The 70,976-nt window shown below is 42.0% G+C and overlaps 2 protein-coding genes, 1 long non-coding RNA gene and 2 other non-coding genes across 12 annotated transcripts; 4 read left to right on the top strand and 1 right to left on the bottom strand.

Annotated features, from left to right (window-relative positions):
* The first annotated feature begins 2,137 nt into the window (after positions 1 to 2,137).
* LOC136153699 (uncharacterized) lies at positions 2,138 to 7,011 on the top strand. The gene is made up of 2 exons (XR_010660421.1): positions 2,138 to 2,684; positions 5,980 to 7,011. It is a non-coding gene; the product is annotated as an uncharacterized lncRNA (long non-coding RNA).
* Positions 7,012 to 22,765: 15,754 nt separating this feature from the next.
* CAP1 (cyclase associated actin cytoskeleton regulatory protein 1) lies at positions 22,766 to 50,823 on the top strand. Of its 8 annotated transcripts, none has more exons than XM_065915714.1 (13): positions 22,766 to 22,914; positions 37,369 to 37,490; positions 38,098 to 38,198; positions 39,891 to 39,968; positions 41,655 to 41,798; positions 41,893 to 41,978; positions 44,975 to 45,080; positions 46,320 to 46,497; positions 47,873 to 48,048; positions 48,218 to 48,341; positions 48,481 to 48,563; positions 48,905 to 49,048; positions 49,659 to 50,823. In XM_065915714.1, the coding sequence occupies exons 2-13, from the start codon at positions 37,379 to 37,381 to the stop codon at positions 49,740 to 49,742; spliced, it is 1,416 nt and encodes a 471-aa protein (XP_065771786.1). In that variant the 5' UTR covers positions 22,766 to 22,914; positions 37,369 to 37,378; the 3' UTR covers positions 49,743 to 50,823. The 8 variants fall into 8 exon arrangements, with proteins under 8 accessions (XP_065771786.1, XP_065771755.1, XP_065771794.1 ...); XM_065915683.1 differs by having other exon boundaries at positions 38,095 to 38,198; XM_065915722.1 differs by having other exon boundaries at positions 22,776 to 22,914; positions 37,366 to 37,490.
* TRNAR-CCU (transfer RNA arginine (anticodon CCU)) lies at positions 45,675 to 45,747 on the top strand. Its single transcript has one exon. It is a non-coding gene; the product is annotated as a tRNA-Arg (tRNA).
* Positions 50,824 to 50,893: 70 nt separating the features above from the next.
* On the bottom strand, positions 50,894 to 67,202 carry PPT1 (palmitoyl-protein thioesterase 1). Its single transcript, XM_065915742.1, has 9 exons — positions 66,985 to 67,202; positions 62,575 to 62,684; positions 62,222 to 62,349; positions 61,667 to 61,737; positions 60,063 to 60,165; positions 56,816 to 56,906; positions 55,906 to 56,004; positions 54,037 to 54,108; positions 50,894 to 52,337 (listed from the first exon to the last, which is right to left on the bottom strand). The coding sequence occupies exons 1-9, from the start codon at positions 67,172 to 67,174 to the stop codon at positions 52,215 to 52,217; spliced, it is 987 nt and encodes a 328-aa protein (XP_065771814.1). The 5' UTR covers positions 67,175 to 67,202; the 3' UTR covers positions 50,894 to 52,214.
* On the top strand, positions 52,519 to 52,662 carry LOC136156477 (small nucleolar RNA SNORA79). The gene has a single exon (XR_010661025.1). It is a non-coding gene; the product is annotated as a small nucleolar RNA SNORA79 (small nucleolar RNA).
* Positions 67,203 to 70,976: the final 3,774 nt, after the last annotated feature.

The following is a 70,976-nucleotide window of genomic DNA, read 5'->3' as shown; positions in this document are numbered from 1 at the left end:
TGCTTTGCAAACGTGTAACCAATCCGCTTCTCACCCTATAAATTTGTGTAACAGCTTGGGCTCGGGGCTCTCTGACCCGCACCACTGCGTTGGTTGCGGCAGGGAGTCCTGACTCGAGTCAGTAATAAACTTCCCTTCCTGCGAGTTGCATTGTCTTGGAGGCCTTCTCTCTTCCCGCTCGGGGATTCGGACATCGGGCATAACACTAGATAATGTGGCCTCATATAGGGATTCAAGGGAATACAATATATTCCAAGTATACATAGTGCTTTGTTTCTTTTACATTCTCATCCCAAACAGGAAGTTTCTCTTACTAAATACAACTGAGCTATAAAGCAAAATCTAAACAAACAGGAAAACATGCCCTATTCTTAGAAGGAAGGACTTAAAATGTCCAATCTATCAAAGTTGAATACAGTTATAATTATAAGCAATATTTTTTGAAATGGACAAAACAATCTTTAAATTGACTTTGTAGATAGTCTCTAGAGATGAAAGTGATCAATTCCATCTTTTGTTGATGGGAGTTATCCCTCCCCTTAAACCTGGACTGGACTTAATGACTCAATCAGTAGAATAGAAGGCTGACTTACTTAATCCATAGAATGCAAAGAAACTATCATTTGGGGATTTCCAGTGTTAGATCATAAGAAATATTCCAGCTTCCCTGTGGATCTCTTGGAATGTTTTCTCTTTAAACACTTCCCCTTAGAACCCAGACACCATGGTGTGAAAATCCCAAGCTACATGGCTAGGTCATCTTATAGGCACTCAGCCCAACATGAGTTCCCAGTTATGTGAATGAGCCATCCTTGACTGGCCATACCTAGCTCAGTCAAGCCTTCAGGTGGTTCCGGCCCCAGTAATCACTTGAGAGAACTGCCCAACTGAGGACTGTCCAGCTGGGCCCAGACAACCCACGGGAGCATGGAAGATAGCAAATTTTTGTTTTAATTTACTAAACGTTAGTGTGGTTTTTTATGCAGTAATAGAGAACTGGAACAGAAATTGATAACAAAAGTGTCATCCTTCTATGACAAAAACCTAAGACATGTGGCAATGGCTTGGGATCATGAGGTTTTGGGTAGCTGAAAGGGCCTTAGGGAGACCATTAGTGAAGATTTGAAGGAGAGAAAGGAAACAATGATTGGAAGTCAGAGAAAAGGTAACTCCTGTTATGTAGCAGCAAAAAGTTCAGAAGTGGTAAAACACAAAATAGAAAATGTAGTGAATTTGGGTGAATTTGGCTAAGGAGGTTTCTAGGTAGACTGTCCCAAGCCTGACTGGTTTATTTTAGCTGTCACTGACAAGCTACAGTGATAAGCTGTCAATGATAAGCTAAGAGAGAGATAAGTTAACAGGGAACTAATCAGCTTTTTAGAAAAATTTGGAGGATATATGAAGGACACAGGACAGTTTTTCTGCCATTAAAAATTATCAAAAGGGGACTTCCCTGGTGGTCCAGTGGCTAAGACTCTGAGCTCCCAATGCAGGTGGCCTGAGTTCAATCCCTGGTCAGGGAACTAGATCCCAAATGCCACAGCTAAAGCACCCTCATGCTTCAGTGAAGACAGACAACACACATGCTGCAACTAATACCTGGCAAACCAAATAAATAAATTAATTTTAAAAAATTATCAAAAGAAGAATACTCTTCAAATAAAGAGGAAGTCAAGAGTGCATCTGTAAGACTCTCTGTTAAAACTTTAGAAAGTTTAAGTACCTATTTTATAGCTTCTCTCAAGTAAATGAAATCAATTCTAAGAATGCTAGAATGCCTCTTAAACATTTTTTTTTAACTAGACAAGAGAGCTTTTAAGAATCTTAAGGGTGTTTCCTATAGCATACTGAATCTCAGACCAAGGTAGAGAAGGGCAGACCAAGGTATCTTGAAGACATTTGTGGATGTGACTTTTGAGAACCTAAATAAGATTCCCAGAAAACACAAATGTTCAGGAGAACTGCATTTTTAGAAATAGCATCAGCTTCAAGTAAAGACTACAGTTCAAAATAAAAAGAGCCCTTGAAACACCCAACTTCCTGTGGGCAAGAAGCAGGATGTGAAGGTCACATATGAGCCACTTTTTAGGGAAAGGGAAGGATGACTCAATGTGAAGAACCAAGAGTCCAGAAGGCAGAGCTTAAAGCTACAGAGACTCACTCCCCAGAAGCAGGCGTGCATGAATGCTCGGTCACTCTTTGCTACCCCATGGACTGTAACCTGCCAGGATTCTCTGTCCATGGGATTTTTCAGACAAGAGTACTGGAGTGGGTTGCCATTTCCTCCTCCACACAGAAGCAGGACTGGGTCCCAATCAAGGAAATGGAAGCATGTATCCGACTGGGATTTCAGAACTATGGAACACTCATGTGTCTCCTGTTCCTCCCTTCTGAACAGAAGTTTTTTTTTTTTTTTTTTTTTTTAAAGAAATATTTATTGCATTTTTCTTATCCCCATAACACCACTATCTGCTGTGTTTGTGTTGCAGACAACTTGATTATTTTTTCACAGATATTCAGATGAAGAGGAACCATGCCCAAAGAGACTCATTTATAGCTAGACCTCATTTAGATGATAAGATCCTTTTTGAGCTACTGCTATAATGAGATGAGATTTTGGGAATCGAGGGAAGAGGGTTCACATTCAATGGACATGAATTGTGTTGTCCAAAGTGTGGGTTGTGGTAAGTAGCCTTTAAATCTGTTACACCATCAATCTCTTCTGTAGTTTCTTTTTACTCCAAAATTTTGTTTGCCTTCTCTTCATCATTTCACCAAAGATTTATCTACTTTGTTATTCTTCTCAAGGAATCAAATTTTGGCTATGTCAGTCTTTGAAAATCACATATATTTGCTTTTTGCTTACTTTTTCCTCTTACTTTTATTAACTCATTACTTCCACTTTCTTTTGGTTAGTTCTGTTGTTCTTTGTCTAACTTTCTGTCCCTTTTTTTGGCCACACCCTGTGGCTTGTGGGAACTCAGTTCCCCAGCCAGGGACAATGAAAGCCCAGAATTCTAATCAATAGACCACCAGGGAATGAACTCTGCCTAACTTCCTGACTTGAACGTTTAGCTCTTTAAGTTGTACCTTATCTTCTTTTCTAACATTAGTACTCAAGGCTTTGCATGAAATATATCCTACAAGTATCAATGTATAGTATTTTTTGTCATTTCATTCTAAAAGCATTTTCTGATTTCTTATCTGATGTCTTTGATGAGTTTAGCAGCATGTTCAAAATTTTCCAAACAGGGCATTTTTAGTTGTTGCTGTTATTGTCCTCTAATTATGATTTAGACACCCAATGTGGTAAGTATAATACTGATTCTTTGGTATTTGAGATTTGTTTTTCAACAAAGCTAGAGAATGGTCTAGAGTATGGTTAATATTTACAGAAGCTTCATGGAAATGATCAATGAAAATATATACTTTCTAATATTAAGTAAATTTTCTAAGTAAGATATATTAAATCACCCCTTAAAACTGTGTTCCACTATTTAAAATGATGCTCCTTTGAATGGACATGTGCACGCTGCTCTGTTTAAAATGGGTAATCTACTGTATAGCATAGGGAAATCTGCTCAATGTTTTGTGGTAGCCTGGATGGGAGGGGAGTTTGTGGGAAAATGGTCACATGTCACTTTGCTGTCCACCTGAAACTATCACTACATTGTTAATCAGCTAAATGCCAATATAAAATAAGAAATTAAAAAAAAAACAACTGTGTCTTAGTCTTGGGTCCCCCTGTCATAATTGTATGCCATTTATGACATCTTTTGCAGGTGTCATTCCAGTTTTCCTTTTTTTGTTAATATGACATAAAATACTCCAAACTTTTATGGTGTAGGCAGTATGTTTGCTATTAAACTATTAATTTATGTAGTTTTATACCTAATAGTTGATTAATATTTTAAGATACTGGTATTTTATATCCTTTTTCTTTTTTTCTTTGGTTGCACCATGTAGCTTGTAGGATCTTAGTTCCCCAACTAGGGATTGAACCTGGGTCCCCTGCAGTGGAAGTCCAGAGTCCTAACTACTGAACCACTAGGGAATTCCTCTGATATCCTCTGTATATGAAACAATTGATTCCAAATTTTAAGCTGGAATGTCATTGCAAAATTGTTCAGAAAATTATTACAACCATGTAATATGTAGAGATTTTCAATACTTAGATTAAGAATTATGGGCAAACTGGTCACAGTCTATGTTCTGATCATCAAACAAAAATAATTTTTAAATGGTTATAAAAAATTTTATGTTAGCATAGAAAAAGATTGAATTCAGACACACATTTCAGCATACATGAAAATTTTAGGGATGAAAAAACAGTCATCTTTCCTCAGGCAGGAAAGTATAGGTGATTTAATAAATGGCAAAATTAGCCATTCTTAAGGTAAAAAAATATAAGATTAGACTCCCAAACTCACTGCATTCATAAATAAAGCCTGGATGCATGAAACTTCAAAGATAAGGAAAAAATTTTAATAATATTTTGGAGTCTAAACATATAATTTAAGATTTAGAAAGATCTTTCATTTATTTTTATTTTATTGAAGTATAGTTGATTTAAAATGTGTTAATTTCTCTGTACAGCAAAGTGTTTCAGTTATGAATATATATATGTATACTTTTCATAATCTTTTCCATTATGGTTTATCACAAGATATTGAATATAATTTCCTGTGTTGTGCTCTACAGTAGGACCCTGTTCTTCTTTATCCATTCTTTATATTAATATAATAGTTTGCATCTGCTAATCTCAAACTCCCAAACCTCCCCTCTCCCTCCTTCTCCTGTCCCCCCAGCATGGCAACCAGTCTGCTTTCTATGTCTGTGAGTAGAAAGATCTTTTAAATAGGAGAAAAATTCAGAAGATCAAGAAAAAGTTAGGTTTACTATAGCTCATAAAAAATATTTTTTTTCAATGTGAAAAGATAACAAAACTAAAAAGTAGATTGAAAAAATGTCTACAATGCTTGAAATTGAATAAGGATTAATACCTGCAATATACAATAAGAGTCCATAAATTACATCTTTCTTTTTTTTTTTTTTAATACTCAGGGATTATTTATTTATTTATTTATTTATTTATTTTTAATTTTATTTTATTAGTTGGAGATATAAATTACATCTTTTAAAAAGACAACTCCACACTCTGTAGCAATGGAGGCTATATAGTTCATCCCATTAACCTCCCTCTTCTGTCCGCCCTCAGGAAGAGGGGTCTAGGAGAGCCTTGGAGGAGAAGCTGCTTTCCAAAGCTGTGTGGAAGAGTGGATCCTTGAGCTGTGCAGGGAACAGACTATGTCAGCAAGGGATGGACTGTGTCCATGACCTCTCCAGTTCAGTTCAACTCAGTCCAGTCGCTCAGTCATGTCATGATCTCTTAGATCTATATTCAAATAAAGGACGGCTGCACTTCTCAGTGGTCCAGAGGTTGAGAATCCACCTGCCAATGCAGGGAACGTGAGTTCGATCCCTGGTCCAGAAGGATCCCACATGCCAGGGAGCCAAAAAAAAAAAATCTCCTGCACCACAACTAAAGAAGTTCGTGCTTCAAAGCCCATGCTCTGCAACAAGAGAAGCCACCACAATGAGAAGCCCTCACACCGCAGCTAGAGAATAGCCCCCACTCATTGCAATTAGAGAAAGCCCATGCGCAGCAATGAAGACCCAATGCTGCCATACTGCTGTGAGGAGTGTAGATGGCTGACAGCTTCCAGCTGCAATCCTGCTGGGGTTTGCCACAACATTCATGCCAAGGCGCAGTCTCCCTGGGTTATTCTTGGTCCATGACTGAGCCCAGTAGGCCTAGGGTTCTGCTAATGTGAAATCAGCCTGGCCAGGGCTTTCTCAGTGCTGTCTGCACTGCCCTCTGAGGCTCTTAGCCACTCCTCCTTTCATGGGTGCCAGTCCCGTGTCACGATGTGAAGGTTCTCCCTGCCTACTCCGGCTTCTCATTTTTATATTTTGTAGGCATTTACCCTTGAACTTCCAATTCCATCTTTGGCATCTGCTTGCTAGAAGATTCAGATTTAGTTTGGGGTGATTCATTGTGCAGCAATACATAACAAAACAGCTAGATGTGGGTGCTGCCATAACAAAAACCCAAAATGTGCGGCGCTGGTTTTGAAACTGCCTGGCACGAGCTGGAAGGACCTGAAGGGCGAAGTCTTTCAAAGAGCTTCAGTGAGAGTGCAAACTAAAACCTAAAGGACCTGAAGAGAATTGTTGGAGGACACAAAGGACAGAGAGGGAAGGGGGTCCTTTCCCAGAAAGTTTGGCAACACTGTCACATGAAGTAATACAGAAAATAAGAAATGTCTTTGTTGAACCCAAGGAGCCAACCAAGGAGATTTCTAGGCAGAATACTGAAGGTGTTACCTGCTTTCTGCACATTGCCTGTGATGAAACATGAAAGGAGACAGATAAACTGAAAAATAAACTTAACTATAAAGGAGACTGGGGCTTCCCAGGTGGCACAGTGGTAAAGAATCTGCCTGCCAATGCAAGATACTCAGGTTCAAAACCTGGGTCAGGAAGATTCACTGCAGGAGGAAGTAACAACCCACTCCAGTATTTCTTGCCTAGAAAATTCCATGGACAGAGCCTGGTGGGCTACAATCCTTGGAGTCACAAAGAGTTTAACACAACTGAGTGCATGCACAGAGCAAACCCTAAAGGAGACCACATATGGTATGATTCCATTTATATGAAATGCCCAGAACAGGCAAATCTATAGAAACAGAAAGGAGATTAGTGGTTGCTATAGCTGGACACTGAGGACTGTGGAGAAATGAGGAATGACTGCTAATGGGTATGGGGTTATTTTTGGGGGTGATGAATGTGTTCTAAAACTCATAGTGGTGATGGTTGTAAAAACCCTATGAGTGTACTAAAAACCATTGGATTGTATACTTTAAATGGGTGAATTGTATGGAATGTGAACTATATCTTAATAAAGCCTCCCCGAATACTCAGGACCAGGACTTGGACTCAAATTTAAAATTGGTTTTCATTGTTGGCATCTCCAGATTGTAAATTTATTCTAAAATTAAGAAGTATCTCTTGGGAATTCCCTGGTGGTCCAGTGGTTAGGACTCTGGTACTTTCACTGCCATGGCCCGGGTTCAATCCCTGACCAGAGAACTCAGCTGTTGCAAACCATGAGGTGTGAGGGTACAAAAAAAGTGTCTCTTTGCAAAAATAAAATCCAAGACACTATTAGGAAACCATTATCTAAAAATGAAATTAAAGGTTAACACTTCAAAATGATCTAAGGAGGTGTCCAACAGAACCTGTCAGATAGAAAGAAGGCTCCCCAGATATCTTAAGGATATTCACTCACTGTCGTCTCTTAGTGAGCCCAAGGTAGAGAAGAGCTGATCTCAAAGAGTTATGGTTTTTGTTGAAAGGAGTGGGATAAAAATCGATGCATTAAAACCCCACAAAGCCTTAAAGGGAACTGCCCTGTCAGAAGCGTTATCAGCTTAGACTAACAGGCACAAAATGAAAAGAGGCCTTTGCAACCCTTTCATAGGCGAGAAGCAGGCAGAGAAGACTACTTGGTTGCAAACTCAGCTTTTCTTTTGGGAAAGGAAGGATGATTCAGAGGGTGGAAACAAGAACCCAGACACTGGAGCCAGAAACCACAGTGAATAAGAATGACTCCCAGGCAGTTGGGCAAAGCTTTAATCCAACAAGCATTTCAGAATTGGCTCTGTTATGTACCTCCTTCTTTCCCCCCTTTTGAGGTTGTCTGATGCCTTTCCCAGTATGGTATGAACAACGTATGTAGGGAAGAGATAACTTGCCTCTTTAGTTTACAGATCTGCTATGTAGAGAAGGGGTGTGAGGGAGAGACCAATTAGGAGATAAATTCAGAAGCCCTTAAGATTGCCCAAGCAAGAGATAGTGGTGGTTTTGAGTAGGCAGCAGTGGAAAAAGTGATTAAGTGCTGAGATTCAACATATTTGAAGTCAGAGCCAACAGGCTTTGAGTTAGGACATGAGAAAAAAAAGAAGAGTTGAATATGAAGCCCTGGAAGGACTGGGAGAATGAATGTCCCGCTCATACCCCTTTTGTCTGCCTCCTTTCAGAGCAGAAGTGTCCAGAATGACCTACACTGTTGTCTCCATTTTCTCACCTCCCCCTTTGTCATCCCGCTCCTAGTTAGTCTCTGCCTACTACCTCTGCAAAATCGCTGTTGACAATATTACCAGTGACCACTGTATTTCTAAATCCAATGGACACTTTCCCATCCTCTTTTATTTTTTTTACTTTAAAAAATTTACATTGGAGTATAGCTGATTGACAATATTGTGTTAGTCTCAAGTGTACAGCCAAGTGGATCCGTTATACATATATATACATCCACTATTTTTTAGGTTCTTTTCCCATATAGACCATTACACAGTACTGAGTAGAGTTGCCCATGCTATATAGCAGGTCCTTATTATTACCTATTTTATATGTAGTGTCCCAATTCCAATCTTCCAATTTATCCCTTCCCCCTTATCCCCTGGAAACCATAAGTTTATTTTCTACATCTGTAACTCTATTTCTATTTTGTCGATAAGTTCATTTGTACCATTGTTTTTTTTTTTCAGATTCCACATACAACTTATCCATAATTTTTATCTTTCTCTGACTTACTTCACTCAGTACGATAATCTCTATGTCCATCCATGTTGCTGCAAATTGCGTTATTTTGCAACTATTTTTGTGATCACACGGACCACAGCTTGTCTAACACAATGAAACTAAGCCATGCCATGTGGGGCCACCCAAGAAGGCTGGGTCATGGTGAAGAGATCTGACAGAATGTGGTCGACTGGAGAAGGGAATGGCAAGCCACTTCAGTATGCTTGCCTTGAGAATCCCATGAACAATATGAAAAGGCAAAAAGATAGGACACTGAAAGATGAACTCCCCAGGTCGGTAGGTGCCCAATATGCTACTGGAGATCAGTGGAGAAATAACTCCAGAAAGAATGAAGGGACGGAGCCAAAGCAAAAACAACACCCAGTTGTGGATGTGACTGGTGATAGAAGCAAGGTCCGATGCTGTAAACAGCAATATTGCATAGGAACCTGGAATGTTAGATCCATGAATCAAGGCAAATTGGAAGTGGTCAACAAGAAGATGGCAAGAGTAAACATTGACATTCTAGGAATCAGCAAACTAAAATGAACTGGGATGGGTGAATTTAACTCAGATGACCATCATATCTACTGCTGTGGGCAGGAATCCCTTAGAAGAAATGGAGTAGTCTACGGCCATACCACCCTGAACGCGCCTGATCTCGTCTGATCTCGGAAGCTAAGCAGGGTCGGGCCTAGTTAGTACTTGGATGGGAGAAGAAATGGAGTAGCCATCACAGTCAACAAAAGAGTCCAAAATGCAGTACTTGGATGCAATCTCAAAAATGACAGAATGATCTCTGTTCGCTTCCAAGGCAAACCATTCAATATCATGGTAATCCAAGTCTATGCCCTGACCAGTAATGCTGAAGAAGCTGAAGTTGAATGGTTCTATGAAGACCTACAAGACCTTGTAGAACTAACACCCAAAAACGATGTCCTTTTCTTTATAGGGGACAGGAATGAAAAGTAGGAAGTCAAGAAACACCTGGAGTAACAGGCAAATTTGGCCTTGGAGTACAGAATGAAGCAAGGGAAAGGCTAATAGAGCTTTGCCAGGGAATGCGCTGGTCATAGCAAACACCCTCTTCCAACAACACAAGAGAAGACTCTATACATGGACATCACCAGATGACCAACACTGAAATCAGATTGATTATATTCTTTGCAGCCAAAGATGGAGAAGTTCTATACAGTCAGCAAAAACAAGACTGGGAGCTGACTGTGGCTCAGATCATGAACTCCTTTTTGCTAAATTCAGACTTAAATTGAAGAAAGTTGGGAAAACCAATAAACCATTCAGGTATGACCGAAGTCAAATCTCTTATGACTATACAGTGGAAGTGAGAAATAGATTCAAGGGATTAGATCTGATAGACAGAGTGCCGGATGAACTATGGACAGAAGTTTGTGACATTGTACAGGAGAGAAGGATCAAGACCATCCCCAAGAAAAAGAAATGCAAAAAGGCAAAATGGCTCTCTGAGGAGTCCTTACAAATAGCTGTGAAAAGAAAAGTGAAAGGCAAAGGAGAAAAGGAAAGATATACCCATTTGAATGCAGAGTTCCAAAGAATAGCAAGGAGAGATAAGAAAGCCTTCCTCAGTGATCAGTGCAAAGAAATAGAGGAAAACAAAAGAATGGGAAAGATTAGATATCTCTTCAAGAAAATTAGAGATCCCAAGGGAATATTTCATGCAAAGATGGGCTCAATAAAGGACAGAAATGGTATGGACCTAACAGGAACAGAAGATATTAAGAAGAGGTGGCAAGAATACACAGAACTGTACAAAAAAGATCTTCATGACCCAGATAATCATGATGATATGATCACTCAGAGCCAGACATCCTGGAATGGGAAGTCAAGTGACCTTAGGAAGCATCACTACAAACAAAGCTAGTGAAGGTGATGGAATTCCAGTTGAGCTATTTCAAATCCTGAAAGATGATGCTGTGAAAGTGCTGCGCTCAATATGCTCACAAATTTGGAAAACTCAGCAGTGGCCACAGGACTGGAAAAGATCAGTTTTCATTCTAATCCCAAAGAAAGGCAATGCCAAAGAATGCTCAAACCACCGCACAATTGCACTCATCTCACATGTTAGTAAAGTAATGTTCAAAATTCTCCAAGCCAGGCTTCAGCAATATGTGAACCATGAAACTCCAGATGTTCAAGCTGGTTTTAGAAAAGGCAGAGGAACCAGAGATCAAATTGCCAACATCCGCTGGATCATCAAAAAAGAGAGTTCCAGAAAAACATCTATTTCTGCTTTATTGACTGTGCCAAAGCCTTTGACTATGTGGATCACAATAAACTGTGGAAAATTCTTAAAGAGATGGGAATACCAGACCACTTGATCTGCCTTTTGAGAAACCTGTATGCAGGTCAGGAAGCAACAGTTAGAACTGGACAAGGAATAACAGATCGGTTCCAAATAGGAAATGGAGTACATCAAGGCTGTATATTGTCACCCTGCTTATTTAACTTCTATGCAGAGTACATCATGAGAAATGCTGGGCTGGAAGAAGCACAAGCTGGAATAGAGATTGCCGGGAGACATATCAATAACCTCAGATATGCAGATGACACCACCCTTATGGTAGAAAGTGAAGAACTAAAGAGCCTCTTGATGAAAGTGAAAGAGGAGAGTGAAAATATTGACTTAAAGCTCAACATTCAGAAAAGTAAGACAGCATCCGGTCCCATCACTTCTTGGCAAATAGACGGGAAAACAGTGGAAACAGTGCCTGACTTTATTTTGGGGGGCTCCAAAATCACTGCAGATGGTGATTGCAGCCATGAAATTAAAAGATGCTTACTCCTTGGAAAGAAAGTTATGACCAACCTAGATAGCATATTAAAAAGCAGAGACATTACTTTGTCAACAAAGGTCCATCCAGTCAAGGCTATGGTTTTTCCATATAAGTTTGGGTAAACTCCGGGAGTTGGTGATGGACAGGGAGGCCTGGTGTGTTGCGGTTCAGGAGGTCGAAAAGAGTTGGACACGACTGAGCAACTGAACTGAACTGAATTGATGGTTTTTCCAATAGTCATGTATGGATCTAAGAGTTGGACTATAAAGAAAGCTGAGCGCCAAAGAATTGATGCTTTTGAACTGTGGTGTTGGACTTCTCCAGACTCTTGAGTGTCCCTTGGACTGCAAGGAGATCCAAGCAGTCCATCCTAAAGGAGATCAGTTCTGGGTGTTCATTGGAAGGACTGATGTTGAAGCTGAAACTCGATACTTTGGGCACTTGATTCGAAGAAGTGACTCATTGGAAAAGACCCTGATGCTGGGAAAGATTGAGGGCAGGAGAAGGGGACAACAGAGAATGAGATGGTTGGATGGCATCACCAACTCCATAGACATGGGTTTGGGTGAACTCCAGGAGTTGGTGATGGACAGGGAGGCCTGGCATGCTGCAGTTCAACAGGTTGCAAAGAGTCAGACACGACTGAGCGACTGAACTGAACTGAATTGATGACTAATATTCCATTGTACATATGCACCACCCCTTCTGTATCCATTCCTCTGTTGATGAACATTTAGGTTGTTTGATGTTCTGGCTATTGTAAACAATGAATGTTGGAGAAGGTGTGGAGAGAAGGGAACCCTCCTACACTGTTGACGGGAATGGAAACTGTTACAGCTATGATAGAGAATAGTATGGAAATTCCTTTAAAAACTTAAAAAAGAGCTACCATATGATCCAGCATTCCATACTCCTGAGCATATACCCTGAGAGAACCAGAATTCAAAAAGACACATGCACCCCAGTACTCACTGCAGCACTAATTACAATAGCCAGAGCATGGAAGCAACCCATTTTCTTTTTATTTGGTCACTCTACTGCATTTAGTGCAGGTACACTGCCTTTTTGAAGTATTTTCTTCCCTTGGCTTTCTTGAGCCATGTACTTCTGATTTTCTGCTACTCCTCTGGTGACCCCTTCTCATTCTCCTCTTCTGGCTTCTTTTCTAATACACTATTAATGTAGATCAGTATCTCTGAATGACCCTTTTCCATACTCTGTCAATCCTAGGATTTCTAAACCAACTCCTCCTGCCCAGTCTTGTCTTCTGAGCTCCAGTTCTATATGTCTACTTGCATATTCAAGAAATCCCCCAGATAAATCAAACTGAACGTGTGAGTGTAGGAGTCATCACTTTCCCCAATAAACTTATTCTTCCTCCAGTGTCCCCAGTCTCTATAAGGAAATACCAGCTACCCACCTGCTCAAGCCAGAAAGCTAGTAGTCTTTGGCTACTCATCCACATAGACAATCAATCACTAGCTCCTGTAATTCTACATCTTGGATCACTCACTCCCACATCTGTCCATTTCTTTTTATCTACTGCTGCCAAGCAAGATGTAGGCCAAGCCATCATCATCCCTTGCCTGGACTTTTGTATCAGCCCCCTGCCTCTATCTAGCAGCCTCCTTGTATTCACTTTAGCCCTCCATGCTATTTACTCATTTAGGCACCAACAGGATGGTGCATTCCCTCAGTTTAAAGTCTGTCCATGATCTCCTACATCCTTGGAATTTACTACAGATCACTTAAAACAGTTCATAAGATTTTGCATAATCTGGATTGTGCTGGCTCTTTCACCTCAACTTCATATCATTTTCCTTTCTTTTCTGGAGCCCGTCACAATGATCTGCTCTCAATCCCTTGAACATGCCAAGATTTTCTCACTTTTGGACATTCACACTTTCCCTCTGCTTAAACAGCTCTTCTCCATTCCCTTTGTCTGGCTCTCACTCATCCTTCAAGCCTCAGATTAATAACACTTCCTCAGGGCAGTTGACCCTAGCCCCCAGATTACGTCAGCTCACTCTGTGGTGTGTTTTCTTAACCTTTTGAACTTCCGCTTGGCAGCACTTTGCTTGTGATTCTTCTAATCTGTTAGTAGAGTATCTGTTTCATGTCCGCTTTCCCCACCAGAGTATTAGCTCTGTTACAACAGACCCTGCTTATTTTATTCACCATCGTAGATAAGCATGTAGTTAGATACTCACTGAGTATTTCTGGACTGGCTGATAGTTGGGGGGAGGCCCAAGTAGCACTGGTCCTCGGCACAGACTAGACTTGCCTGAGGCTATGACCCCCACCCTTTCCCCTCTTAAGGGAAGTTATAAGGACCAGAGGAGATAAAATACTGGGTGACTTCATGCACTGTCTAATACAATATGAAGGACTATTCATCACAATTTTACTTATTAGAGCGAAAAATCGGAAAAAGCCAATAGCCCCTAAATGTCCAGCACTAATGGGAATGGCTTCATACATTAACCAGTGGTTTAAAATAGTTGCCTAATATATCTAAGCCTTGTTTTTCAAATAGAACTTCACATAGGACCCCAATGTAAGATGTATTAAAATTTGGCTATTCTGGTGAACATGGGAGGGGGCAGAGCTTCATCTTTTAGGCCATCTTTCATCTACCAGTTTTCCCTTTCTCTCCCTTCCCCCACTATTCATCCTTTCTCCTACAGGTCTTGAAGATGTTCCAGTTCCTGGCTCTATTCTCTCTTTTCAAGTCAGGACACCATTTCTGTTTAGATTTCCATGAGACACTCCCAAATACTTTGTTGTGTCGTTGTTATGCTGACTCAAGTTGGTTTTCTGTTACTTGTAATTTTCAAAAACAAAAACACCTTAAATAATACTGTTGCAGCTTGAAATTCATTTATGTAATGGAAAGAGAACTGCATTTGGAGTCAGAAAACTTTTGTCCTGACTTCAGGCAAATAATCATTTCCAACTCAGTTTTTTCATGTGCAAACGAAGCTGAACTTTTGCATGTATTAAAAAAACAGTATTAATGTATTAAAAGGATCAATCATTGAGCAGGCTTTCAACAAATGCTCAATGAATAAGATTAAAGTCTTGTTAGAAGTCCCTCCTACCCACTATAACTTGAAGGAGCATATCTAGTGCAGCCAAAGTTAGCAAGGCTGCCATCTTGTGGCAATTTACTGACACATGGAACAGTGTCATTTGACACATTTGAAGTAAAACATTCATGGTCACATCTCTCTCTCTTTTTGAAAACTTTTTTTGGCGGCACCACGCGGCACGTGGGATCTTAGTTCCCTGACCAGGGATGGAACCTACAACCCCTGCGTTGGAAGCGCAGTCATAATCACTTGACCACCACGGAAGTCCCATATCTCTTTTTCGGACTGACTCTCCTGCTTCCTTCTTTCTCTGATAAGGATCCATGTGATTGTATTTGGCCTACCCTAATAACCCGTGATCACTGCCCCATCTCAAGATTCTTAATTTAATCACATCTTCAAAATCCCTTTTGCCATGTAAGGTAGCATATTCACAGGTTCCAAAGATTTGAATGTGGACATCTTTGAAGAGTCATTATCCCACATACCACAGTGCATTTTTCTTCAGTAATATAACACTGGTAGCTTAAAACTGGCCACGATAGGAGTATTTACAATACAGAAATTGGCAAATGCTACAAATCAGGTATTTCCCCTGTGGAGCGCATACTGTTCAAGTCTTACTGCATACCTCTGATTCTGATGGTCTGTTGAGGGGAAGAGCCATTAGAATTATGATATAATCCAGAGGACACCTAGGGCACCTCCTAGGCCTGCCATGCTTAGTGCAAAAAAATTGTGGGAATTTTATTTAGGCAGGAGCACCAAGTCTTCAATCCCTTAAGAAAAAAGTTTTGGGTGACCTACAGAAAATCAGTAATGGCTCCATCTAGAGGCTATATGATTAAGTTAAAGTTAACACAGTATCTGTGGAAGTGATATCTGCCATTTCTGGATCAGGACTTTTCCTTCATGCCCTATTTCTTTTTCCATCACTATGATCCTGATGAACGTAGGTGTTGGTTGAAAACAAAGAGAATATGGAATGTGCAGTGGATATGCGAAGCCAAAATTATCAACCAAGACCTTGTGATCAGTTCCAGAAAGATTCTGTGTCATGCCAGCTCAATAGGTATGTGTGTGTGCAAGCTAAGCTGCTTCCTTCGTATCTGACTCTTTGTCACCCTATGAACTGTAGCCCGGAAGGCTCCTCTGTCCATGGGATCCTTCAGGCAAGAATACAGGAGTGGGTTGCCATGCCCTCCTCCAGGGGATCTTCCGGACCCAGGGATCAAACCTACATCTCTCATGTCTCCTGCATTGGCAGCAGATTCTTTACCACTTGTGCCACTTGGGAAACTCTCAGTAGCTACATACTGCCACTAATTTTCTTCTCCCCATCTTCCAATAGATATAGGGTGTGGCATGTTGTGGTGGTTGCTCTTTGAAGTTCAATCCATAGGCTGATAAACATTGATGAAAGGTCACTGTGGAACTGAAGGAAGATGAATATTCCAAGATCCTGGACTTAGAGCTGGATGAAGTAATTGATGAGACTTGGATTGATTCCTTTGCAGCGGGGGACAGGTAGGGGGATAAGTATAGTGATGACAATTTGGTTATAAAAAGGGAGGGTTGTCTTAGTTAGGAGTTTTGGTTTGTTTCATTTATTAAAGTGTTAATATAGAAAGAAGAGGATATATTGCTCCTGGGCCATCCAGGGTTTATTATCATGACATCTATCACTTATTGGGCACTCAGCATCAGCATGCCCTTCCTATATCTGGGCAATACCATCCCAAACAAAGAGAGTGCACCTTTTAACATCAAAGCTGACAGAGCTCACTGTCAACTTTCCTTATACAGCTGACCCAGCCAACTCCATTCTCTTTAGTTTGAGTTCCCTGAGACAAGTGATTTGGGGAAAGGAGAAAAGCCAATAAAAGTTCATTAATGAGTGGGTTCCTATTGTGGACAACTGAAGCTCAGTTCCTTTGGGGACCCTCAAAAACACTGCTAATCACACACCTGAAAATGTCGCTCCAAGGGACAAGGAAGCTGAAATATTTGTTGACTGTTGGTTCTGGCTTTGAGACAGAAAGCAGAGTAGGCTTTGTGGAGTTCTTTAGGAAATTCTAGCTTTCCAGCCTCAGAAACTGCAACTTCCCTTTTCTCTTTACTTACATATGATGTGATGGCTTGGGCTACAGCAGCAAACTTGCAACTTTGAGAGTAAACTGAATCGCAGAGATATCAGCTCAGACATTACGGAGTCAGTAAAAGTGCCCACCTACATTCTTCTTGTGAGCAAAACATACTTAAAAAAAAATGTTACCCTAATCAATTTTTCTCTTATCTGCAGCCAAAAGCATTCATATTCCTGACTTATCTAGTCATGCAGCCAAGGGCACACAGGCCCAGACTTTGAATCAAAAGTTGGTGATATAAAGGAAATTTACTGGTGGTCCAGTGTTTAAGACTTGGCACTTTCATGGCTTGAGCTCATTCTCTGATTGGAGAACTAAGATCCCACAAGCTGCAAGGTGAGGTTAAAAAAAAAGTGATATAAAGAAGCTGATGCTTAGGACTTTCCTGGTGGTCCAGTGGTTAAGAATCCACCCGCCAATGCAGGGGACACGAGTTCAATCCCTGATCTGGAAAGATCCCACAAGCCTCAGAGCAACTAAGCCAGTGAGCCACAACTACTGACCCCACATGATCTAAAACCCATGCTCTGCAACAAGAGAAGCCACCACTATGAGAAGCTTACGCACCGCAACTAGAGAAAAGTGTGTGTGCAACAAGGAAGACCCAGTGCAGCCAAGAATAAAATAATAAACAAAAACTTTTAAAAAGCAGATGCTCTTTGATGATGGGCCAGTAGTGGCAGTGCTTCTAATGGCACCATCCAGAATGTTGACCCTTCAGATCTTATTTTGCCTCCTAGTTACCTTTACCAGGGACAGAGACAATAGACTTTCAGGATCAAGTAATAATTATTACTATTCATTGAATATTTAGTGAGCCAAATGTTTTTATAAATTTTCTCTGTCATATCAATAATTCAAGATGAATTTTAACATATATGTTAAAATTTTTTGGCTGCAGCATGTGGGATCTTAGATTCCTGACCAGAGACCAAACTTACACCCCAGAATTAGAAGCACAAAGTCTTAACCACTGGACCAACAGGGAACTTCCTGGGTTTTAATCTCTTTTCCTGAGGTTAACTACCTTGACCAAGATTACACATTGAGTGGCAGTGTTGTGGTTCAGGTTCAGATGAGAGCGTTACCAAAGCCAGATCTTAACCATTGTATTATCATATCACCAATATCTCTTTTGCCAACTTGTAATGCTTGGACCTGAGAACTTAACTCAGCGACTCCATCCTAGGAGGAGAAGAAAGATGGGCTCACATAGATTGTTGTCTGTCAGCCCCTTCTGGCAGGGGGATACAGGATCTGCCCAAACACAGACAGGCTCTGGGCCAGGCAGCACAGATGCAGACACTCCTCTGAGCCAGGCTGGGAAACACTCCAGATGAACCAGCAGACTTCTGTGTCTGAAACTCTGGGTGATAGGGAAGAATCTTGTGTGGCACCCTCAGAGACAAAGCAATCCTCCAGGTTTAGAATTTTGCTGAAATCCAGGCAAAATAAGTGGCAAAATACATGAAGAGGGGACATGTGTGAGAATCAATCAACTCTCTGTTGACAATTCTTGCTTGAGAAATAACTGCACTCAATTCTCCCTTTCTCTTCCCAGGCTAGATTTTGAAGATCTGAGGCTGAAACCCCCCAAATCCAGTCTTCCACTCACCTCCTATTCACCCATCTCCAAGTCTCAGAGCCACCTTGACCCCTCTCACCCTTTTCGTTTAGTCACATTCGACATATCTATTGAGTATCAATTTTGTGCCAGAGAAGCAAGGACTCTAACCTCAAGGTACTTACAAGATACTAAAAGATAATTGCACAAATAATTATTTAATTAAGACTGTGCTATCTGCCAAGAAGGAAAAGTAATATTCAATGGGAGTGGACCCCTGGGGAACTAGATCTAGTCTGAAGGTTCCTATTCCAATCATCCTCCTTCCTTCTGTCTGCCTCCGCTTCACTGACCCCTTTATATAAATGCTGTCTCCTGCACTGTTTTCTTTGCTGCATCCCCATGCTAAAGCCTTGATTCAGACCTTACTACATCTTTATAGCTGTTTTCTAACAGGTCCCCTGCCTCTTTTTTCACTCACTCAAGCCCATGCTCTACACCATAGAGTTGTATTTCTAAAATACGATCTAACCTGCTCGCTCTCACTTTCACATTAGGGTTTCACATCTCCTGCCTGGTACAACTTACTCAACCTCTTTTTTCAGTCTTATCTCCTATCCCTCTCCTCCAGGAAACTCACACCTCATCCAGGCACAGATTCCCATCTCCCCTACTGTTTATTCATTCTTGCCCTGCAATGAATTCATCTCAGCCCAGGGAAAGATTATTCCGAATTCAAGGGGCTCACTGAACATGGGCTTGATGAGAGTTCAGCATGGATGAGGCACTGAGTACTGGGCACTGAACAAGATCAGTGAGGAGGAAAAGCTGGAGCCAGTAGTCAGCACATCTTCTGATAATATCCCCCAGTGGTGATACTGGTTTCCACAATACACTGTCCATGAGGGCAGTGACAGTGTCTGACTTGTCTACTGCTGTACTCCTAGTTGTGCCTGGTACAAAGTAGTGTGGAGCTCAGCATAGAACTCAATAAATTTTTTCAGTGTATAAGTAAATGGAAAAAAAAAGTCACAGATTTTTTAAAATTCTTAAACTGTCTTCACTAGAGTCACAAGTGCCTGTGTTCAGACTCCTTAAAAGATTAGAAATTCCTGAAAGGCAGGCATGGTGATGTACTCATGTGTACACTCTTTACAAAGAATCACTTTACCAAATGGTTTTACATGGGTTATTGGTTCTGTTTCTCATTACAACGATATGAATTACTATCCCCAATTTATAGTTTGGGGAAGATTTGTTCCTTATTTTCTTCCTTTTCCTTTCTGTTTCCCCCTTTTTCTCCCCTTCCTTTAGGATGCATGTATGGTTTAAGCATTTCCTGTCTCTAATCCAGAAAGAGATTTAGAAGGGCTAAATGTAGAGCTCATTACAATGAGGGCCAGGCAGGCTACTTGCCCTGGGCTACCCACACAGCCTGGTTTCCCTGTTGACTCACATGGTAAACAATCTGCCTGCAACATGGGAAACACGGGTTCCAACCCTGGGTCAGGAAGATCTCCTGGAGGAGGGCTTCGCAACACACTCCAGTATTCTTGCCTGGAGAATCTCATGGACAGAGAAGCCTGGCAGGCTAGAGTCCAGAGGGCCTCAAAGAGTCTGAAGCAACTTAGCATGCATATGTGCACATGCGCGCGCGCGCGCGCGCACGCGCACACACACACATACACACACACGAAGCACTCAAATATAATCTTTTGATGTTCAGTTCAGTTCAGTCGCTCAGTCATGTTCGACTCTTTGTAACCCCATGGACTGCAGCACGCCAGGCCTCCCTGTCCATTACCAACTTCCAGAGTTTACTCAAACTCATGTCCATTGAGTCGGTGATGCCATCCAACCATCTCATTCTCTGTCGTCCCCTTCTCCTCCTGCTTTCAATCATTCCCAGCGCCAGGGTCTTTTCAAATGAGTCACTTCTTTGAATCAGTTGGCCAAAGTATTGGAGTTTCAGCTTCAGGATCAGTCCTTCCAATGAATATTCAGGACTGATTTCCTTGATGATGGACTGGTTGGATCTCCTTGCAGTCTGAGGGACTCTCAAGAGTCTTCTCCAACACCACAGTTCAAAAGCATCAATTCTTTGGCGCTCAGCTTTCTTTATGGTTCAACTCTCACATCCATACATGACTACTGGAAAAACCAAAGCTTTGGCTAGAGGGACCTTTGTTGGCAAAGTAATGTCTCTGCTTTTTAATATGCTATCTAGGTTGGTCATAACTTTTCTTCCAAGGAGCAAGTGTATTTTAATTTCACAGCTGCAGTCATCATCTGTGGCGATTTTGGAGCCCCCCAAAATAAAGTCTGTCACTGTTTCCACTCTTTCCTCATCTATTTTCCATGAAGTGATGGGACCAGATTCCATGATCTTGGCTTTCTGAATACTGAGTTTCAAGCCTGCTTTTTCACTCTCCTCTTTCACTTTCATCAAGAGGCTCTTTAGTTCTTCTTCGCTTTCTGCCATAAGGGTAGTGTCATCTGCATATCTGAGGTTACTGATATTTCTCCCAGCAATCTTTATTCCAGCTTGTGCTTCATCCAGCCTGGCATTTCGCATGATTACTCTGCAAATAAGTTAAATAAGCAGGGTGACAATATATAGCTTTTATGTACTCCTTTCCTGATTTGGAACCAGTCTGTTGTTCTATGTCCAGTTCTAACTGTTGCTTCCTGACCTGCATACAGGTTTCTCAAAAGGCAGGTCAGGTGGTCTGGTATTCCCATCTCTTAGTAAGAATTTTCCACAGTTTGTGGTGATCCATAAAGTCAAAGGCTTTGGCGTAAATAAAGCAGAAATAGATGTTTTTCTGGAAATCTCTTGCTTTTTTAATGATCCAGCAGATGTCGGCAATTTGATCTCTGGTTCCTCTATCTTTTCTAAATTCAGCTTGAACAACTGGAAGTTCACAGTTCATGAACTGTTGAAGCCTAGCTTGGAGACTTTTGAGCATTACTTTGCTAGCCTGTGAGATGAGTGCAATTGTGTGGTAGTTTAAGCATTCTTTGGCATTGCCTTTCTTTGGAATTGGAATGAAAACTGACCTTTTTCAGTCCTGTGACCACTGCTGAATTTTCAACTTTTTATGTTATGTCTGAATAAAGTTTATGTGTGAGACACTGTTCTTGTTAAATGTCAGTATTTAAAATATACTCTAATTTTTGTTCCACATTTTGTCACATGATCATTTTCTTTTAAATATTCCAGGGGTCATAAAATTGAGAAGAGGCCCAGGTTTAGAGAACTTAGGTAACCTGACCAAATTCTGACCCCTGGTAAAGCACCTAAGCCATGGCAGGAACCCTGGATGTCTTCCCACCAGGGGCATCACTACCTCCAAATTGCAGCAGATGATTCCAGTATGGTCTATCACAGGAGTTACGTTCTGGGGTTTAGTCACATAGATGTGTTTCCTCTAAAATTCCGACACTTTGTGAACTTGGCAAATAATTCAGCATCCTCGCTTTAAAACTGGAGGCCATAATGGTACCTACCGCGGAGAGTTCCTATTAGAATTAAGTGAAAATGAGCTTGAAGCTTTCAGCAGAGGTCTGGCATGTACTCAGCGCGCAGTAAATGGTAGTCGTTATTATAAGAACTGTATTTGTTGAATGAGTGACTCTGGCATATAACGCTTGCATTTAACTTGAAGCTTGGAGCTGTCAGAGGCGTTCGACTGAAGGGGTGGCAACTTGCCAATTCTTTTCTGGAAATAAAATCTTTGTGGGAGGATAATCACTGGTTGGAAAACGTGAGCCTTGAGGGAACAAAGCTCAGATCCCCAGGCCCAAGGAGCACGGAAGTGAAGTCTTCCTTGCGCTTAGCGGCCACCATGCTGAACCTCCCCCGGACTGACTGGCAGCCGGCTGGGAACGCCCAGCCCGGGGCAAAGATGCCTCAGAAGCCAGGTTTTAGCAGAGCGAAGCAGGATCTCTTTTAATTCTGCTTATCTTTTTTCCCCCCTCTCGATCATCTTATTCTCGGGGACCACACCCTGAGTGCGGGCAAGAAGGACTCCTAAACCGCGGGGCGGAGGCTTCCGCGCGGCCCCAGACCTGACCATCTATGGTCACAGAGCGCACCGAACTAACAGGAAGTGGGTTGCGCTTCCACCTTCCCAGCCCCGGCTAGAGCCAGCAGGGCGGTGGCGGCAGGCACGCCCAGAAACCCTGAGCTATACCTGAGCATCCCTGCCGACCCTTCCCCACATCCAGCCTCCGCAGGTCCTCCCGAAACACTGCCCAGACCAATGACCTCCCCAGGTCACAAACGGGGAAACCGAGGTATCCACGCCCAGAGGGAGGCGGAGCTTAGGTTGGTCTACTACCGGTGGAGGGCGTGGTCTAGCTTTAGACACGCCCCGTCGCTCACGCCTCGGGGGCGGGACTCTTTTCCCAAGCTGGAGGGGAATTCTTTCTCCTGGGCGTGGCGTATAAGGGGCGGAGTCACCAGCCGGGCGGCCAGACTTCCTCCCGGGTCCCTCCGCTGGGCCGGCTAAAACGCCGGCCCTTCATTTCCGGTGGTGGTGCCGCGCCCAGTGAGGGCCCGGAAGTGGGTCGCGCGAAGGTTGCTGGGCGGTTCTTGCCGGAAGTGGAGAGCGGCTGGTCGCAGTCCCGAGGTGAGACAGAAGTCTGAGGTGAGTGTGCGCGGTGGGGAGTGACTGGGGTCCGCTCCTCGGCCCACTGGCTTTTGGCGTTATTAATGGCCTTTCTGGCCTAGGTGCGTGCGGTGAGCCCTCCTGAGGGGGCCGGCGCGGTGGGGCCCTTACGCCGACCCCGGATCCTGGGCGCGGTCTCTCGAGGTGGGGCCGGAGTGACCAGCTGAGCCGGGCTCTCCTGTGGAGGCCCTCCCTCCGCTGGACTTAGCGGTTCTGGAGGTCAGTCTCAACGGAGGCCTGATTCCTAAGGAGTTTTGACTGAAAGAAACCTCCGAGACCTTAGAGTCTTCACTATTTCTGGTCTCGCCCCCATTGCTTGGATGGGTAAACTGATTCCCGAAGAGACGAGGTTTGTCTAAGGTCTTATTGCGAAAACAGTCGGAAACAATCTTTAACAGGGAATGAATCGGAATCTAGACCTCAGTTCCTTAGTTTACCAGCCCCACATTCTTCCCCCGTTCATTTCCCAGGAACCTTTCTGTACCTTGGGGTGGTCTTCCGGTAGGTGTCTCAGGCAGTTGCAGGTTTAAAGGCTACCCGCTGCGTGGAACTTTGATTTAAAAATACAGCTTGTTTGGAATGCCTGGGGAGTTTTTTTTTTTTTTTAAGAGTGGAGCAGGTCTTTGTGTTTGTAATCTGAGAGCCTCCCCTTTCTCTTAGTCTGTAGTTCTTATCTTGAAAACCCGAGTTAACTTTATTGAAGGTATCTCATACTTCTGGTCATGAAATCTGTTGACTCAGGTTTGGTCTGGCTCCACTGCAAAGCATCGGTGGCTATAGTTGCTTTATTTAATTTGTTTGAGACTCTTTTTTCTCATCTTTTAAGTGACGATCTCTGCTCACATTACAGGATTAAATTCAGTGTAACAAATTATGTTTATTCTTTGTTAGATACTCTGCCATATCCAGGGGTTGCAGAAACAAAATAAGGTAGACCCTGCCCTCATGGATCTGACATTGTTCGCAGGGAATTTAACAAATACTATAAATGTGATGCGTGTTAGGAAAGAACAGGGTACTATGGCAGTATGTAACAAGGGGCTCAAGAAAATCGCTTCTGCAGAAGCAGGGGTTAAGATGAGTTTCAGACAAGGAAGAGCTCGATGAAGACAGGATGAGAAACTTAAAGCAGAGATTAGTATCAGAACTGTGTCAATTGAAACTCTTTATAGGGATCCCTGTTCAAGTGAAAAAGGGGGGTGGTGGGGAGCCCAGCACATTAATCATTCATTGGTCATTTACTGAGCCCTTAATATATGTGAGGCACATAAGAAATGAGGCACTTGGCCCTGGTGACCAAGAATACAGTAGTTCTCTTGGAGTGGAGGAGGAAGCAGACAAGTAAATCGTGGGTAGCTTACAGTGTTGTAGTGCACCGTGTGAGCGCAGGGCTCTGAGAGGAAGGCTACCTGAGCCAGGTTTCCAGGCTTTGGGGAGGAAGTGGGAGGGTAAGTCTTGCAGGATTTATTTAGCCATATGGTGAATCTGAAAAACGAATTTCCAGCCAAAGAGTCCAGTGCAAGAAATGGAGACTGGACACTGAAAGACCATGACTGGAATTCCAGTAAAGCTCAGAGAAGTGGAGGAAGTGGGCAGTGGTGGCATCAAATATGAAGGCCCTTGTAAACCCTGCTAAGGAATTTGGAGCTTACCCTGAAAGCTGTGGGGAGGCTTTGAACCCTCTTGCCCAGGAAAAAGATGTGGTCATATTGATGTTTTATTAATAATTTGTCTGTGAGGGGGGAGGGAAAGGACTTCAGTGGGGAAGTAGACGAATGTTCCGAAGGTTGAACGATGGCTTGAACTAAGACAGTGAGAATGGAAAGAAGAGGAGGGATCAAATTTGAGCAATGTGAAAAAGGTGGAATCCATAGATTTGGAGGCTGATTATTTATGGAAATGAAGAAATAGAAGGAGCCTAGGACAGTTGTCTGGTTTTCTGGTTCAGGGAAGTGGTAGTACTATTTACCAAGATAGGTACTCTATGAGGAAGGTTAACTGGAGAGGTGACATGGAAAGAAAATGAATTTTGGACGTATTTAGTTCGAGGTGTTTGCAGCACATCTAGGCAAAGATGCCTAATAAGGTATCCCGGCTAGAAGAAACAGCATGAACAAAGATGTGGAGGCAGGAGGGGGTTTATATTGCTCAGTGAGGTACTGGGGCCTCGGATTTGTAGAGGAAGATAAGACCAGGAAGAAAAGGTAGGTGCTGCCAGATTGTCAGGGGCTTTTGATGCCTTGTTTGAATGCGTTTGGATTTATTCTATGGTTGCCATTTTGCTTATTGTTTGAGTTACTGCTGTTCAGTATAAAAAAATTACAGATGAAATTTCTTCCCCCTTCCCCAGAAACATTTCATCAGTCAGACGTTTTGGAGGAGTTTAAATAAAATGGTAGCAGTGAAAGTACTTTGTCAAGTACAACCTGTCATGCAAATCAAAAGTGGTAGTATTGCTAAGCTTCAGTGTGTGTGTTTTTTATTTGCAAAAGTTAGCTTTTTAGTTTGTAAAATGTTTCCAGCCTGAAGGATTGAAGCCTTTTTTTCATCCATTTTCTTCCTTATACATGCCTTTGTTTAGTTGCAGTTATTTTTTAAACTAGGAACTGAGCCTTTAAAAAGTGACTTCCTTCTTTCAGTTTTCTGTGAGGCGTGGTGAGTCAAAGATGCATTTTACTTTAGCAAATGCAGTGTCATTGGAAGTTGAACCCTCTGGTTTGAAATTTAATCCTGAGATTTGAAATCTGAGAATCCTCAAGCCATATCTTAGGCAGTGCTAGTGATTATTTCTTTGCCTTACCCTCATCAGTTTATTTTCTATTAAGCTGGCTTTCATATCTATACATAAGCTTTTCAACCAAACCAGACTGCTTTTTTGAAAAGAACCATTTTCATCTTGTTACCCCTTCACTGGCTTCGTTTTCCCAGAGAATCAAGTCTAAACTCTTTTGTCCAATTTACAGAGTTCTCCAGAGTCAGACCCTTAATTTAGTTTTCATTGGGTGGTACAGATTGACTTTCTGATTTAGAGAGTTCCAAACTATTAGCATTTTATTTGTACCTTTTGCACTTAACTTTTGCTCATGATTACATTAGAACAGAGTTTCTCAGCCTCAGCATCATTCACATTTTGGGCCAAATAGTTCTTCATTTTGCAGGGTTGAGCTGTGCATTGTAGGATTTCAGCAGTATCCCTGGCCTCTACCTATAAGATGCTAGGGACAGGCCTTCGACTGTGATAACTAAAAACGTCTTCAGATGTTGCCAAATGTCTCCTGGATTGAGAATAGTGCATGAGAAAATATCTTAGCTCTGATTGTGTGGTGTCTTATCTCCAATTCAGTTCTGTGAACGCAGGCTCCATTGCCGTGATTAACACAGTGTATGGCACATGATAAGTGTAGGGTACTTTGCAAGAAATGGATCATGGGTTTCATTGAATTGTCAAGAATTATTGTTTATTCAAGGAATTTCTGGGTGGGCTTTGAAGGACTGGCTGTTTGTGGTTTTTCCCCCCTCAGAGAATGTGATCTTAATGAAGAAAGCCATTGTTTAGGCACTCACTAGGAATGAGATTTGTATTAGTTGACAGCACAAGTCAGCTGATTTATATTTCTCCTATATTGGAGGTATATAAATTCCTGTTTTCTTTGTCTGCACTTAGACAGCTTTCTTTAGCAAACAGGGATTCCCATTTTATTTATTTATTTTTGGTTGTGCTGGATCTTCATTGGTGCGCACAGGCGTTCTCTAGTTGCGGCGACTGGGGGTTACTCTTGGTTGCAGTGCATGGGCTTCTCATTGAAGTGACTTCTCTTGTTGCGGAGCACGGGCTCTAGGTGCATGGGCTTCAGCAGTTGCAATACTCAGACTCAGTCAGTAGTTGTGGGCTCTAGAGCTCAGAATCAGTAGTTGTGTTGAATGGGCCTAGTTGCTTTGAGGCCTGTGGAATCTTTCTGGACCAGGGATCGAGCCAGTGTCCCCTGTATTGGCAGGTCGATTCTTTTTTTTTTTTTTTTAAGCAGGTGGATTCTTATCCTATGTATTATCTTCTGGATTCTTATCTACCAGGAAAGTCCCTATCATTTAGTTTAAATTGCATGCAGTTTATGATATTGTTACTCAACATTTATTTTGACTGATAAAATTGTTATATAGTTGACCCTCGTACAACATGGATTTACAAGAGTTCACTTACACCGATGGATATGGAGGGCCGGCTGTAAAGTTATTTGAGGAGTTCCTGCTGCACTGAGGGCCTGTGTTCATACCTCGAAGTAGTTCAAGGGTCGACTGTAGTTTCATGACCTTAGAGTTAATGCAGCTCTAGCATTCACCATGAAACTATTTGTTCTTTATATACCATCACGTAAACGTAATAAAAACTATCAAAGCTCTAAAAATACTCCTCGGCTACAATGCAGCTTTGTTTGCCTTATATTACCAAACCTGTTGTGTCACATTTTTCCATTCCACTGCAAAATATAGTTGAAATGTTTAGCGGAAAGAGTGAGCTTTTTTGTTGTTGTTGTTGTCTTTTTCCCTCCAGGGAAAATTCCCTCCAGGAAAATTAAAATTCCTGTACTTAAGTTAATTATAGAGGTACAGTCACAGATCTTTTCATATCTGTAGCTGAATCATGGCTAGGGACAAATGACATCCTTGAATCTATCTTTATGCATGAGAATGGGAAATGCTGTTTTGTTTAAAGCAACTACCAATTGAAATCAACCAATGTGGTTTTTCCTTATATAATATAAAAGATGCCTACTGAATGCTTTTATGTTGTTAGTCTTCATAATGTGAATGAATGTTCACTGAATATAAGAGAGAGGGTAACCCATGACCACACAAAGTTATGTCTTTGCCCCAAAGCATTGAAACAGTTCTTAAGTCTGACTTCAGCTTGTACACTATTACTAACTTTACTCACTCCTGGAGCTTTAGATAGAGGACATGTTTATTGAGGGAACAGGAGACAAGTGCTGATATTGGGCAGAATTCTTTCCCTCCCTAGAAGACAGACCTTTCTTTCTGTTTTAATCTAAACCTCAGGTGGCGGTGACTCGAGCACTAAATGTCATTGGTTTCAGCAGAGAAACCAAATGCTTGGGGAAGAACAGTGGCTCCTGATTTGGGTTAGATTTAGATAGCATCTTTACTGGGGCAAAGTGCTGTCTGTTCTTTGGTTTCTGGGTTACAAGCCAACTTGTAAGTATCCTGTTAGCATGTGTAGGTTTTGCCCTGTAACATGTTAGAACCTAGTGATGAGAATTTCTATATTGTTAGGAGTAGAACTAAACTAATGCCTTATGTTTTAGTGGTAGCTTAGAAGAGATATCCAAGTGGAACTGTTTTGTTGTCTTTTATTTAAAAGAAATTATATAACTATGCTTTAAAAAAAAAAAAAAGTTTGGAAAACAGAAGGGGAAATTGTCCAAAAATCCATCACTTTAACTTGACAAATATTGTAAATTTTGTGTTCTTTTCAAGTCTTTTTCCACAGTGCATGTAGCTATTTCCCTGTAATTAGAAGTCTAAGCTAACACTGCAGTGAACACCTTCATGCCTATCACTTTTCCCACGTTAGTATTACTTCCTTAGGACAACATCTTGGGAACAGAATTTCAAAGTAAGGGCCAACAGAAGCATTTTGAAGCAGATCAGGTGGGCTACAATAGTATACAGGGTGACTTGTATAGTTGCTTTATTTTCAATTCTACTTAAGGGTATGACCTACAGGAACAACTACCAGACAAAGTAGAAAACATTTTAATCATAGCTGCTTTTTGTAAGTAGAAATTCATTCCACTGCCTTAATTGCCTAGTGAAAAGAGGCAAGAACTGTAGGAGTAACCTGGTTCCATTTACTTCTGAATGACAGGTAGAAGGAATTGGGTTGTTGAATTGTTAGAATGAGAATATGAAGTAGCTTTAGCAGCAGTCACTGACCATTTCTGATTTCACTTGGTTTCAAACCACAAAAGAAGTTGCTGGAGAATCAAGTTCCTCATTTCTTTTTGTTCTGCATGATATCCCTCCAGAAGCCTGTGCATTCTCATTACTTAATGATGTTTCCTTGTTGATGACTTGTAAACATTGATCTCCAGTCTTGATCCTTTCCCAAGCTTATTTCTAACTATTTGTTGGCTATTCCTACTTGGAAACTTCATCTTCTGTTCAGGCTGTGTATCCAAGACTGACCTCATGTTCTTGCCTTAGCTAGAACATGCCAGAAACTTGTTTTTGCCTATAGCCTATAGCATCATTCTCTTACTTCCCTGAATTTGCCATTCTGGAGTCATCTTTGACTCCCTTCTCTGAATGCTACTATACTCCACAGTACCAGACAGTTAATATTTGTTCTGTGTTTAATGCTCACTTGTTTTGTGTGACCTCAGAGGGCAGAACCAAGATCAGTGGGTGGAGGTTGCAAGGAGACTGGTTTTGCCTCCATATAAGGAAGAACTTTTAAATACTTAGAGCTGTGTGAATGGAATAGGCTGCCTCCAGAAGTCTTGGGTTCTCCACACTGAGGGCGTTTGAACAGAGGCTACCTGACTAATTGCTAAGGATTTTGAAAGATTTGTTCTTGCATCTGATGATGCTTTCTAGACTCCTTCTCGATCCTGAGAGCCAGTGATTCAATGAAAGATAGCTTTGTCACTCCTGCTAGACTTCCTCAGAGCAGAAACACTATTTTGCTTTTAATTCAGGTGCTGGTCACTTAGTGGCCTAAAAGTGATTTTCTTTTTCCTTTGCAATATCAAAACTGTTTTTTGTAGTAGCACTTTTATTTTGCAGCTAGTTGAACAACTTTCAACCTAACCTAGATCCTAATATCGTCCTTTTTTCTCCCCAAAACTGATTCTCTCAGACAGTACTTGTAAAAATTTTGCTTTCATCATATTATTCCTTCATTCAAAATCCTTGAAAGGCTTCACATTTGTCACAACACCAAATTCAAATACTGCCTGGCTGTCAGTGCCCTCCATAACCTAGCCCACCTTGCTTATTTCCCATAATACTATGTGGACTATCTGCTCACACTCTCTACTGAGCCTCCTTGGTCTCTATTTGTTTTTGATTGCTCTAGAATGTCTTTCCTTTTTTCTTTTACTTTTTCTGCCCCACTTCTTTCCTGAAACCAACTCTAGTCCTCATTGATTTCTTCTGAACTCCAAGCATATAGTCATTTATACTCTGTAATTTAGGACCGTACAACAGTGTATTGGCTGTAAAAGCTCCAGTGTATTGGCTGATACTTATAACTTTTCCCAATCCAAATTAGTTAATCTCTTAACAGAACTTTAAAAAATATAGTCTTTCAGTATTTATTCCATTGGCATTTGTGTTGCCCTTCTCAATAAGAATGAAAGCTTCTATATGGCAGAGACTCTGGGTTTGCCATTTCTTCAGTAGCTGTGTCAGTGCTAAGCACTTTCATGTTATGAGCATCTTCTATGTGCCAGGTTTTCTAGATGCTGGAAATTTGGGGGAGGGGGCAGTTAGGGGAGCAGGGGCAGGGAGAATGAAGAAATTTCTCATGCTTCTGGAGCCTGTATTCTAGTACATGGTAGGCAGTGATAACATTTTACATTTGAACTGTATTTTAAGGCTCCCAAAGAGAGTGAGCTTAGTTGCTCAGTTGTGTCTGACTCTTTGTGACTGTAACCCGCCTGGCTCCTCTGTCCATAGGGATTCTTCAAGGCAAGGGTACTAGAGTGGGTTGCCATGCCCTCCTCCCAGGGATCTTCCTAACTCAGGGATCAAACCCAGGTCTCCTGCATTGCAGGTGAATTCTTTACAGTTTGAGCCACCAGGGAATCCCATGAATACTGAAGTGGGTAGCTTATCCCTTCTCCGGGGTATCTTCCCCACCTAGAAATCGAACTAGGGTCTGCTACATTGCAGGCAGATTCTTTACTACCAGCTGAGCTACTTACCTATAAAACCAACTCCTTTGATCCTTACATCTCTGTGTGCTAGGTGCGTGCATGCTAAGTCACTTCAGTCATGTCCGACTCCGTGTGACTGTATGAACTGTAGCCTGCCAGGTTCCTCTCTCCATGGGATTTTCCAGGCAAGGATACTGGAGTGGGTTGCCATTTCCTTCAACCCAGGGATTGAATCCATATCTCTTAGGTCTTCTGCATAGACAGGCTTGTTCTTTACCACTAACGCCACCTGGGAAGCCCCAGGTGTGCTAGGTGATGATCCATTAAATGACTGTCCTGAACTTAATACATGGCTAATACATGCTAATATACATGGCAGAGTTGGGACTCAAACCTTGGTCTCCTGAATCCTAGTTTTATTAAGACTTGAGTAATAAGACTGCCTTGCCTTCTGAGGCTTTTATGATGAATGCTTAAATAGTTGGGAATCTGTATATTTGTTTATGGACGCTTACATACAGTTCTTGGCTATTGGCAACCAAAAATGGCAGGTAACAAGATTAGGCATAGCTATAGTTCTCTGCTTTGGCAATTCTATATTGGGAAAAATCTTATTTTAAATATTTACCTTCCAAATATGTGTCATCTCTACTGAAGGTGAAAAAAATATTGGCCTCCATGGAGGAAATTCAGAGCAGAGAAGTTGAAGGCTGCTAATATTGTGACTCAGGACACCGTAAAGAGACCTTGAAGCTACAGTGCTGTGCTCAGCAGACAGCTGGGGCTGGATGCTGTGATGAACCAGTTAGTCCCTTAAGTGCTTGAAAGCCATGTGGAGTGGTGCGAAGAGCCTGAGAATTTTTCTCCCCACTTTAACGTCTGTCGGTTTCTTTCTTCTAAAGATGGGCATCAGTATCTTTGTAACATACATCATAGAATTATTGGACAAAAGAAGCAGTAGTTTGATGATGTAAAGCACAACTATAAGGGAGTTTTGGGTTTTTTTTTTTTTTCTTTATAAATTTTTTGATTGTTTTGTTGTCTGCACCTTGAGGCGTTCGGAGTCTTAGTTCCCTGACCAAGGATTGGACCTGTGCCCCTTGCATTGGGAGTGTGGAGTCCTAACCACTGGACTGTCAGGGAAGTCGGGGAATTTTGCTTTTAATTGATATTATATCATCTAATAAGGTTATCTTCCTTAAAGTATTTGGTTTGACAATCTCTATATCAGTGTAATTTGTGCCCAAGAAGGCTGTGTTTATTTGAAAGAAAATGTTTGTTAGACCCTACAATTAGGGCAGGGAGGAATTTTTTTTAAGAACAGAGGAGAAACATGCCACACTTCTCCTCAGACTTAACACAGAGAGGAGACAGCCATACTTGTGTTGAGGGGAGAGAGGGTAAAAGCCCTTATTATTATCATGTTTTTCAAGGACCTATATTAACCTATTGTGTTTATAGTGCCTACCACATTTATAGTACTGGAATTAAAAAGGCAAGACGTGGTCTCTTCTGTATGGTGACTAATTGCCTGTTGACTTAAATGATCTTAAAGCAGTGTGTGAAATGTGTGGTAGAAATAAGTACACAATGAAGTATTGTGGGAGACATACTGGAAGTGCTTCTTGGTGAGATAATACCTTAGCTGAGATTTAATGAATGGTAGGAATTCTAGGGGCAGATTGAGAAGGGAAAGCATACCAAACTGGAAAAAACTTCCTAAAGGAGGTGAAACCATAGCTGAATCTGAGAAAGGCAGTACAAGTTATAAGGAACAGGTTGGGAAGGGAAAGCAACCAAGCAAAGTGGATAGCACTGAAAAGTCTTAAAAGTGAGAGAGCATATCTCTTTCTGGAAAATGCCAGTAGTTTGGGTTGCTATGGAATGTTGAGGAAAGATGTGACAGGAGATAAAACTGGTGGAGTGGTAGGAAATAAAACAGGGCCAGATTGTGGAAACCCTTGTTTGGACTTTACTCTGAGTCACTGTGGTATTAAGGAGAATGGATAAGAGGGTGTGTTAGTGAAGCCGCTCAGTCCACCTCTTTGCGAACCTGTGGACTGTACCCTACCAGGCTCCTCCATCCATGGGATTCTCCAGGCAAGAGTACTGGAGTGGGTTGCCATTTCCTTCTCCAAGTGAAGAGGTTATTGCAGTAATCTAGGCAAAGTTATGATGGCTGAATTTTTATAAATCAGGATGAAGACAAGGGGCATCTATTTATGATACACAGAATAGAGCCTATGGATTTTGATGACTGATGAGATTAGTAAGAAGACAATTTAGTTAATGTTTATGGAAACCTAGCTATGTTTCAGGACTGAGCCAGTCAAGCACTTCTACATGTATTTCCTCATGTATTCTTTCTACAGCCCTTTGGATTTTATGCTGTTGTTCCTGTTTTACAAATAAGGAAGCTGAGTTCAAAAAGTTTGGTAACACTCAGACACAGAGACTCCCAATCTATCTGACTTCTCAAAAGAATAATGCTCTTAACCAGTATATTGTACTGCCCAACAGTTTCCAGGTTACTGTCTTTTTTTTCTAACTTTGATTGGAGTGTGGCTCCTTCACAGTGTTGTATTAGTTCTGCGGTACAGCAGAGTGAGTCAGCTGTATGTATACATACATCCCCTCTTTTTTAGATTGGCTTCCCATTTAGGTCATCACAGAGCATTGAATAGAGTTCCCTGTGCTATACAATAGGTTCTCATTAGTTATCTATTTTATATATCAGTTTATACATCAGCTCAGTCGTGTCTGACTCTTTGTGAGCCCGTGGACCGCAGTACACAGGGCTTCCCTGTCCATTGCCAACTCCTGGAGCTTGCTCAAACTCATGTCCGTTGAGTCGGTGATGCCATCCAACGATCTCATCTTCTGTCGTCCCCTTCTCCTCCTGCCTTCAATCTTTCCCAGCATCAGGGTCTTTTCAAATGAGTCAGTTCTTCACATCAAGTGGCCAAAAGTATTGGAGTTTTCAGCTTCAGCATCAGTCCTTCCAGTGAATATTTAGGACTGATTTGCTTTAGGATGGATTGGTTGGCTCTCTTTGCAGTCCAAGGGACTCTCAAGAGTTTCCTCCAACACCACAGTTCAAAAGCATCAGTTCTTCAGTGCTCAGCTTTCTTTATAGTCCAACTCTCACATCCATACATGATCACTGGAAAAACCATAACCTTGACCAGATGGACCTTTATTGGCAAAGTAATGTCTCTGCTTTTTAGTATGCCGTCTAGGTTGGTCATAACTTTTCTTCCAAGGGACAAGTGTCTTTTAATTTCATGGCTGCAATCACCATCTGCAGTGATTTTTGAGCCCCAAAAAATAAAGTCTCACTGTTTCCATTGTTTCCCCATCTATTTGCCATGAAATGGTGGGACCAGATTCCATGATCCTAGTTTTCTGATTATTGAGCTTTAAGCCAACTTTTTCACTCTCCTCTTTTTCATCAAGAGGTTCTTTTAGTTCTTCACTTTCTGCCATAAATGTGGTGTCATCTGCATATCTGAGTTTATTGATACTTCTCTCAGCAATCTTGATTCCAGCTTGTGCTTCATCCAGCCCAGTATTTCTCATGATGTACTCTGCATATAAGTTAAAGAAGCAGGTTAACAATATACAGCCTATGTATTTTATACATAGTAGTGTATGTATGTGAATCCCAGTCTCCAAATTTATCCCATACCCCCTCCTGCCCACCCCTGGTATTCATAAGTTTATTCTCGACCTCTGTGTCTCTATTTCTGCTTTGCAAATACGTTCTTCTGTATGATTTTTCTAGATTCCACATATAAATAATATTGTATGATACTTGCTTTTCTGACTTCACTCTGTATTACAGTCTCTGGGTCTGTCCGTGTGTCTTCAAATGGCACTGTTCTGTTCCTTTTTATGGCTGAGTAATATTTCATTGTATGTATGTTATATTTTCTTTATCCATTCCTCTATTGATGGACATAGAGGTTGCGTCCATGTCCTGGCTGTTGTAAATAGTGCTCCAGTGAGTATTGGGGTGCAGGTTACTGTCTTGATTACCTCAAGTGATTGCTAACAGTGCTGTAAGTGCTGTATTACTGAAACAGTGAGGGTGGGGTCTGGAGGAGTGGTGTTAGGGAAAATGATGAGTTCTGTTTTGGACATTTCCTTTGGGACATCTAGTTGATGTTTAGGTGGGAGCTTGATCTAAAATTCTGAATTCCGGAAGAATGGCCTGAGCTGGATACACTGCTCTGGGAATTGTTAGTCTGTAGGTGATTGTGGTGGTATCACTCGGCGAGTGGACTGAATAGTAATATGATAATAGTAGTTGACAGCTTTGGAGTGAACATGACCACCTAAAGAATGGTGTATATACATCATAGAGCATAAGACAAGGTATGTCTTTTGATCCCTTCAATTCTAAACATTCTAAACTTTCTCATGACATCTCAAATTTCAGTCCACCCCTACCAAAAACAAAAAACTAGGTGCTGTTTTCCTATATTTGATTAGTGGTGGAATGAGATTAGCTTTAATGATAGCTGTTTTATCCTTTCTCGTTCTGCTTAAGTTAAACAGCAGAACGATAGCTTGTTTAGAGTTAAAAACTTACAAGTGCAAATGAAAAACGGAAAAGAAGAAACCAAAATCCCATGAAGCTGTATTATTAAGCTATTAAGACAGGTTCACCAACTCTGGCAGCCTTTAGAGACACTTCTGCTGTATTACCATGTTAGCAGTATCCTCAGCCTGTAGCATACATTATGTATGAAGGAACATGTTTTATATCAGAATGAGTGGTGTCTGTTAATGGAAGGTAACTTGGGAGTTTATTGCATTCACCGCCTTTCTCTGTGGTGTTTACAAAGTGTGATGGATTATATGTTAGACTGTCCCTGGATAGTACCCAGAACAAACAGGGCAGCAATTGGGATACTCTGATCATGCTGTAACGTAAGGGAGAGTTATGGATGCTTCCAGTCTGCTCCATAGTCTGTTCATTTTCAGTAAGGATTCGGAGGCTCCTGCTGCCTCTCCAGGCTAGGGAATAGAAAGGTTTATTTGGTTCACATTCTCATCTTTCTCTTTGTTTAGCTTTTAAACAACACGCTTTGGCAAATCACTGGCCTCTGAGAGATCAGAGCCTGTACACAGAAAAGAGTGGGCAGGGATGATCTTGTCTTTCTTAGTTTATCTTGTGAGTTGCTTCTCTCTTGCACAGGGAAGACAATGTGTTAAATTGAGGTATTCTGTCATGTTGTCATCTTTGAGGGAATTGTGATTCTGTTGTCGTTTTAGGTGGCTTCAAGGGAGTTGAGTTCATTCGTCTTCAGTTACCTGACCAGATTAATGCTTTGAAATGAAATCTTTCCAAGTCTTTGGTTCAAATTTCACCTGACTGATTTTTACAAGATCACTTACAATCTCAACCACTTTATATTGATGTATATTGGTAACGTTAACACTTACTTACATGTATTTGTGGGCAACTTTCAGAACTCTTGTCCCTCTGGAGTTCTGGGATTCTATGCTTCAGGTTCACTGACTTCATAAATATTTATTGAACACTTTGCTAACCTGCCAGGTAGTGGTCTAGATGGTAGAGGATAAACTTGTTTAGGATACAAACCAGAAAAGGTCCCTCCTCTTTTGAGAAGAAAGAATCTTCCTTTCTTTAGAATATTAGACATTGAACGAGGCTAGTTCAGTAAATTGGTATTTGTGAAAAATCTATAACAAGCTCTTCTGGATATGTCTTGTTTTCCTTCTCTACTGCATATCTAGATCCCGCCCATCCTCCTTTGAAGCCTGGCTCAAATTGGCAGCTTCTCCTTGATAGCCTTATCTGATGACCCTTCCAGCTGACATATTCTTCTCTTCTCTGAAATCCTATGTTATTTTGCCTGCAACTTATATCACCTTAAATTTTTTTCTGTTTGTTTTTGATAGTTTTAGTGCACATGTAAAGTGTTAGACTATAAGTTACTGTGGGTAGGGTAAATACCCTGTTCATCTTGGCCTTGGGCATTCTGCATGCAGGCAGCAGGATGTTGTAGGAAAAAACACTGAACTTAGAGCCAGAAGACTTGAATTTGAGTACTGTCTTCCCAACTAACTAACTTTGTGACTACAGGCAAGTCATTTAACTTCATTGAAATTGTTTCCTATCTTTAAGAATATAGTAATTATCTTTCCATTCATAAGTATTTGTTGAGAGGCTTGATAAACTGAGAGAATATATGTGACTGTTCCTTGTAAATTCTAAATTCTTACACAAATACTTAGTTGATGACATCATAGTAAATATTCAGTAAGTATTTGGATGAGTAAGTATTTGCTTTCAGTTAACACTGTCTCCTGGGTAGTTCTTTTGCTTAGTGAGGTCTGTATGCTTCTGCAAATAGGCTAGACTATCTTCCGTCTTATTTTACTGTAAAATGTCTGTTCCTCAGAATTGGTATCTTCTTCATCTCCAGGGCATTCTTTTTTCTTTTTCTTTCCTAGGTTCTGTGTCATACTAAAACAACAAATAACATTTGATCTGTTTCAGCAGGTGGTACATTATGGCTGACATGCAAAATCTGGTAGAAAGATTGGAGAGAGCGGTGGGCCGCCTGGAGGCAGTCTCCCATGCATCTGACACACACTGTGGGTATGGAGACAGTGCTGCAAAAGGTAAGCAGAATACACGCCAGGAGAAGGCGCTGAGTGAAGCTTGGTGTCCTGGCCTGAACATTTTCTGTCTTGGTATAGTCTCTCCTTTGGAGCTAACTTCCTGAAACATTTAGAAAGTTCATCGCCTTTAAGATAAGGGAGGAAGTGACTTGTATGCAGGGAGGCCTGTGGTTGAGTTATTTTAACACGAGAACTTCCTGCTTGTATGCTATTTCCTGTTCTTTTGTTAGCAGAATGACTCTAGTATAAGTCAAATGACAAGTGATATTAAAATTTCCTCTCTCCAAATTATTGGCAGATTGACCATTTTGCACATGTACCAGTTGAATTATAGAATGTTAGGCTAAAAGGAACTTCGGTGGGGGGTAATTCTGCTTATTTTCATTCTGTTGATTAAAGAAATCAAGCTCAGTTAGGAACGGGGACTTAGCTAGGATCACACAAGAAGTTAATGGTAATTCTGGAGCTAGAATGCAAGCTCCTGACTCATAATCCAGCCTTCTGTTTACTGTGTTACCTTGCCTCTCGCCCTTTCATATGGAAGTGCCTTTAGCAAACCCTCTTTCTCATGTGTGACCATTCTTGGTGGTGTGTCTGTCTTCAGCAGGAACAACTCCGTATGTGCAAGCTTTTGACTCACTGCTGGCCGGTCCTGTGGCAGAGTACCTCAAGATCAGTAAAGAGATTGGGGGAGATGTGCAGAAACATGTAAGGAGGTTTGGCACTTTTTTCCATCTTTTAAGAACTGGTAGCTTTCTTCAAATTCTAGTCATCCTTGGTTTAAGAGCCCCTTGAGAGGCTCCTGGCTGCTTCTACCTGCACTGAGGAGCTCAGTCTATGCTCTGAAATAGTTTTTCAGATTTTTTTCCAGGCCCTCTTCTTTTATCACATACTCTGATGGGCTTCTTTTATATAGATAGCTTGCTTTGCTCATCTTGGTAGTGTGAATGTGCTACCCCACCATGTTATATAACCAAGCCTGGGGTGGCTTGTTCAAAGGACTCATCATCATGACTTAGCATTTATGAAACTGTGCTTGGTAGTTATGCTAAAACTATGCTAATGTGAGTTATTTTCACACTTAGCCCACAGTAAGAATATGAAGTAGGCAATGACAGGTGCCTCTCCACCCACCTTCCTTCATGTGCTGCTACCCACGTTGTTACCACCACCCCCACTCTGTCTTTTCTTTGGGACCCAGAATCTTCCTGCTAGTCTTTGAGTGATCCTTTGTAAGCAGTAACCATGTTTAGAATCAGCCTGACCCTTCAGTAAAACTGTTTGCCTGATCCTTGGAAGATATATTTGAAGCCTCTTAGATACCATCTGTTGGCAGTGGTGTTAACTCTAGAGAGTGGGACTGGGACTTAGGAGTATGGGGCTTGCATTTTTACTTTATACAGTAGATAGCATTTGAAAAAGTTTAAAATGTATCACTTCTACATTTAAAAAATATAAACCCAGAAAAAAAAATATGACTTAACTTTGAATTTTTGTATGTGGTAGTGCTTATTTATAGCTTCATGCTTTTTAAAATTCATTTGTCCATGGCCCTCAGTAAGAAATACTTATTTGTAACCAAGATATGCATGTGTGGTAAGTCTCTTTAGTCGTGTCCAACTCTTTGCGACCCTATGGACTGTAGCCCGCCAGGCTCCTCTGTCCATGGAATTCTCTAGGCAAGAATACTGCAGTGGGTTCCCCGTGCTCTCCTCCAGGGATCTTCCCGACCCAGGGATCGAAACCGTGTCTCTTAAATCTCCTTCATTGGCAGGCAGGTTCTTTACCACTAGCGCCACTTGGGAAGACCAGTTAAGATAGATGGTGCTTATGCTACTTGTATTGCACCTTTTTAAAAAAATTAATTTCTAATTGATGTATTGCACTCATTGTTCTACTGCACTTCACTTAATAAAGTGCTCATTATGTGTCGCAAAATTGATTTAATGATCTGTGATAGGTCATGGTCCAACATTTGAAAATAGCTTTAACCTTATGGAGTAAATACCTTGAGAAATTGAGGCATGAGGTTAGGCTTTTGCTTTTACTCCTATCTCTGGTTTTTGAAAACAGATTTGTTTGGTGATGAGAGGTAGGAGAGATTTTTCAATGCACTTCATACCACACATGTGCAGTTGCGAACTTGACTTCATTGAAAGCCCTAAGTATCTTTGTTTCCAACTCTGGATATACAACCCTGATTAGTTCCAACAGGAGCAATGGTATATGTAATTCTGCTATCAGTCCCTGAAATCTAGATTACTTAAAGAAATCAACATGAAATGCCTGGGTTACTGCCAGAATACATGAACGTGGAGGTTTCAGGTTACTCTTACCAGGACCTGTCCAGTTGTGAAGTATTGCTGATAGCTGATTCTTCTCCTGTCCTCTTGTTTTCAGGCGGAGATGGTCCACACAGGTCTGAAGTTAGAGCGAGCTCTCCTGGTTACAGCCTCTCAGTGCCAGCAGCCAGCAGGCGTAAGTTCACTACTAGTTGGTTTTGTTATGGTTTGTTGCACAGGACAGGTTGAGGGCTTTCTGCTGAGCTATCACAACATGTTAAGATAGACCTACCAGGCACCCAGTCCCAGGAGAGTCCGATTTTAAGCCCCACTATGGGAATGTGCCATTTGACAGTCTTTTCTAGTCTCTTGGCTTAGCCCAAATTCATCATATTGTCTCCTAAGTTCATTAGGCCCTAGAGAGTGATTCTCTTGCTCCACTGTGGATGTGCTTATTAGTAAGACTTCTGAGGAGATTGTAAAAGTATTGCTTCTCCCCTCACCCTAAGTGGCTGGACATCTCTCTTTAACTTTATTCCTACCTCAAAATTTACACTGCCAAAGTATGAAAATAAATTAGAGAAAATTTAGATTTTTCTCGGAGCCACACAGTTTTGTTATGTTTCTTCTTTTTTTGCATTTGGCTCTCCTAGGTAGAGAGGGTAATAAAATAAGTTTTTGTGCTAGTGCTGTATTAAAACCTGTGAACCCTCATCACGCCTAAATGTAAAAGTAGCAAAAGTAATGTTAAATACGTTAGACTCTAATTTTTAGTCTTAAAAATTAAAAGACAAAAGGTTAAAGCATTTTGTATAAACCTTTTTTCCCAACCCCACACTTTTCACAACAATTCAAGCAGCTGAGACATTATTGTATTTCCCTTACTTTAGATCAAGGATTGGCAGACTGTAGTCTGCAGGCCAAATCTGGCCCACCACCTATTTTAAGTGAAGTTTTTTTGAAACACAGCCATGTCCATTCTTTTAAGTATTGTCTGTTGTTGCTCTTTGCACTACAACAGCAGAGTTAAGAAATAGCAACAGAGCCCGTATGGCCTGCAAAGACTGAAATATTTACGGTCTGGCTCTTTACAGAAAGTTTACCAACTCCTGCTTTAGACTGTTCTCATACTGAGATCTGAGAATCGAGATGTTCAGGAAACCAAGCTTTGTGAGAAGGATGAAAACACAGAAACACAAGATTCGTCCATTATGCTAAGCTTCCTGCCCAAATGCCAAGTCCTCTAATTGCATTTGATTCAGCAGATCTCTTCTGAGCAGCTGCTGTATGGCTAACACTGTGTTGAGGACTGTGCAGATTATAAAATATGGCTAAAACAAAGCCATTGTCTTTGATAAATTAATGAGAAATAAAGAAAAATATGGGTCCATTAATAAATGTTCACATGGGTCCATTAATAAATGTTGCGTGGTAAGGTGCCAGAATTGGCTGTGCTGATGAGATGCTGTAGGAGGCCAGTGTGGCTGGGGTTGGAGGGCTTTTCCTCATGAAGCAGAGGAGCATGTGGATAGATGGAAAGAGAAGAACCCATCATGAATGGGGGCCCAGAAATGAGCTAGTAGTCCCTGTTAGTGGGACAGAAAAGAGACAAATGACAGAAATGGTAGAATTTTGTGGTACAGCTGGAGTATGGATCCTGATCATGAAGAACCACAAATTCCTGCTTGAGGAGTTGGAACTCTCTGAGGAGAGTGAGGTGTTGAGTAGTAGTGTAGCCATATGAATCTTTGGAGATAAATACAGAGTTTATTTGCATGCTTGTTGTAGTTCATGAAGAATTCTTGCCTTATAACATCAAAGTTGAGCAATATAAAACACAGAAAGATGTTAACCTCTGTCTTTTCCTGCCTCTTTTTTCTAGAACAAACTTTCTGACTTGTTGGCACCCATCTCCGAGCAGATCCAAGAAGTGGTGACCTTTCGAGAGAAGAACCGAGGCAGCAAGTTGTTCAATCACCTATCAGCTGTCAGCGAAAGTATCCAGGCCCTGGGTTGGGTGGCAATGGTGAGCTGCGCAGCTTCTATGGGAGGGAAGGGACAGAGGTCAGGAGATGTGGCTGGAAAGGCCCTGAGTCACTGACAGCTTCTTCTTTTTCTAGGCTCCCAAGCCTGGTCCCTATGTGAAGGAAATGAATGATGCTGCCATGTTTTATACAAATCGAGTCCTCAAGGAGTACAAAGATGTGTAAGTCCAGCTTGTCCTCAAGGGATAAAGAACAAACCCAGCTGGTTGTTTGACTTGTTAGAGCAGGGCTTTGGGCTAAGTTAAGGCTGGCTGATTCTCTTATCTCAGGGCTGCTTTTTGGAAAGTGTGATAGGTGTTGACTCATAGAAGCTGGATCTGCAAGCAGGAAGTGTTTCTTCTTCCTCTTCTGCTTTTTCTCCGGAGTTTGTAGAGGGCTTTTGAGTTTTCTCATCCTTACCCTTACAGGTTTAGGAGCTTTTGCTGGGTGTGAAAACGAACTAATGCCTTTTTTTTTTTTTTTTTTTGCCTGTGTGGATAAGATTTTGTTCCTTTGTTGAAAACTTCTAACTGGCTCAATGGCAAAAGCTACAAGTAACTTTGTAATACTACCCTGACTATTCTTATGGTCAGGTAAAGAGAGAGGAAGGCTGCCTGACCACTGCAGGTATTGCCTAAGGGGAGTTATTGTACGTCTAACCACATGTGTTCGATAGTGTGAACTTCTCCATCACTGGTTTTGAGCTGGTGTGACTACAGGCACCTGTTACTTAGCTGCATAACTCTCCAAACCCTTCTTTTCTTCCTTCTGTTCATCCCAAGTAACCAGCATATGTTGAGTGACTACTCTCTGAAGGAATGAGCCTTCATGTGGGTCTGAGATGTCTCCCAGAACATCAAGCAGCTCCTTGATCCTTTTAGTAATCTGGAATTAAGTATCACAATATTTTGATTATACCCCACTATTATACTCCACAATTTACAGTTGAGGAAATTGGGTTTTATGCTCAGTTCAGTTCAGTTGCTCAGTCATGTCCGACTCTTTGCGACCCCATGGTTTGTAGCACGCCAGGCTTCCCTGTCTGTCACCAACACCCGGAGCTTACTCAAACTCATCTCCATTGAGTTGGTGATGCCATCCAGCCATCTCATCCTCTGTCATCCCCTTCTTCTCCTTCTGCCTTCAGTCTTTCCCAGTGTCAAGGTCTTTTCCAGTGAGTCAGTTTTTTGCATCAGGTAGCCAGAGTATTGGGAGAAGGCAATGGCAACCCACTCCAGTACTCTCGCCTGGAAAATCCCATGGACGGAGGAGCCTGGTAGGCTGCAGGCCATGGGGTTGCTAAGAGACAGATAGGACTGAGCGACTTCACTTTCACTTTTCACTTTCATGCATTGGAGAAGAAAATGGCAGCCCACTCCAGTGTTCTTGCCTGGAGAATCCCAGTGACGGGGCAGCCCGGTGGGCTGCCATCTGTGGGGTCACAGAGTCGGACATGACTGAAGTGACTTAGCAGCAGCAGCAGCCAGAGTATTGGAGCTCCAGCATCAGACCTTCCATTGAATACTCAGGACTGATTTCCATTAGGATGGACTAGTTTGATCTCCTTGCAATCCAAGGGATTCTCGAGAGTCTTCTCCAACACCACAGTTCAAAGCATCAGTTCTGGCGCTCAATAATCATAAAGTCTTCCAGCTAATAATATGTAAGAGAGGAGACTTGAACTATAGTGCAGTGCTATTTCTGTAATTTAATACTGATTATTTCCTCCTAAAGGGAAGTGTTTTATTTTCTAACTTTTTGGAGGAAGGCATTATGTTACAAGGCAGTTGAGTTTCTTGGAGTCCTGAAGATCCATAGTGATGCTTGAGAGCCCTCTTGACCTTGGCTTCAGGCACAGAATATTTGCTCTTTTCAGTTTTTTACATAAGATTATGCCTAACCCACTCCAGTATTCTTGCCTGGAAAAGTCCATGGACAGAGGAGTCTGGCGGGCTGAAGTCCATGGGATTACATGACTGAGCATGTGTGCACGAGGGTGGAGGGAAATGGGTTGGTAGCAATAAAGTGGTAGAACTAAAAAAAAAAAAATATATGCCTAAGGTCAATATGCAGATGACACCACCCTTATGACAGAGTGAAGAGGAACTAAACAGCCTCTTGATGAAAGTGAAAGAGGAGAGTGAAAAAGTTGGCTTAAAGCTTAGCATTCAGAAAACTAAGATCATGGCATCTGGCCCCATTACCTCATGGGAAATAGATGGGGAGACAGTGGAAACAGTGTCAGACTTCATTTTGGGGGGCTCCAAAATCACTGCGGATGGTGACTGCAGCCATGAAATTAAAAGACGCTTACTCCTTGGAAGGAAAGTTATGACCAACCTAGATAGCATATTAAAAAGCAGAGACAAAAAGAAAAAAATAAAAAGCAGAGACATTACTTTGCCAACAAAGGTCCGTCTGGTCAAGGTTATAGTTTTTCCAGTGGTCATGTATGGATGTGAGAGTTGGACTGTGAAGAAAGCTGAGCACTGAAAAATTTATGGTTTTGAACTGTGGTGTTGGAGAAGACTCTTGAGAGTCCCTTGGACTGCAAGGAGATCCAACCAGTCCATCCTAAAGGAGATCAGTCCTGGGTGTTCATTGGAAGGACTGATGCTGAAGCTGAAACTGCAGAACTTTGGCCACCTCATGCGAAGAGTTGACTCATTGGAAAAGACCCTGATGCTGGGAGGGATTGGGGGCAGGAGGAGAAGGGGACGACAGAGGATGAGATGGCTGGATGGCATCACCGACTTGATGGGCATGAGTTTGAGTAAACTCTGGGAGTTGGTGATGGACAGGGAGGGCTGGCGTGCTGCGATTCATGGGGTCGCAAAGAGTCGGACATGACGGAGTGACTGAACTGAACTGAACTGAACTGATGTATCTAAGGTCTTACTATACTTTGAAAAAACAGTTTGTTACTTTTTAAAAAAAATTTAAGGCATATTGCTATAAGAGGTAGAGATATAGAGTCCCTATTGGTATGGACTTTGGTCTAATTAGGATAAGAGAATAGGTTTAGAAAAGAAGAAAAGAGAAGCTTAGTTATGATAGAAAAACTGCCATTGAGCAGAGCCTAAGGAGCATCACAGGCAGGAAAAAGTGAGCTCACACTGGAATCACTGTTGGAATGTACCCTGACTGCCTGCAGTGAATTTTTCTTTAATTCTCCCAGGGATAAGAAGCATATGGACTGGGTCAAAGCTTACTTGAGTATATGGACAGAACTGCAGGCTTACATTAAGGAGTTCCATACCACCGGACTGGCCTGGAGCAGAACGGTGAGTTCTCCTCCCCTCCTGTCATTCCTCCGGGATTGGGTCTGCAGGTTTCTTAGACTTTAGTGCTACCAAAGTTCAAGAAGACATGCTGGTCTTTCCAGTAGGGGTTAGAAAGAAATCAAAGAGAAGGAAAAGGGGTAAGAGTAAGGAAAGCAAGAGTAAGAGAAAGAATACTCAGTTCTATTCAACGTCAGTAAACATGGGTCAGGGACATGGTTGGGCTGGAGGGGAGATAGATGAATGAATAACATCATCCCAACCCTCAGGAAGCTTAAAAATAGAGATACAAAACCCCAGTACCAGTCACCAAATCAAGTGCTATTATAAAGGTACACAGTACAGAGTATGAGAAAGAGTGATTCTCAACTGGGAGATATTGTACTTTCAGGAGTCATATTCTCATCTGAGACTTTTCAGGTGTAGGATGGAAGTGGGAGAGATGGGTAACAGCAAAGCTTAAAGTAAATGCAGAATAAATGTAGAGATTGGTCATCTGCCTTCAGTAAGAAGAGGAGAGAGACAAATTTTTACAAGGAGAGGCTGAAAAGGCAGTAGTTGAGACTTTTAGACTTTGTAATAAGTGATAAGGGGACTTCCTTGGTGGTCCAGTGGCTAAGACTCTGCGCTCCTAATGCAGGGGACCTGGGTTCAATTCCTGGTCAGGGAACTGGATCCCACGTGCCACAACAAAGACCTGGCGCAGCCAAATAAATACATTTTTTAAAAAACTGATGATAAGAAACTATAATAGGTATTTGAGCAAAATAGTGATAATGATCAGATTTGTCCTTTAAAAAGTCTTAGTATATAGGTTAGGGGCAAGGGCTTATGCTCAGACTATGTACGTACTCATGGTGCAAGGGGTTGATACAAACAAACTTACGGAAATACAACCAAGATAATAGAATGAGTTAGTGAGAAGACGATTGAACAGTCAAGCTTGGACGGTAATGCCCTTCACTAAAGCAGAGGGGGGTGGTTGCACAGGAAGAGCAGGCAGGGGGTGAAGTCAGTCTTGGGTTTTGTAAGTCTGAGGTGTTGCTGACACGCTAAGATTTTTAGAACTCTAGGTTTAGAGCTGGAAAAATGGAGCTGAGTTGGGTGTGGGTCGGGAGCATTAATCATTGCATCACGGGCTGCAGTGAAAATCCCATGTATCTTGGATACATATAAGGCCCTGTTGGGGTCGGTACCTAGGGGAAGAAAAGTTGACTGTGTTCCCTGCACTTACTGTTCCAGGGGCCTGTGGCAAAAGAACTGAGTGGCTTGCCGTCTGGACCCTCTGCTGGATCTGGTCCTCCTCCCCCTCCTCCAGGCCCACCTCCCCCCCCAGTCCCCACCAGTTCAGGCTCAGATGACTCTGCCTCACGCTCAGCACTGTTTGCGCAGATTAATCAGGGGGAGAGCATCACACATGGTAAGTGAATGCTTTGGCAAGAGGAGTCAGTAAACAACTTGTTTTGGCAAGAACTTAGCAGCTAGAAACCTGGCAGTCTGTAAACCATAATCATGGTTTGTTTATGGGAGATGCTTTTGGGGTGTTACATTCTTTCAGGTTGCCTAAAGGGACAGCAGAGCTGGCTTAAATGGAAATTGAAAATGGGTCATTATAGTTGTGGGAATCTCTCTTCCCATTGGAAAATGATTTAAGGGGCACATACAGAGTACCTGCTGTATTGTGCCAAGACATGATGCCAGTGGTTTTCCCTAGAGCTTTTTCCATGTTACCACATGGTCTCTTTGAGTAGGAAGGGGGTGGTTAACTTCCTCCAAGGATGTATATTAGTCATACAGAAAACTTGCATAAGAATGACCTAATGTTGGCATAGAAAAGGTAGACACTCTTATATACAGTAGGTTGAAGTCTAAATTATACAACACTCTCCTAGGAATCTACCTATAAAAATATTGAAAGGACAAGTTTTAGACGTTATTATTTATATTAGCTAAGAATGGTATGACAATCTATATATCCAACTTTAAGAGAAATGGTTAACTGTGGTATGTTCCTCATGATGGAATATTATGCAACCATTAAGTCTTTTTTCTGCCATGAACCATGCAGTGTTTAAAGAAAAAAAAACTAACCACACGGAGTGGTGATGCTAGAAAGCTAGTGTTGCTTATGTATATTGGGCTCTATTCATAAGCAAGGCATATGTCAGCCTATTGAGGGAGATTATGGAATTTTTCTTCCCTTAAAAAATATAAAGATATTTTTAGAAACTATAGGCTAACTTGAGAAAAATTTTACTGTGTTAATTGGTTAAATCAAAATTTTTTGTTCTAAGTGTGTATGCTTACATCTAAATAAAAAACAACTATGAATAGAAAAATTATTGGAAGGGAAGTTTCAAGTGCCAGCACTGACTGGGGGTGGGTGGTAAGTTAGCTGTGAATGAGGTTATTTTTCCTTTTACCAAATTTTCTTTATTATCACATGTTACTTTTTATTCCTCTGTTGCTTTAAAAACTATGTACATATTTTGTGATTATATACTTAATGTCTTTATAGATCTTTTTCTTGTGTTTTTATAGCCACCCCCCCCATACATACACATTGTGCATTTTATTTATTTTTTGGTGGAATTTTATAATTTAACCTTGAGGTAGAAGAGAATTATAAAAGTGCTTTTCCAAAGGTGTGTGAGAGAACATCTTAGAGGCTCTGGGTTTTGGCTTTGAATTTTTGGTTAAGGATCAGTGTAACTTCTGGTAACAGAAGTTGGTTATTGCCTCAGCTCAAAGCCCTGGTATGAAGGACAGGAACAAAGCAGCTATTGTTCTTACAGCCCTGAAACACGTATCCGATGAAATGAAGACTCACAAGAACCCTGCCTTGAAGACTCAGAGTGGTCCGATACGAAGTGGCCCCAAACCCTTCTCTGCACCTAAACCAGACCCCCCCAAACCAGTCACAAAGAAGGAGCCAGCTCTACTTGAACTGGAGGGCAAGAAGTGGAGAGTGGTGAGTTAAAAATGCCCAGCGTGGGGGAACAAGAAGTGGGGGCAAGGAGACTAAATGGGACGCAGCCAAACTAGTGCAGGCTTTTGATTACAAGAAAGAAAGTTTGGCATAGTCTGGTTTTTGGGGTGTGCTTAGTGATGAGGTTCCTAAAAGGGGATCTCTTTAACAGGAAAACCAGGAGAATGTTTCCAACCTGGTGATAGAGGATACAGAGCTGAAACAGGTGGCTTACATATTCAAGTGTGTGAACTCGACATTGCAAATCAAGGGCAAAATTAACTCCATTACAGTAGGTGAGTTCTTCTTGGCCCAGGCAGGCTCTGTCCTAAAGCTCAGGAGGGCTGACACCCTACTTCCCCTATTTCTAGAGATTCTTAACAGAATGCTTTCCTTTAAAGTTACAGTGTTAACCTGCTCCCTTTCTTCTCCTAGATAACTGTAAGAAACTCGGTCTGGTGTTTGATGACGTGGTTGGCATTGTGGAGATAATCAATAGTAAGGATGTCAAAGTTCAGGTAACTTGATACCTTGGCTCCTTCCTTTGGTCTTGGGGGAATTGAAAGTGACACAGCCGACCCACAGATGTTGCCTTGGTAGAAATCTGACTCTGTGGGGTCTGTAAGCTGAGCTGCTCTGGATGTTGCAGGAAAGGAGTTGGCCCTTACCGTGAGCTGTTTCCAGCCCCATCCCCACCCACCCCTCGTATCCAGTATCTGTTGTACACCTGTGAGTTGTTCACGTGCTCTGGTGAGACAGGGAAAGCTTTTCCCACAGCTAACTGTCGTTCTTCCGGAGGCCAGAACTAACTGCTGTTCTTCCGGAGGCCAGAACTCAGGGCTCCTGGTTTCCTCCGCAGGTGATGGGCAAAGTGCCAACCATTTCCATCAACAAAACAGATGGCTGCCACGTGTACCTGAGCAAGAGCTCCCTGGATTGTGAGATAGTCAGTGCCAAATCTTCTGAGATGAATGTCCTCATTCCTACAGAAGGCGGTGACTTCGTAAGTTTCTTGATCCCTCTAGTAGTATGATGTGAAAACAGGAGGACTGAAGGCTAGTGTTGGAGAAAGCTAGTTGATGGACATTCTGTACCAAGTGGGTCCAACCCAGCTGTGCACAGCTCAAGCACATGAAAGCCTGAGATGGTCCCACAAAGTAGACCCCCTAAGGAGAGTGGTTTCTGGCTTTCTTAGGCTGAGCAGATGCTCAGGGTCTAGAATGGACTGGGGTTGAGTCACAGCACCCTGCTGAGCTGGTGCCACGAAGTCATTCACCTTCCCATCTGTACCTCATAGGCTTAACAGCTGTCCAAGGTCACTGGTCAGTAGGAAATAGACTCAGCCCTCCGTCTAGCTTTGGAGGCCCTGTTCTCCTTCCTACACTGCACTGCTTCTTCACTGTGTCAGGGTGGGGGAGGTGGTTTCTAAGATGCGGTGCTACCAGTTCCGTAGCCCCCGTAGCCATGCTTTCACAAGCGGATTCCATTTCTCTCATTACATCCTACTTGCTCTCACAGTTTAGTGCAAACACGCATTGGGAGAAAAGTGTTAAGATTTAATTAACTCCATGTTGCCTAGCTCAGGTTTAAACTTTTTGTTTCTCTATTTGCAGAATGAGTTCCCAGTCCCTGAGCAGTTCAAGACCCTATGGAATGGGCAGAAGTTGGTCACCACAGTGACAGAAATTGCTGGATAAGCCAAGTGCCACTGGGTTCCTTGTCCTGTCCCTCACACCATGGGATAAACCTGTATCAAGATGGTTCTTTTTTAGATTTCCTTTACCTTTCTGCTCTTAAACTGCTTCTCTGCTTCGAGAAGCACAGCTACCTGCCTTCACTGAAATATACCTCAGGCTGAGATTTGGGGTGGGATAGCAGGTCAGTTGATCTTCCGCAGGAAGGTGCAGCTCTTTCATATCAGCTCAACCACACCACCAGTCCATTCTTAAGCAACTGCAGACCAGGACAGGTGTGCTTTAGCTTTCAGCCTTTGGGGTTATTTGACCAACAAATAGTCTTTTGGGAGAAATATAGCAGTCCCAGGAATTAACAGGTCAGAATGTTCACACAAGTTAACATTTTTCTAACAAGTGTGAAGGTAACAGAAGCTGATCCTAGTTAGTTCTTCTAACTTAAACTAATTTTCACTATTGGCAAGTGAGGCAAGAGAGGGACCAAAGGCTGAAGTTTGGCCATCTAGCATTCCTAGCAGAATGGTTTACTGTAAGCATTCCTTTTCTTCTGCATTCCATCCTGCACTGCCCAAACCTGCCAGTAGGTTGTCCTGTGTTAGCTGCTGTGGTGGTGCCCTGCACCCAGGCCAGCTAAAGGAGTCTTGGACCCTTTCTATCTTGGGCCCCTGCCCAGCACCTTCCTACAGAGATGACTTAAAAAGAGTGGGAACAAAAGGGAAAACCGCACCATTCCCAGAAATCTGGCTTCCCTTTCTCCTTCCATTCTAGGTGCCCATCATCCACCTTCACTGCTTCCATGGCCCTGTCATACTCACAACTTTTGGCTGCTTTCTGGGCACCTGAACAAAGGACTAAAATCTCCACTGCAGGCTGTTTTTAGGTCTCGTGGAAAAATCTTGCACAGCCTTGCTAATGCAAATTTCAGTTTTTCCTCTAGGACAAACACTTTACCAAAATATGCAACTTTTTTTGGTGGGAAGAGAGATTGTCCTGTGATTTCTACCCATTTCCTGAGGCCTGTGGAAATAAACCTTTATGTACTTAAAGTTATACAGAAAATAGAATAAAATTAATACCAAACTTGCTTCGTATTTATGTATGATATTTGCTAAAAAGAGATGTAAGAACTTTGAAAAGAAAAATGACACCAAGGATAAGAAACTACTCTTTATTTTAGACAACTTCATAAAATTGTTTTCACCTGTCCCCACTTCTTGCCTTTCATCCCCTTGTTTTAGTTGAAAAGTCTTGAAAGAGGTGAAGGAAAACCAGAAGGTAAACTTTGTAGCACTTAATAAAGCACTTCCCTCAAACACAGCTAATCATTTCCACACACTGGCATTCTGCAGAACAGTCTTCCAAAAGTGGTGCTAGGATTTCATGGGGTAAGGGAGTCAGGGCTAAAATGTTGTCTTTAGCAGGAATTCTCAAAAGAGTCCTTAATATTCTAAGTTGGGTTTATCTCCAAGAGAAAAGGGTTATGGAGTGTTCCCTAAGCTTTCGTGAGCAGTCTTTTTTTTTTTTTCCCCACAGAACACATCAGAAGCAGTTTGGAGTGTGCTGGTAATACACATTTTTGAGATGGAAGTTAGAAAGCCTGATCTCTTCACATTTTTTTCCCCTCCCATTCTTTGCTAATGCCAGCAATAGAGTAACTCTGGAATCCAGACCACAGTCATATTCAGAAGGGGCAGGTTTATCAAGCATGGAATGGAAAGAACCAGCTACCTCCTCCTTTTTTGTTTTAATTTTTACATTTTTCTTTAAACCTCCCTACCATCTAAGCAATATGTGTACTTCCTGCCTTACGCAATCCAATTGGGTGCTACTTCCCTCCTCTTGTGACATAGCAACTAAATTCATCACTACCTAAGGAGACAGTGCTACCAAGGCAAGATCGTGGGCTGCCAGAATTTGTAAAATAATACCCAAGACACCACAGAAAGCAACATACTCAGAGGAGGGCAGCCTTAAAGAAATTACGTGGATGCATTAGCCAAGCGATACTTTTCCGAGCACTGGTCAAATCACCAGAACAGTTAAAGCATTTTATGTGACTACCTCAGGCCTGGGTACTGGCCCCTTGGCTTGAGATGTGGCTAGATTTTCCTGAGAAAGTCATTCATCTTAGACTATCTCATTGGTTTAGTTGGTTCAGTCTCTTCCAGGCCTGGGCAAAGCTCTGCCACTGACCTGCAGCAAACTCCTGATTGCTAAAAAAGTCTGACCATATCAAAGGTTGTAAAACAGGCTCCATGGCTATTAGTTAATTAAACTGGCATTCAACACCACCTGCTGATAGGATGAGGCAATGGATAAGATTCGTATCTTGGATCTTTCCAAGCGGGGCATGTTCGATGATGACTAGAGAAAAGGATTAGTTGCTAGCTGGATCTGAGCTCAGGCTTGGGCATAGAGGGAACTGGTTTGAAAGTGGAAGGGGTTCCCTGAGCTCTGGTTCAGACTACAAGGGTTTCACTCAAGGAAGGGTATGATGTGGGCGTAAAACCATTCTTCAGACAGTTGAAGATGGTCACCTTCAAGAGCCAGGAACACCAGCTGTCCGGCCTTGTCCATTGCCTTTAGCCCCAGGCGGTCCTGCAGAGAGAAAGGTCATAATTAAGAAGCTTAATGGTTTCACAGTAAAATCATAAATAATGTTAACGAGATATTCTCAAAAATGCAGTATTTTCTCTTGAGTATTAAAATTTAGGTAAATGAAATGCCAACAAGGATACTTCCCTCCCATTTTTTCCGCTAAATATTAAAAACTTGTTTTTGATGGCTGTTCCTCTCATTGCTTGAAGCCTTAGGTGGGAGGACTTTAGCCCACCATATATCTAAGCTGACTTGTCTTCTCTTAGGACACCATGGGGATGGGTCGGTGGTTCATTAGTGTCTTCTGATTTTTACGGAGTCAATTGGGAAAAAAAAGTTACATGCCATTGAGGTTGTTCTATACAGTTTTATACTCTGCTTTCTGGAAACTCCCAAAGCTTCTGGAGGACCACCTACAAGTAGGCAAGCCATGGACAAAACTGCCTCAAAATGTCAAGTGGAACTGAGCCAAAAATGGGAGAACATTAGCAAGAGAACTTAGAACATACCCAACTCTTAGATGACAAAATTCAGACACTTCCACATTCTGCAGCTGAACAAGTCATGACTCAGCTGGGGTGCTGAAGAACAAGTGTGGTTGGGAAGATGAGCAGTTAGGATGGTGCCAGAATGCTGCTACTGCTGTTCAGTTTAGTCACTCAGTCCAACTCTGCGACTCCATGGACTGCAGCACGCCAGGCCTCCCTGTCCATCACCAGCTCCTGGAGTTTACCCAATCTCATGTCCATTCAGTCGGTGATGCCATCCAACCATCTCATCCTTTGTCCCCTTCTCCTCCTGCCCTCAATCTTTCCCAACATCAGGGTCTTTTCAAATGAGTCAGCTCTTCACATAAGGTGGCCAAAGTATTGCAGTTTCAACTTCAACATCAGTCCTTCTAATGAATATTCAGGACTGATCTCCTTTAGGATGGACTGGTTGGATCTCCTTGCAGTCCAAGGGACTCTCATGAGTCTTCTCCAACACCACAGTTCAAAAGCATCAAACCACCAATTTGAGTTTCATGACAAGTTCTTGGTTGTAACTTGCAAAACTCTTAACAGACCTCTAGCTTCCTTTTACCTCACCCGTGGCAGGGCACCAGAGGCAGGAGAAAAGCCAAGAGAGAACAATTGGCCTCTGAAATTACTTGGGGTCTGAATGGAAGGCAAGTGGTTCAGATGCAGCATTTCTGCACTTTAGGGAGAGTATCTCCAAGATAAAAGCCTGAGAGTGTGGGAGACTCCAGAACTGGGAGTGGTGAAAAGCTGCTTGAGAAAAAGGCCTACTGCTGAACAAAATTCATAGCTCTGTTCCTCTCAGTCTCCTGCAGGAGGAGCGTCCCCTGTCTGCCTGGTTTAAAAACAGGACTTCAGCATCTATTGACATTAGTGTTTTAAAGTAACAGCCCTCCATATTTTTGTCATGTGGGGGCTCTTTGGGTTTGTGATAGACTGTGCCTCAGCAAAGGAAGCCAGTTCTAACCCTGTTACCAGAAGGAGTTAGAGATATGTCTCTTGCCCAGGCCTGAAAACATGAGGAACAGGTCCTTCAACCTTCAGGATGGAGACTTCAGTGAACCAGTGCCTGATAGGCTGGTGCCACAATCAGCAGCCTAATGAGCCTTGCCCACAGCACCTGCTGTGCTGGAGTGTCCAGGACCAGGCACGTCACCAAAACACCTCTCCTCCCCAGTTACCTGTGTGTATAGGGTGCTCTCCTGTAAGGGAATGGTCTCCTTGGCTTGGCCACTTCTGTAAAATCCAAACCACTACAGGAGAGGAGGAAGAAAGGCAGTCAGATCAGACACAAGGCGCACATAGCTAAACGATTTCAAGACTGGCTAGTAGCTGAGACTACCGACAAACAACTCCCTAACGCTGCAGCAAGGAGGGACAACAAAGCATGTCTTAAGTCATTTCTTCTTGAGGGTGGACCCTGAGGTATGAGTTAATCATTCCAAACAGCTTTCCGATTCCCTAGAATTGCTGCTTCCTACAATTACTGAGCACCTACTCTGTGAAAATCCTTGGGCTGTATAAACATTCAAAGATGAATTTATGTATACAGTCCCTACTTTTAAGCAGCTCTGGTCCAATGCACAGACACAAATAATTGTTTAGTATGGGGGTCAGCAATCTTTTCCATAATAAGTAAACACAAAATAATTTAGGCTCTAAGGGGCCACGTGGTTGCAACTACTAAATACTGCCATTGTAATGCAAAAGAAGCCACGAGACAGTATTTTTTAAATGAATTTTTTAAATGAATATGGCTACATTCTTTTTTTCCTCTGCCTTTCCCCACCAGCCCCACCGCTGCATCCCAGCATGGCATGTGGGATCCCGACCAGGGATCAAACCCACATGCCCTACAGTGGAAGCTGAGTCTTAACCACTGAACTGCCAGGGAAGTCTCAATATGGCTGCATTCTAATGAAACTATTTATAGATGTTGAAATTTGTAATTCATGTAATTTTCACATCATCAAAGTTTTTTAACTTTTTTCTACCATTTAAAAACAAAAACCATTTTCCTTCGTGGGCCATACAAAAGCAGGTGCAGGGTGGATTCAGCCCACAGGCTGTGGTGTGCTAGTCCCTGGTGCTCTGACACAAAGTGATGAACACCAATATGATAGAGGCCAATAATTCTTAAGAGGGAGCAAATTCTGCCTAGAAGAGGGGTGGCTTTCTGGATGGAAGAAATAACATTTGAGCTGAATGTGAGCTTGTCAGGTGGAGAAGCCCAGGGAAGGGCATTTTAGAGACTGAAGCATGAACAAAGGAACACAAAAGAGGAAACACGTGCCAGGAGCAGGGCATTTCAAGTGGCGCAATGTGACTGGGTCAGAGAGGGGGTGAAATGATCAACGAAGTAAGATTAGGTTGGAAAGAAGTCAAAGCCAAGTCAAGGCTGAACGTGAATGTGAGCCTCAGGGAGTTACAGATTTTGGACTGGTGCTGCTGAACCTTTTCTAGATCACAGATCTCTGAAAATCTGATAAAAAAATTTCTAGACCCTTCCTCAGAGAATGCACCTTCAGCTTCCCCTTGAACAACATGGGTGTGAACTGCTCGGGTATACATACATGTGGATTTTTTTCAATACTGTGGATGCTGAGGGACAACTATAAGTTATATGTAGATTTCTGACTGTGCAAAGCATCAGCGTCCCTAACCCCTATGTTGTTCAAGGGTCAACTGTATATAAGTTTGCAAACAGTTTTGGATGGTGGGGGGTTACAACCCTGAGTGTCCCATTTACAGACCTCAGAACCCCTGCTCTACACAAATATGGGTGGAAGGGACTGACAACTTTTCCCAGCAGGCAGCTGTGGGGTTTGTTTTTTGTTTTTTTTAATTGATTTATTTATTTGGCTACATTGGGTCTTAGTTGCAGCATGTGGGATTTTAGTTCCCTGACCAGGGACTGAACCTGTGTCCCCTGCATTGGGAGAACAGAGTTGTAATCACTGAACCACCAGGAGAAGTTCCCAGGCAGCTGTGTTTTAATGCCATTTTTTCTGCCTGTCTCCTGGCATGTTGTGGCCTACGAAGCATCTCACCTCAGAATCCACAGGGTCCACAATGGAATCATTGAGGAATTTCACCATCACAAACTTCTTGAGGGCCATCAGGTTTTTCTTGTAGGACTCATTGATACCCTGGAGGAAAAGTCAATAGTAAGAACCTTGGGAACATTACCATCAGATTCTAGCCAGGGAATTAAAACCTTTCAGTGCTCTGGTCTCCCTGACCCTGGGTTTCTTCTCCATGGTAATGGGCTGCTTTTCTCGCTGCCTGCCCAGAATACACCAGGTACAGCCTTTTTCTTAACATGCCATCTGATTGACAACACTCCCAGCAACCATGGCGTACAGATGCACCATGAATGGCCACCATGAATCTGTCACTGCACTCCACAGGTCTCCATCACATAGGTTAAAGGCTTCTAGCCAGAGAAAGCCAAGGCAAAATAAGAAACTGCAAACTCTGAGTGGTTCTGCCATACTATTCTGCTCCTATCGCCTCCCTCTTCAAATTCTGTTTTTGTTTGTTTTAAACCTCCAGATAAGCCAATAAAAATTGAGCCAGAATCTCCCAACCCATGTCCATCTCTGGGACACACTCAGTCCCCTGTGCAGTCTCTCTCCTGAAGTAAACCACTCTTCTGAAAAAATATGACCCCAAAGCGATCCACTAGAAAGGCTTCCTTCAGTAAGGCAGCAGTTGAGGTTCCTGTCAGCCAGCACCTACTGAGTTCACCCCGCTGCTTCAACACTAGGCAACAGGAAGAAAACCAAATGAATTTCAGCCTCCCTAGAAGGAACTGAACCTCATAAGCACCGCCTCCCGCAACGCAGAACTTCCGGTTTCCTGGGTTCTGCCTGGGATATTTTGGACAGTCACTGCTCATCTGTTTATAACATCCCTAACAGGAAAGGGAATGCACAATAGCCTGGGTTGGGTGCTTACTCTCTCTTGATTAATATCTGCCAGGAAGATGCTGTGGTTGCGGTATACGTCCTCCCTGATGGGGTCGTGCCAGTATTCTGCTTGCACCAGGCTGTGGGAGAAAAAGAAATAAAGGTGACCGAGCACATTAGTTAGTATGCCAGAGGCATGGCCCTGGGCACAGGCCGCCAAGGGACTGTGAAGGGACAGAAGACCAGAGCCTTCCGTTCCTGCTGCCTGACCCCTTTTTTCTTAGCATCTCCGACGCTCCTTCCTTGTCCTTGAGACCTAGCTTAAGTACCTTTTCTTCAAAGACCATTCTGGCCAAACTAGGCACCTCCTCCATTACTGTCCCTCACTGCATCTTGTTTCTTTCTGCCACAGCCTTAGCTGGTGCTAAGGGTATCTAGTTCCCTGATCAGGGATCGAACCCAGGCTCCCTTGCATTGAGAACTCAGAGTCTTAACCACTGGACCACCAGGGAAGTCTCCGGGTTCTTTTGAACTTCCAGGATCTCTCTCTTACTCTCTAATAACTGGCTTTATTTGAATTCTTTTCTAGAGTCATGGGTGATCTCTTTATCTCTGAAGATAATAATATAGGCTTTTTTTTTTTAAGGTTTCCTTCAGCTTCTTGAATTGCCATCTGTTTCTTCCAAGTCCCTTTTTACTTTTTGTTGTTTTGATCTGTCTTCTGTTTTGGAAGCTTTCCTCAGATGTCTGATGGAGGGGTGGGGTGGCAGTCTTTGGCTCACTGTTCATATTTAAACAAGGGATAGCTCAGTTAGTAAAGAATCCGCCTGCAAAGCAGGAGACCCTGGTTCAATTCCTGGGTGGGGAAGATCCGCTGGAGAAGGGATAGACTACCCACTCCAGATTTCTTGGGCTTCGCTTATGGTTCAGCTGGTTAAGAATCCCTCTGCAATGTGGGAGACCTAGGTTCAATCCCTGGGTTGGGAAGATCCCCTGAAGACAGGAAAGGCTACCCACTCCAGTATTCTGGTCTGGAGATTCCATGACTGTATTGTTCATGGGGTCACAAAGAGTTGGACACAACTGAGCCGCTTTCACTTTCACTGAGCTGAATAGAAGTTCTTCACACAGTTCAGTTCAGTCGCTCAGTTGTGTCCGACTCTTTGTGATCCCATGAACCACAGCACACCAGGGCCTCCCTGTCCATCACCAACTCCCGGAGTCTACCCAAACCTGTGTCCATTCAGTTGGTGATGCCATCCAACCATCTCATCCTCTTTTGTCCCCTTCTCCTGTCCTCAATCTTTCCCAGTATCAGGGTTTTTTCCAATGAGTCAGCTCTTCACATCAGGTGGCCAAAGTATTGGAGTTTCGGCCTCAACATCAGTCCTTCCAATGAACAGCCAGGACTGATCTCCTGTAGGATGGACTGGTTGGATCTCCTTGCAGTCCAAGGGACTCTCAAGAGTCTTCTCTAACACCACAGTTCAAAAGCATCAATTCTTAGGCACTCAGATTTCTTTATAGTCCAACTCTCACATCCATGCATGACCACTGGAAAAACCATAGCCTTGACTAGACGGACCTTTGTTGGCAAAGTAATGTCTCTGCTTTTTAATACGCTGTCTAGGATGGTCACAACTTCCCTTCCAAGGCTTAGGGCTTCCCTGGTGGCTCAGATGGTAAAGCGTCTGCCTGTAGTGCAGGAGACCCGGGTTGGGAAGCTTCCCCTGGAGAAGGAAATGGCAACCCACTCCAGTACTCTCGCCTGGAAAATTCCACGGACTGAGGAGCCTGGTAGGCTATAGTCCATGGGATCGCAAAGAGTCGGACACGACCGAGTGACTTTGCTTTCCTTCCAAGGAGTAAGATTCTTTTATTTTAGATACAGCTTATCTACTGGTGGTTTCACTACGTGGTAGTCAGGAGTCCTGATTTGTGGAGGATTGCAAAACATCAACCTGCAGATCTGCTCCCTGGGACCAATCAGTTTTTCCAGGGAGGGGTTCATCAAACTGCCAAGGAGGTAATAACCTGGCTGCTATCAATCTGGGAATCATACAGGAGGAAGTCGTTTTCAATAAGGTGTCTTATCACCATCCTGTGCTTATCATCCCAAAGTCTGGTACTTCTTGAGTTAAACTGCTCCAGAAAATAAATCTGGCTTCTCTTGTCAGGGCTGGGGACGAGACGTACACTTAAGGGATTCAGGGAGTCTGATCATTGTTTCTACAGATTTTCAATGAAGAGTCTCATGCACTTACTCTACCAAAGTATCTTAGATGTCAAATTCCTGAGGCCTTCTGAGATTGTAAAAAGTAAACTGGTCCCTTCTTGTCAGTGCTTCCTTCAACAGACATAAAGGTTTCAGAATTTTCTGCTCTGCTAAAACAATTATCACTCATTCATCTGCTTTCTTTCAAAAAACACGCTGACATCTTTTTTATTATCTCTTCTCTCCTCTCCTGTTCTCTTTGCCCTTGTGAGTTTATCACAGGTTATTCTTTTGCTTTGTTGTTGTTTAGTTGCTAAGTCATGTCCGATTCTTTTGTGATCCCATGGACTATATAGCCTGCCAGGCTCCTCTGTCCATGGGATTCTCCAGGCAAGAATACTGGAGTGGGTTGCCATGCCCTCCTCCAGGGGATTTCCAGGGATCAAACCCAGTCTCTTATGTCTCCTGCATTGGCAGGCAGGCTCTTTACCACTAGCGCCACCTGGGAAGCCCCATAACCATACTAGTTGATCCCAAATCTCAGCTATCACCCAGAATATTCCAGACCTACTAAATCCAAATTTCCAGGGATGAGGCCCTTGAATTCATTTTTAATGAATTTCCCAGGGGGTCTGACATATAATTTAGGTTTGGGAACAACTGAAGGACAACATACTCCAAAAGTAATTCTGAATATTTTTAAATACCCAAACATATGTAACTGAGAACACTGATGTTAAGAGGTTAACCCTTTGCTGCTGACAATATAAAGAATCTGTCCTTCAAATATTAACAGTAGTTTCTTAGCCTGAGTAACTTCTATAGGCTTTTTTATTTTTTAAAGATGAAAGTGTATTGCTGTAATTACATTCTTCTTATATAGAAAAATGTCCTCCCTTTCTTTAAATTACTATTAGAGCAGTTTTAGAAACAAAATGAAGCAGATAGTATAAACATATTTACAATCATTTGAATATCATTAGCAACTACTCCTAGAATCATGGTTAGCATGAAAGTCTGCATGATATTATCATTATCATGCAGTGACAGTTCTGCATCCTTTTCAGCTAACCATACATACCGTTCCTGAATAGCTTTGTTGTAAGCCCCAGCATTCAGTGTTTTTCTGATGAAGTCACAGATGTGTGAGCTTTCTCCTGGGCACCGAGGGAGTCCAAAAACACCTAGAGCAGTAGAAGACAAATATCCATGCCTTCAATAATCATGTCCTGAATACCTACTATGTGCAGGGCATTGAGAGAAACAGAAACCAGAAATAGATACTGATTTCATTCATTCATTTCTTAAGGAAATAGCGTATTTGGAGTTAATACTTTAACCAGCTTCCTCCTGGTGTTCCCTCCCTTTGCTGCCTCAGGCCCTTTGCACCTACTCCCCTCTGGAGGGTGCACTTCCCTTACTGCTTCAATGGGGGGCCTCATTCTCATCTCTTGGGTCTTAGCTTAGAGAAGTCATACCTGAGAACCCTAACTCAAGCAGTGCTCAACCCCTGTTCCTCCCCACACACAGTTATACCTGCGTCCTCATCAATAACATTTTGGGGGGTACCAGACATACCAATTTTAAGCATATATTGGCAATAATTCATTTAATCCTTACAACCACCCTGCAGAGTAGAAATCATTATTTACACCACATTACAGATAGGAAACGTTTAAATAGAGAGGTTAGATACTTTGTCCAAAGTTAGACAGTAAAGACAGTAAGTGATGGAGCCACGATACAAACATGAGCAGTTTGGTTCCAGTGCCCATGCCTTACACAAACATAACCACTATTCTTTCATCATCATATTTTTACTTTATCATAGTTACTACTATCTGTATTTATTTTGCTTGCTTACTTGTTTTGTGTCTAGTCTCCCCCTACTAGGATGGAAGTTTCATGAAGGCAGAAAGCTTATCTGTCTTGCTTTGAGGTTTTCAATAAATATTTGTGGAATCAATGAATGAATGATAAAGCTGTTTCTACCAATTTGCATATGAATAAAACATACTTTTAAAAAGTATTTTCCTACCTATTATTTTATTTCATCCTCTGAAAAATTCCCGTATGATAGGCAGCATCTTATTTTAGCTTCTCTCTGTGAAAGGGACCCTATGATACCTAATTACTTGCCCAATTAACATTTAATTAGATGAATCCAATTTCCTGATTATAAGGGGAATCCTGCTCCTACACTCAACAAGCTTAACAGCTAAATCCATCAGAACAGAAATAAAAACCCCAAGACACATCTGCCCCAAATGTTTATTAATTCTGTCACAATAGCAAACCTGTTGCTGTTGTTTTTTTTAATTTAATCTCTGCTGTTAATTTTACAGACAAAAAAAGCCTAGACATTATTCATTGCCTAAGTCCCAATTCAATAGGACACCACTCATGTCAGGAAACAGGAAAGGTTGTTGGACTTTCCATATTCCTCAACCACTGCCTGCCACATGGCTGCAACCATCTCAACTGCAGGAAATCATGTCAATTATATTAGAGAAAAGTAGGTGGTAATGTAATGACTCCTCTGTGTTCCAGGTCTCTGGAATCCTATTTTGTCATCATTGCTAGCTAGTTTTTTATAACTTAGAAAAACAGGATTTGGGGGAGGATGGCTGACTTCTTGTACAAACAGAGATGCTAGAATATTTTAGGTAAAGAGGACAAAGTTACCTTGATGTTGTCCCCCAATTGAGATGAGATTGACCATGGGAGGTGATGGGCATCTCTGAGCCACTGCCCTCCTGGAGGAAAAAAAAAGATTATCAGTTTACACTGGCAGATGGAAATAGATCATCAATAATCAACTTACCAGGGGAGTCTGGGGGAGAATGGGTACATATATATGTATGGCTGAGTCCCTTCTTCACTGTTCAGCTGAAACTCACAACATTATCTGCTAATCAACTATACCTCAATACAAAATTAAAAGTTAAAAAAAAAAAAACTTCCCAGATTAAGTTACTTAATCTGTGGTTCCCCAAAGCCACAAAGTTTCAGGATTTATTTTCCTCTGATACAGCCAAACACAAATCTTTATTCCTTCATAGAAAATAAATTAAGCTCCACAGAGCTTCTTCCAAGGGACTATTTCAGAAGAGTTTCCCATCCAAGGTAGGTGAAGATTCCAAAAACACTAAACAGATAGATCTATCTGAATCAAAGGGCAACAGTCAGTTTCAAGCGATACAATATATAAGTGGTATGATATAACAGAAAGGGACTTACAGAAATTGGCCTCCCTGGGAGAATCCCATAGCATTGTAGCCTTGCTGCAATTTAGGATCCTTAGCAAGAATCTGACATACTGTTGCTACTTGGGAATTGACATTCAAAAAGAAGCTGTTCTCCACATCCTAAAAGAGAAGCAACAGAGAAATCAAAGGACCAGGCTGAACACAAGCACTGGCACCTTCTCCAAGAGGCAAACTTGTTTAGGTTGGTACCCTCATAAGCCACTCAAGAACTTAAGTATCATTGTATGGTCTTCTGCTAAAAATGCAAGGCAAAGCATTTTAATAGTACATTCTACAAAATCAGTCAGCAAACCTTCAAAGGAACAGAACTGTGAAGCGCCTCACCTCTACGAGAGTCTTCCCAATCTCTAAAGATAAGACGTGTATTCCAGGTATTTTCTTCTCAACCATTTTTTTAATAGCACCCATACTTAAGGGATTACAACAGCTGTCTCCTAGACAACAAAGACAACCGTGGAAACTTATGAGTTAGAACAACATTATTTAACTTTTAAAAACTTTGTACTTCAAAGACATTAATGAAAATATGCAAAGACAACACACAGAAGAAAATATTTGCAAGACATACTTAATAAGAGCTTAATATCTGGAATATACAAAGAACTCAAGTCAATAAGAAGATAATCTAATTAAAATGGGAAAAGGACTTGAGCAGACATCTCTTCAAAGAAGATACACAAATGGCCAACAAGCACACGAAATTATGTTCAACATCACTGGTCATTAAGGAAATGCAAATCAAAATCACAATGAGGTACCAATGCAAACCTACTAAGATGCCTTTACCCTTCAATTTTTTTTAAAATTAACTATTTAAAAATGGAAAATAACAGACTTACCTGGTGGTCCCGTAGTTAAGACTCCACCTGCCAAAGCAGGGGACGTGGTCCTAGAAGATTCCACATGCCACAGGGCAACTAAGCCTGTGTGCCCCAACTACTGAGCCTACTCGCCCCAGAGCCCGTGCACCACCAGAGAAGCCACCTCAACGAGAAGCCCATGCACTGCAACTAGAGAAAGCCCTCACACAGCAACGAAGACCCAGTGCAGCCAAAAATAAAAAATAAATTAAAAAATTTTTAAATAGAAAATAACAAGTGTTGGCAAAGATAGGGAGAAATAGGAACCCTTTACATTGCCGGTGGAAATGTAATATGGTGCAGCCACTGTGAAAACAATTTGATGGTTCCTCAAAAAGTTAAATACACAATGACCATTTGACCCATTACTTTCAATTCTAAATACATAACCAAGAAAAGTGAAAACATATGTCCCTACAGAGACTTGTACAAGAATATTTGAAGCAGCATTATCTGTAATAGCTAAAAGGTGGAAAACACTCAAAAGTCCATCAATGGATGACTGGATAAACAAATTATGGTACATAGATATAGAAAAATATTATTCCACCATAAAAAGGAACAAAGTATTGAAACATGCTACAACATGGATGAACCTCAAAAATGTTATTTTAAGTGAAATAAGCCAGAAATGAAAGATTACATACTGTATAGTTCCTTTTATATGACACATCCAGAATAGGCAAATCCATTGAAACAGAAAGCAGACTGAACATTTCCTGGGGTGATGGGAAGACGGGGTGAAGAGCGATTCCTTAAAATGGGGTACACATATTTTCTGCGGTGATGAAAAAGTTTTGAAACTAGAGAGAAGTGGTGGTTGCACAACATGAATACACTAAATGCCACTGAACTGGATACTTTAACACGGTTAAGTGTATGTTACATGAATTTCACCTCAACAACAACAAAAAGAACATTTTTTGCTCAGCTCATGTTGTTAACAAGTAGTAACTTCAAAAGTCCAATATGGTATCATGGGGACCCCAAATTCACAATTGAAAAAAAGCAGAAGTGCATGTTCTTTTATCATCTAGAACATCTGTGGTACACAGGCCCCAAAGCACCTTGAAATCTTATCTCTCTTTAGGGCCAGGACTAGAGCAAGACAAGTGAAGAAAGCTCATCTAAATGCTGACTTTTTTTTCTTCCTGTTTCAAGGAACCAAGAACTAAGAATAGGAAGCAAAGTGCCTGACTGCTGAGTAGGATAAGTGGGCTATGATCATTTTCCATTTTGAACTTAATCATTCCATTTTCAACCAGAGTTAAACTTAAAACTTTGTTTTTAAAGAAGGAAAAGAGCTCGAGCATGTTCTATTTCTTGCACTGAACTATAATCATGCGTTGCTTAGGTGGCTTCCAAATAGACTGACTGTACTCTGGGCGGACACAGAGCTCTCATGTCCTCTTTTAACTCCACTGCAGGAGCCCAAGGCCCTGGCACAGACCCTTGAAAGAACCATCTCTACCTACTGACTCTAATTCCTCTCTGAACATTTTTCTTTCACCTATTCCAATAAGGTTCGCACTCTCACCACTCCCCTAAAAGTGGTTTAATCAAGGTCATTAGTGATCTTCCCACTGCGAAATCCAATAACCAATTCTTAGCCCTCATCTTAGTTGACCTAGCACCAACATTTCACAGTTCACTATCCCGTCCTTTTGAAACATTTTCACGTGGTTTCCAGGACATTGCACTCGCCTGACTCCACCTTCTCCCTAGCTGTTCTGTCTCTGTTTCCTTTGCTAATTCCTCTCCATCCCCTCAGGGGCTTCCCTGGCAGCTTAAGGGTAAAGAATCTGTGACACTGGGTTTGATCCCTGGGTTGGGAAGATCCCCTGGAGAAGGAAATGCCAACCCACTGCAGCATTCTTGCCTGGAGAATCCCATGGACAGAGGAGCACAGCGGGCTACAGTCCACAGGCTCAAAAGAGTCAGACATGACTGAAGCGACTTAGCACACATGCATTCCATCTCTTCATTCTCCAGATGCTGGGAATGCCTCAGAGCTCGGTCCTTAGACCTCTTTCCTCTTCTGAATATCGTCACTCCCTAGGTGATCTTGTCCAGTCTCACAGCTTTAAATACTCGCCATAGGCCAAAGGTTCCCAACTTAATAGTCCAGCCTGCATCTGTCTCAAGACTCCACACTCCAAATGCCTCTACATCTCCTGAATATGTAACAAACATCTCAAATTTAATAAGTCCCAAAGCACATTCTTGATTTTCACCCCAAATTTGTTCACCCTACAGGCTCCCCCATTTTGGTAAAATGACAACTTCATCCTTCTCGTTGTCCAGGCCAAAACCGTGGACTCATCCTTGACTCCTTTCTCATCCCATATATAATCTGTTAGCAAATCCTACTGGTTCTATCTTCAAACTGTATCAAGATGTTGACTACTTCTCAACATCTCCCCTTTTACTATACTTTTTCAAGTCACCGTCACCTCGTTTCAGTTCAGTTCAGTCACTCAGTCGTGTCAGACTCTTTGCAACTCCATGGACTACAGCACACCAGGCCTCCTTGTCCATCACCAACTCCCGGAGTTTACTCAAACTCATGTCCATTGAGTCAGTGATGCCATCCAACCATCTCATCCTCTGTCGTCCCCTTCTCCTCCCACCTTCAATCTTTCCCAACATCTTGTTTAGATTATTGCAAAAGCTTCCTAACTTTTTTCCCTGCAAAGGTCCATGACCTCCTACAATCTAGTCTCAATATAGCAACTTCTTGTTGTTCAGTCACTCAGTTGTGTCCAACTCTTTTTGACCCCATGGACTGCAGGACTCCAGGCTTCCCTATCCTTCTGGAGCTTGTTCAAACTCATCTCCATTGAGTCGGTGATGCCATCCAACCATCTCACCCTGTCGTCTCCTTCTCCTCCTGCCTTCAATCTTTCCCAGCATCAGGGAATATAGGAACTAGAGTGCTTTTAAAATGCAAATCAGATCATGTCACTCATCTGCTAAAAACTCACAACAGTGTCCCATCTCTTCTAGCCGAAGTTCCTGTAGTAGCCTTAGTAGCCCCAACAACATATGCAGGCCATCCTCTTACCCCTATTTTCTTCTGACTCACTCCCTTTCAGCTACACTGACCTGAGTGTCTCTCCTTGAACACACTAGACATACTAGATATACTTCTGCCTCATGGCTTTGCATTTGTGGATCTCTCCACCATATACTCACATGGCATCTTCTCTCATGGACTTCAGGCCTTTGCTCAAATAATCACTTTTTCAGTAAATCCTGACTTTGCTCTATGAAACTGCAAGCCCCCACTTACACTCTCTATCCTCCCCCTTCCCTGCTTTATTTTCCTCCATTGCACGAATCACCATTTGACATATGTTTTATTTATTTATCGTTTGTCTCTTCCACTGGTTAGTTCTAAAAGAGCAAAGAATTTAGTCTGTTTAGTTTATTGTATCCTCCGGATCCAGTAGGTAGTCAATAGCTACGCGTCAAAAGTATAAACGAATTACAGGTGCCTAAGAAATCTCTGTTCAATGCATGAATGAACAAAAGGATGGAGATGCCGCGGTCACGCAGGCACAACCCTGCCTTCCTGAGCGAGAGTCGGATGCTGCACCCTGACGCCACTGCCGTGAGATTAAACCAGGACACCGCGTAAAACGCTACCGCAGTGCACAGCCCTCTGTGAGCGCTCACCAAAAGACAGCTCCTTCCTTATCTCCCTTTCCAATGCAGGGTAACCCCCAAATCCTAAAACGTGGAGCCAGTCCGGTGCTGTGTGACCACGGTCCTTGCCCTCCACACTTGCACTTTGCAGACGCGAACCCAGGCTTGGAGAGGGAAAGGGTCGCCAAACCCTTTTGACTCTCTTCTCACTCCCTCCTTCACTCACCCATCCCATGCCAGATCACCAGCGGCAGGGGAGCCGGCGGGTCGAGATGCCCCAGCGCCAGGGAAGTGCAGGAACCCAGCAGGAGAGCGAGAGCCAAGAGCCGCACGCAGCTGGACGACGCCATCTTGACCCTGTCACGTGACCGCGCTCCCCCGGCCTCCGTGCCGGCGCCGGCGCGGGCGGGTCGCATCCGCCACACCTCCGCCTGGGTGGCCCCGGGCCGGCGGGCGTCTCTCCTGGCTCGTTGCCCCAGTAGACTGCTCGCCACCAGAAATCAAGCGCATGCCAACATATACTCAGTGCTTCCTGTCCATCAAGCACTATTCTAAGCGCTTTACATCTGGTAACTGCTTCAAGCTCCATCACGCCCGAATACACTTCTCCCCATTTCACGGGTCAGGGCACGTGAGGCGCTGAGAAGGTGGGTTAGCAACCAAGGTCGCAGAGATGGTAGGTTGGTGGATCCAAAGGCTTTGCTCTTACCCTTGCATCGCCCTGCTTTGGAAGAAAAGTACTTTGTGGAAGAGAAGGAAGAAGGGAAGGCGGAAGGAAAAAAGAGCTGACTCAGCTCTTTATCAGAAATTGAAGGAGAGTTATAATTTTCAGGGCTAATTATGGCAGTGTCGTGAAGGAAAGAGAATTTCAAGAGGCACAGATAAAATGCCAGAGAAGGACTGGTATAAGCTAAGATAGAGAGGGAAGGTACATGTTTTCTAGAAGTGTCACAACTTCCAGACTGACAAAAGCATCTGATGGATGTAATAAGCATGGTGGAAAAAGCCACTGCCACTTTCTGGTATAATCTCAAAGCTGAATTATGGTAGGAACCTCTCATCCACCATTTCCCGCTTTTTATTTGTGTCCATATTCATAATCTGAATCCTTGCCCGCAAAAGAAAAAATAATTTTTTCAGCAAAACATTGAAATTGTTTAAATAGATTTGAGTTTAAGTGAATCCATCATATAATGGAAAATTGTGAAGTGGATTTTATAAAGGATAGGTAAATTTGTATATATGGTGGTGGTTTAGCCTCTTAAGTCATATCTGACTCTTGCGATCCTATGGACTGCAGCCTGCCCACCTCCTCTGTCCATGGGGTTCTCCAGACAGGAGTAGGGGAGTGGGTTGCCATGCCCTTCTCTAGCAGATCTTCCCCACCCAGCGATCGAACCTACCTCTCTTGCATTGGCAGGAGGGTTCTTTAGAACTAGCGCCACCTGGGAAGCCCAAAGTTGTGTATAGTGACATGGGAAAATGTTTTTGATCTATTTTAAAGGAAAAAACTAGGAACTGTATTTTTACAGGAAATATATATGTTCTTCTGAGGGGCAACTACTGAGTCCCATGCTCTGCAACCAGAGAAGCCTTGGCAACACTCAGGGCAACTAGAGAAAGCCACAAGCAGCAGCAAAGACCCAGTGCAGTCAAAAATAAATAAATAATAAGGTTTTTTTTTTAAATAAATATATATATTGTGATGGATATACCACTCTATATTTACTGAGACTTATTGGGTTGTCCACATGAAATTGGTGAATTTTATGATATGTAAAACCTACCTTAGTAAAGCTATTCTTTAAACATCTGTATATTCACATATTTCTGCTGATTTTGACTGAAAGGCTGAAGCATTGACAAGCAAAAAGAAAGAAAATAAATATATAAAAAGATCAGGAAGCTGTTAAAAGTGACATTTGGGGGACTATGTAATTATGTCAACTGAAAAAAAGTGCACAACATAAGAGCAGTGATGTAAGTTTATTGGGGGCAAAGTGAGGACTATAGCCCAGCGACAGCCTCTCAGAGAGTTCTGAGGATCTGCTCCAAAGAGGTTAAGGCGGGGATGTCAGTGTATAATGTGATTTCGGTGAAGCGAGAGACGTGAAGTCAAGCACCTCTTTTGGCAGGAGGGTTGCTGCTGTTCACTATAAGGTAGCTGCTGGTCAGAGGAGCAGATGCTTCTGTTGACGATTTTGGTGCTTTCCTGGCCATGAGAAGATGGAAGAATTTGGGCTCATAAAATCTTCTCCTGAAAATCTCTGACTACCTGCAGGCCAGCTCTGCCTGTTGTTTCCAGAGCCCACAGTGCTTCATTCTCACCCTGAACTCCCTGAAGGGGATGTTGAAGGTCAAAGACTGCAGTGGCTAGTGACTTCATTCTTGCAGTACCGCATGACGAGCGACAGTTTTTAGCTGCCAATTATAAGGCACTTTCATTTTGTGTATTATGCACTTCTGTATGGTTTTAATTTTTATAGGAAGGATACATAACTTATTTTCCCCCTAATTTTATTGAAATATAGCTGCAACATTGTATTAGTTTGAGGTATACAGAATAATGAGTATGTATAATAGATGCATAACTTTTATAATCAGTAAAGATATATGTACATTAAAAATTATTGTATTTCTCGGTTAAGACAATGAAATAAAGCTTTCTCATAGACTCTGTTTCCACCAATACCCAAGAAAGTGTTAAAAGTTAAAATTTCATCCACAGCAAGCAAAGAGTAACAGCTTAATATCTTAAATGTCAACAAGTGGCAGTCAAGGAAAGATATAGAAGACTCTGGTCTGGAGCATTCCCTCAATACTCATACTGTTAAAACTCAAAATCCTAGAAATTAACACATACATGTGCACATACATCCTGAGAGAAAAGTAAGTGGCTTCCTTATCTTGTATCTCTTCTCTCTGGAGATGTGAAAATGGCTGCTGGGGAGAAGAAGGAGTGAGAAGTGAAGAATAGATTGTCTTTAGGTAGCAGTGAAAACTCCAGGGAAGCCTAGTGAGTCAGGGGAGGCTCTTTCCCATAGTAGAGTGAATTCTGAAATAGACCCTTGAAACCTCAGAAGTGATTGCAGAATATTTGTATTCTAACAAAGACTGCATCCCCCCTCCCCTGAGTTCTGCCCCCTCCTCTCCTTCAATCCAGCTTATAAGTCATAGAAAAAGTGTATACAGCATAAAATAACAGCCTCAAGTTGCTGTTCCTTAGGAAAATCAAACCAGTTTCAGATCAAGTAGGAAGTAATTCAGGAGGCAAATAGAGAATCAGAAAAAATCACCCCAAGTGCTTTGAGCACTAAAATAATCTAAGAAGAAAATAAATTCAGTAGGCAAAACTCAAAAATGAGACAATAAAACAACTGAAAGAGATGGACAGTGAAATTGCACATCTGATAAAGCAGGGACCAAAACAGTGTCATTAAAGAACTAATAAATACTTTAAAACAGCAAGGAACAGAATGGACATGGCTGGAAGTTGAATTATTGATGTGGAAAATGGCTTGAAATAATTACAGTAAAGGCAAATGGAAAAACACCAAGAGATTAAAACAATCAGAGAGAAGCTACTAGATATGGAAGACAGAAGTTGTTGGTGTCTTCAGAGTTAAGAACTCTTAATGGAATAAGAAGTATTAAAAAATATAAGAATAGAAGTTCCTCTAAGATGATAAGTTAGTCTGTAGCTTGAAAGGCCAAATATTCGATACAGAATATTTAACCCTGAGATGTATTTCAGTTATTTTATTGAAATTCAGACATCCAGGAAGAAAAAAGGCAAATCATCTCTAAGAAAAAAGTCAGACTGTCCTCAGATATCTCAGCAGCTACATTCAGAGACAGAAGACAGTGAAGCATTGTCTACAGGGTTCTGAAAGGACAAATCTGTGATCTAAGAATTGTAAACCCAGTCAAGATGTTATTCAAAAGTAACGGTATTGGGCAGTTCCCACAAATATAAAAGAACTTATAGAAAAGAGAAATACTTAAAGTGAAATTCAGGCAGTTAAGAAATAGGGCAAAATTAAGATTTTTAAGAATTGAGGATCAACGATTTTAATTTAAAACATGTTTTTTGAAAACAACAGAATAACAGTATCAAAACCACTTTTTCTAACCTTAAATTGATATTTTAAGAAATGATAGCTCTTGCAGTGCATAAACCCTTCATTTGATGTCTAACTTTTCTTCTAGTTTTTAAAA

Source organism: Muntiacus reevesi, chromosome 1 (genome assembly GCF_963930625.1).
Source record: "Muntiacus reevesi chromosome 1, mMunRee1.1, whole genome shotgun sequence".
Taxonomy (NCBI): Eukaryota; Metazoa; Chordata; class Mammalia; order Artiodactyla; family Cervidae; genus Muntiacus; species Muntiacus reevesi.
Note: the sequence above shows the minus strand (reverse complement) of the source record. Positions and strands in the feature narration are given on the sequence as shown.

What these genes read in the sequence shown, in the direction of transcription:
- PPT1 (XM_065915742.1), bottom strand. Translation starts at nt 67,174, where the DNA reads ATGCGACCCGCCCGCGCCGGCGCCGGCACGGAGGCCGGGGGAGCGCGG. An exon ending in AACAAAGCTATTCAGGAACG is followed by an intron (nt 56,907 to 60,062) that starts GTATGTATGGTT and finishes TTTCTCCCACAG; the next exon opens with CCTGGTGCAAGCAGAATACT. An exon ending in AGAGCACCCTATACACACAG is followed by an intron (nt 52,338 to 54,036) that starts GTAACTGGGGAG and finishes TTCTCTCTGCAG; the next exon opens with GACCGCCTGGGGCTAAAGGC.
- CAP1 (XM_065915683.1), top strand. Translation starts at nt 37,379, where the DNA reads ATGGCTGACATGCAAAATCTGGTAGAAAGATTGGAGAGAGCGGTGGGC. An exon ending in TGGAGACAGTGCTGCAAAAG is followed by an intron (nt 37,491 to 38,094) that starts GTAAGCAGAATA and finishes GTCTGTCTTCAG; the next exon opens with CAGGAACAACTCCGTATGTG. An exon ending in GACTGGCCTGGAGCAGAACG is followed by an intron (nt 45,081 to 46,319) that starts GTGAGTTCTCCT and finishes TTACTGTTCCAG; the next exon opens with GGGCCTGTGGCAAAAGAACT.